Raw genomic sequence first — 69,524 nt, forward strand, 5'->3', positions numbered from 1 at the left:
GGAAAAGGAGTCACATGGTAAATATCAAAGGAATGTAAAGTGGAAAAATATGTAACATTTAGTAATGATGTAAATTTTTCACAAAGTGATCTGTTTGGAATTTTGCACTGCCTATCCTAAGCAAAATCTCAGCCTATTTTTCTTTGAAATTGGCATCCTTGATATACAAAGGACCAAGAAAAGTCAAAATCTTTTTGGAAAAGAACAAGATGGGAGGACTTGCCATATCTGATACCAAGGCTCATTATAAATCTACAGTAATTAAAAATAGAATACAGCCAGGGGTGGTGTGGTACAAGCTCTTAATTCCAGAACTTGGGAGAAAGGAATATTACCATTACAGTTTTGAGGTCAGTCTGGGCTACAGTGCAAGACTTTTTTTTTTGTCTCAAAACCAAACCAAGACAAGACAGCAAAAGAATAAGAAAAAAAGTATAGTTCAGAAACTGAGCCATGCATGTGATGTGTGTATATGTGTGTGATTTATGACAAATGCTAGAACTACTGGGTGGTGGAGACAAAAACAAGGCTGTTCAATAAGTAATGGTTACATAGATATTTCCTGTGTCAATATTCTTTGGATTGCACATGTATGTATAGCACATAAAATGGCCCATTTATTGCTTGCATGAATGTAAGTATAACTGTCAGCTCTCCCCTCCCCCACTCTCTTTCTTTCCTTTGAGGTAGGCTCCCTATGTAACCCAGCCTATGCTCCGACCAGGTTCTGGGATTACAAGTGTTTTTCAGTGCATCTGGTTTAGTAATTCTGTTTCTTTTTTCATCTATTGTGTGTGCCTGCCAGTGGTGCATCTGGTTTAGTAATTCTGTTTCTTTTTTCATCTATTGTGTGTGCCTGCCAGTGGTGCATCTGGTTTAGTAATTCTGTTTCTTTTTTCATCTATTGTGTGTGCCTGCCAGTGGTACCACTGCACATGTGTGGATGTCAGAGGATAATTTGTAGCCATTCATTCTGTTTATCTTCCAGATAGATCCTAGGGATGTAACTCAGTTTGTCAGGGTTGGTAGCAAGAGGCTTTACGCGATGAACCATTTTACTGACCCAGTATTTATGCTTGTTTATTTAAGGTGCATTTATTATTTGTTTGTTTGTGAGTGTGTGCAGGCATACATGTGTCACAGTGCAGATGTGGAGTTCAGACTCCATCGAGTCATTTCTGGCCTTCTACCATGTGGATCTCGGGGACAGAATTCAGATTGTGAGGTTTGGTAGCAGGGGCCCTTATCCCGAACCGCCTCCCCAGTAGTAGTAATTATATCTTAATCCTGGGGCGTAGATATTATCAAATTTCTCATTTTACAGATGAGGAAAGCAAGACACAGGGGAATATTCATTTTGTAAACTTGTAGGCTTTTATAACTTGGAAGATGAAAGCGTCCTTAAATGAAACTTTTCTCTGTCCTGTCCCTCAGATGCTAGCACAATTCCTTCCTCCCTTGGACAAGTCTACAGGACTTCAGGTGGAAGAACTACAGCTTCCAGCAGCCATTGCGTGCTCAGTTCTGAGTGTGTAAAACACACCACACCTCCAGGAGTCCCGCCTGCGCAGCGCTCACTCTCAGAACTACACTTCCCAAAGTTCCTTGCGCGGCACGTGATGCTCTGTCCTCCTTGGGCGCGGAGAGCAGTTGCTACAGCGTTGCTCCACTTTCTCTGATCCGATCCTGAACCCAGCCCCAGAGTTAGAACTGACTCCACCATGGAAGAGGCCGATCGAATCCTCATCCATTCCTTGCGGCAGGCGGGCACGTAAGTACGCAGCTCCCACTCTCCTCCAATTGCTCACATCCGGTTTTCCAAAACCTAGGACCCCCCCATTACCCGAGAACCTTAAAATCGAGACCTTGGCACCCAAGGGCCCCAACTTACAGGATCCTAAGCCCCTCTAGATCTTAACATCACAGCTCTCCCAAACCCTTTGACCTGGACATTTGGTAAACCCAAAGGACTCAGACACCTTACAAATCTGGAATCTTAGGAACTGAGACCTGAAATGTATGGTCTGGACACTAATATACTGGGACCCTGCTATGTAGAGTCTGTTAAGACACCTGCACTCTGAGAAACTTACAACACAGGACTAGCACTCAGAATCTCCAGAATCCCCGAGACTGGATACTTGAGGATCTTCAGACTTTAGCTTTTGAAGCACTCTGGGCTTTTCAAAACACCAGGGCCCCAAATTCTAGCAGTAGCAGCAGTTGGTAACACTGACACACACACCGGGCGGTGGTGGCGCACGCCTTTAATCCCAGCACTCGGGAGGCAGAGGCAGTTTGATCTCTGTGAGTTCAAGGCCAGCCTGGTCTACAGAGTGAGTTCCAGGACAGACAGGGATTTTACACATAGAAACTCTGTCTTGAAAAATCAAAACAACAACAAAACCATTGACACACAAGGACTCCTCTATTTATTTGAGGACCCTAAAAGTCCTGGATGCCAAAATTTAGGGTGCCTGAGTTTTGTTTCTATTCAGGGACCCTGGCATTTGAGACTTCTGAAAACTAAACCTCTTACTGTATAGTTTCTTCAAACCCTAGTAGATCTGGGAGGCCTTGCCATGCAAAGAACACAGTGTCTTGGGGCCCAGAAATGTGGAGACTATGCCACTTGAAGCAATTTCACCTTTGCAGTTCCCAGAGGTTTGAAACGTTGAATTGCAGGGGAATTTGAGAATTGCAGGGAATTTTTGAACTCAGGTCATTTGTGTTCACTGAGGTCTTAGGACCAGTAGAAGTCATAGTTACTAACACCCAGGGTCTGTTGAAGTCTAGGGTTCCCCCCGCCACACCCCGGGTTCTAGTGCTTCCTTCTCTAGAAGGCTATTTTTCCCATAACTCCTCCTCCTCAGGCCTACTGTTTTCGTTTTTAGGGCAGTCCCTCCAGAAGTGCAGACTCTGCGAGCTTTCACCACTGAGCTGGTCGTAGAGGCTGTGGTTCGATGCCTTCGAGTGATCAGTCCCACTGTGGGCTCTGGCCTCAGTCACTTGCTACCACCAGCCATGTCTGCTCGGTTCCGCCTGGCTATGAGCCTGGCTCAGGCCTGCATGGTGAGTGCCATCCTCCCAGGGTGCAGTCTTCCTTCCCTTTTCACAGAGTCACCAAGTTCTTTGACACTCTTGGCCTTCCCCTCTGTCCCTCTTTGTGGCTTAGCATTCATGAATGGTTAAAGCTGCTTCCTCTGTAGCCAAACTGTATGACTAGTTCTGACTCTACCTAGCTGTACTCATACTCGCTGTGCGGTCCCAACCCTTCCATGCCTGTTTCCTTATCTGTGAAACGGAGATGACAAAACTAAGGTTGTGTGGAGTAAATGAGCTGATCCAGTTTATACTTGGACTACCTGTAGCACCCATCTTTTAAACCTGGCTTCAAGATTTCACCCCAGTGTCACATAATAGCCATTTACCTACTCATTAGTACTGAAGAAACACCTCCGTTGAGTTAGATGCTAATAAACAAGGTTCTGATTAGTCCTGCCCAGACCACATGGACATCCTGTAGGACTGATTAGCTGCTGTTTCATTCCATAGAACTGAGGAAGGGATGGTTACCGAGAGAAAGGTGTCCTGTTTAAGGAAACATTGTTTGTTACATTGTATTACGCCTCTCGTAGTTGCAAAAGTGCTGCTCCACATTGTTTGTTACATTGTATTACGCCTCTCGTAGTTGCGAAAGTGCTGGTCCCATTAGGTCAAATCAAGTGCTTCTTCAAGGAAGCACCCTCCCCTCTGTTTCAGAGCTGTGTCCAGTGGCTGCGATCAAGACCTAAGAGTTCTTCCTTTTCTTGTAGCTCACTGTCTTTGTGACTTTGGGCCTGCCTTTTAACCGGTTTGGCCCTCAGTTTCTGTCTGTGCAGACTGAGTGTGAAAGCTAAACTGAGTTAGGTTGTAGTTCAGTTTTCAAGTGTGTACTTCACATGCATGAGGTCCTGGATTTGGTCTCCAGCATGCAAAAAGCAAAAGCTAAGTTACTATAGGAACAGCTCATAGCTTAATCTGGCTGCATGCATTCCAGCAGCCTGTGGCTATGGAGTGACTGTAGACACTTCCAGCATACTCAGTAAGTTGCTAAGTCTATGGTGGCAGATCAGTAGAATATCCACTGAAAACTTCCTTGTAGACCAAAGGGGACAGGGTCATCACAGCTGTTTGCCTTGGACCAGTGCTTATGCAGTTTGGGTCTGAGCGGTACCCCTGTTGGCCCTGCCTAGCTAGCTTATTACTCTCAAGTTCACCTAGCTGTCAGGAGTTCTCATATTCTTCTGTCTAGGGCTCTTGGTGGCCTCATGAAGTGATCAGTCTGCCCCTGTTCGGGGCCATGTTCTAGACGATGGCCTTCTAAGAGAGAAGCTATGTCTTCTGTTGGGCATGGAGTGTGCTCAGTGGGAAGCACCCAGGTGGTGGGATGAGGCTTTCTCTGATGTTGCCTTCTCAGCGCTGGCTGCCTATGGATATTGTGGCTCATGTTGATTTCAGTGTGGGGCGGAGAACCCGCTGGTCAAGGGGTACATGTGATTGTCTGCTCAACAGCCGTGGTTTGCTAGCAGCGATCAGAAAAGGTCTGTAATTCAGCATTGTGTGTTCTGGTGTCTTCCTCTCTATGTCCTTGCTTCTGGTATCCATTTCTGTTCCTAACCCACCTCTGTGCTTTGGCATCTGTCACTGTATACGGCTGCTCAGTCAGTGTTCTATTGCTGGGAAGAGACACCATGACCACAGCAACTGTTGTGGAGAAAAACATTGAATTGGGTCTCGCTAACAGTTTCAGAGGTTTAGTCCGTTATCGTCATGGCAGAGAGCATGGTGGCCCACAGGCAGATGTGGTAACTGAGAATTCTACATATGGATTCTAAGGCAGCAGGAAGGGTGGGACTCTGGCCTTGGTTGGCATGAACTTCTGGAACCTCAAAGCCCACCCCCGGTGACACATTTTTGCTAACAAGACCATACCTGCTGATCCTTTCAACTGGTATCATTCCCTGGAGACCAAGTATTCAAATCTATGAACCTATGGGGCTATTCTTATTCAAACTACCACAACAGCCCGCTTCTGGAATGAGTTTCCATATCAGTCACAACTCTTCGATCATAGATGTCAGATACAAAACTCTAAGGAATGTTGTTTTTATACTTGTGTGATCCTGATCCTCTAATACAGTTTCTGTAGTGACAGAGTACATGAATTACATATAATGGTGGTCTTTTAGTCAATACTCTGTGCTAGGCACTGTGGTAACATGCTGACAACACCACGTGGATGCTGGAAATAGAACCCAGGTCCTTCGGAAGAGCAGCCGTTGCTCCTAACCACCGAACCATCTCTCCAGCCCTTGTACATTTTTTTTCTTACATGAGAAAAGTGAAGTACAGACAAGTACTGGGCTGAGGTCACACAGCTGGTAAGAGGCAGAACTTGGGTTTGAGTCCAGGAAGTTTGCTTTCAGGGTCTGTAGTCTTTGAAGCTATCTGTAACTCTTGAGAGTCCTTTCTTTCTTTCTTTCTTTTTTTCTTTCTTTCTTTCTTTCTTTCTTTCTTTCTTTATTTGGTTTTTACGAGACAGGGTTTCTCTGTATTGTTTTGGAGGCTATCGGTCCAGCCTGGCCTCGAACTCAAAGAGATCCGCCTGCCTCTGCCTCCCGAGTGCTGGGATTAAAGGGGTGTGCCACCACCGCCCAGCGAGTCCTTTCTTTCTGAGCTGTGTGTTTGCTGATCTTTTTGCCTGTTGTTGTTGATGATGATGATAATTATTTTGTTGGTGCTAGGGATGGAACCCAGGGCCTCGGTCACGTAAGCAAGCACTGTGAGCCACATCCCCAGTTCTGTTTATTTTTAGGCACTACCTTTATAATGGATAGATAGGTTCACGACTTTCTTCTCAAAGGGTCTGGCTATTGTTTGGCTGTCCTGGAACTCGCTCTGTAGACCAGGCTGGCCTCAGACTCAAGAGATCCGCCTGCCTCTACCTCCTGAGTGCTGGGATTAAAGGCGTGCGCCACCACTGGCAGCAAGCCTGCTAAGCTTTAATCTCTTTTCTTGATCTTGTAATACTATCATGACTTTGTGGCTGTCACTGGGGCCTGGATGGCTTGGCGATGCAGGGTGAAAGTGAGGGGGTGATGGCAGGTAAAAGAGTCAGAGCAGGTATGGTAGTCCCAGGGCCCCCAGAGCAGGAGGCTCCTCCCTGCTTGGCAAATGGGGACCTGCCTTCTTACCCTCAGTATCATTATCTGCTTATACTTGCTAACCCCCAGGACCTGGGCTATCCCTTGGAGCTTGGCTATCAGAACTTCCTCTATCCCAGTGAGCCTGACCTCCGAGACCTGCTTCTCTTCTTGGCTGAGCGGCTACCCACCGATGCCTCTGAGGATGCAGACCAGCCTGCAGGTAGGGGGTCCCGCAGGACTGGGGAAATGGACTGTATTCCTAGTGTTAAGGGCTGACAGAGGTGGCAGGAAGAGTAGGGGGCAGGATGTGTCTCCGGGAGACTTGGGTGGATACAAGGCAAGTAGCATGAGGCTAGGAAATGGATTCCCCAATTTACCTCCTGTACCCCTGATCCTCATTCACTCCACTCTTATCATATGGGTGTTCTTAAATGTGCCAGGCACAGGCTAGCCTCAGGGTGTTTGGGTCCCTGGATTATTCTTCCCTCAGATCTCTTCAGAGTCACCTCACTACCAGGTAAGTCTAACACATGCAGCAGAGGATGGCTGTGAACACCGACCACCGCAGAACTATAAACCTGCTTAAAATGTTAGGAGATTTTTTTGGTGTGACTCAATTGCGCTGTTCTTGAGCATGAACTTTGAAGGCGATAACATCATGTCAGAGTGTCAAAAGGTTAAATATATCCTCAGTTCTCTGTGGCTTCTGCTCTGTTACCCCAGCAAGGCCTTTCTCTGGCTGCTCTTTGGAACATCCCAACCCCTTTTAGCAATCCTCTCTCCTGCTTAGAATAGATGGTCCTAATGGTCCTATTCATGAAGTTTCTTTTCTGTTATCTTGCTGATTCCATGAAGATGGGGACCTTATCACTTTTTCCCCTGAAGTGATATTTATAAACCCTGGTAACTGGTACCTACCTAGCTTAAGCTCAGTAGCTGTTGAATGATTGAGAATGCTGGTTGAATCCATCTACATCTGGAGGGGAGAGCTCAGGTGTTATGGCTAGCTTCCCAGGACTTTCAGATTTGTGGCTTGTCACCCCTTCCCTACCTGCCACCCCTTACCCCCGTAGGTGACTCGGCTATTTTCCTTCGGGCCATTGGGAGCCAAATCCGGGAGCAGCTGGCCCTGCCCTGGGTCCCACCTCTCCTTCGAACTCCCAAGCTGCAGCACCTCCAGGTGGGATCCCCACCTCTTAACCATCTGGACTTGTCCCCTCCTTGCCTTTGTCCTCATCCATTTGCTCAGGTTGTTGACTCCCCCCCCCCATCACTAGTGCCTCATTCTGGAGGCTGACTCTGCTCTCTCCACAGGGCTCAGCCCTCCAGCAGTCACTCCGCTGCACCAGGTTGGTTCTGCCAGAACTCAGTTCCAAAGGAGGTGAGGCTGGAGTTGTGTGGCTCTACGTGAGGAGGGGGAAGGACGTGTGAGCATGGCTGAATGGGGGCAGCTGACTGACACTGTTTCTGCCTTCAGAGCCACGGGAGTTCCAGGCAAGCGCCCTGCTGCTACCAGCCCCCACACAGGTGCCCCAGCTTGTGCGGAGGGCAGCCTCACTCCTCGAACAGCATGCCGTCCAGCTCTGCCAGCATGTGAGCAGGGATTGCCCGGGAGATGAAGACCGGGTGTGCTGGGCACACCGTGTCCCATCCCAGGTACCCCCAGGGTTCAGCTCTCCTCCCAAGGCTTTCGCTCCTGTGAGTCCTCTGCGCCTCATCGTCCCCACTCTGTCCTTCTCCTCATTGGCTCTCCTCTGTGTGTACTTGCCTGGTTCCCCGCCTGATAGAATGGATAAGAAGGATGGAACCTGCAGCACGTCCTTCCCCTTTGCCTGCTTTCCTGTTGGGAAAAAGGGATTGTGGCGTATTGATCCTGCATGGGTTTCACCTGGGACAGTGTGGGGGGACTGGGTGTGTCCCTGAGCCCTCTCTTTGTCTCTGCGTTTGTCAGTGATCCTCTTGCTGTCTGGCTCTAGGTGTCTGCACCGTATCCTCCTATTACTGTCTTTCTTGTTCTGTAGTTTTCCTGCCCCTCTTTCTTAACCTTTAGGTCTCCCATTTGTTTACTGCATCTTTCTGTCTGTCCACTTTTGCCTTTCCCTTCTTGCCCTCTCCGACCTCTTCATCCTGTCTCCGCCTCTGTCCACTTTTTTGTCTGTCCTCTCTTCCCCCATATCTGCTTCTCCACTTGTCTCCTCTTCCTATCTTCTCCCTGTCCATTTCTGGTTTTGTCTCTTTCGATCTATCCCTGCATCTCTGCTTGTCATTTGCTTGTTCTTTCTCTCCCTGCCCCCTCTCTGGTTTTTAGGGGCGATTTGAGACAGAGTCTCACTGTATAGCCCAAGTTGGCATCACAATTTACAATCCCTTTGTGTCTGCCTCCCAAGTGCTGGGACTACAAGCATGTACCACCACACCCAGATACTGTCTCTTCTTTAAATTCACAGGAAGTTTTGGCTGTTGTTTTTACAGACAGGGTTTCTCTGTGGCTTTGGAGGCTGTTCTCCACCTCGCTCTGTAGACCAGGCTGGCCTCGAACTCACAGATATCTGCCTGCCTCTGCCTCCTGAGTGCTGGGTTCAGAGGCCTGCACCACCACTACATTGGCCACAGGAATTTTGAAGTACAAATATAGAGAGATTATTCTAATGATTCCTGTCTTCTGGTCTTTCTTCTATTCACTTTTAGCTTTCCGTCCAGTATTTTCGAGTACATCTAAGAGTTTGGGAGGTAGTCCCACAGTAGAACACTTGTCTAGCATGCACAAGGCCCTGGGTTACATGTTCAGGGTCAAATCCTAGCCAACTCAGACTGTCACATATTTTCAAACCTTAAGTAGTCAAGATGACGTGTCATTACTCACAGGGACATTTTTATGTAACCGTTGTTCCATTTTCATACTGAAGGAAATGAATGATTTCTTCGTACCCTTCAACACTGAATCAGCCTCTGTTCTCTCCTTTACTTATTGTCTTCCTGTGCCCTGAACTCTCAACCCCTTTGCCTGGTACCCTTCGTTCTGTGTCATCGCTGCCCACCACCCTTTCTGTCTCCTGAGCCTCAGGCTCACTTTTCTCTCTTCTCCCATTCTTCTGCAGGGTGAGGAGAGAAATGTAGGTGTGGAGAAAGGGCCTCTGTCCTTGAGGAGCACCTAGGCCAATGGGGCAGGGTGGGAAGGTCCTAGGGACCTTCAGGCCCTTATGCCCTCCTCTTCCCGTGTGTGTTCTTCCCAGGAGGATTCCCGGGCTGCACAGCAGCGACTGCATAAGCAGCTGGCTGAGCATCTTCGTCAAAGCTGGAGCCCACTTGGAGCCTCGACGCAAGTCCGAGACCTAGGAGACATGCTCCAGGCCTGGGGTGCTAGGAAGAAGACTAGCACCCCCAAAGGCTCCCGCTTCACCCATTCGGAGAAGTTTACCTTCCAGCTGGTGGGTAGGCCAGTGTGAACAAGGAGTGTGCTGATCACTGACTTGAGGGTTGCTCTATGCTATTAACACCACAGTATTCCATACAGGTTCCCTGTGTCCACTGAGTAGGCCCTGTCCAACTGGGAGAGAGTGCCCAGAGGGCCCCCCTAGCTTCTTGGGACTTGAGTGGAGAAAGGGCAGATAGGTGGGACTTGTGTAAGGAGGTGTGCAGTGCTCCCAGCACAAATTGCATCTTTCCTTGGGCTTTCCTTTGGTAAACATGTTTCCTTCGGGAACATCTTTTTTTCCTTGGACACCCACCCAGAGGACCTCCTGCCTTTCTCATGGAATTTTGGCCAGTGTCGTTATAGGGTTGGGATGGTCAGGGTTAGCCTCAGGGAGGTTCCCTTGTGGCCAGCCACTCTAATCTGTACTTACAGATGGTACTTCACACTCTCCTGTAGTCACGGTCTGAAAACTATCAGTGGTTAAGCGGACATGGGTACAGTGCTTGGGGGTGCTTTGGGGTTTGAGGCTGGGCTGTGAAGGAACTTGTGTGACTGACAACCAGGTTGCTGCTTCTACCCATAGGAGCCCCAGGCCCAGGTCACCCAGATACCAGATGTGCCAGTCACCTCCCAGAAGCCTGAACAGGTAAGGAGACTGAGGGGAGGGAGGGAGGGAGAGAGAGAGAGAGAGAGAGAGAGAGAGAGAGAGAGAGAGAGAGAGAGAGAGAGAGAGAGAGAGAGAGAGAGTCAGTCAGGTCAGCTAGGCTCTTGCCTGTCTTCTGGACTTGGTAGCTCCACCTAGACTGGCCTGTGCTTCCCAGGACACACGGGCAGCTCAAGAGCAGGAGTTAGAGTCCCTTCGGGAGCAGCTGGCAAGTGTGAACCACAGCATTGAAGAGGTTGAAGCTGACATGAAGACCCTGGGAATCAACCTTATGCAGGTGAGGGGCTGGGAGAGGGACTTGGGTTGGATCAGGTCAAAACTAGGGCCTTGAGAAAGAAGCCGGAGAGATCTATAGATGCCAGGCTTGTTGATGGAGGATGCTAGGGACCTCTGATATTTTGAAGGTTCAGGAGAACTTGTGAGGCAAAGAAAGATGTTGGCCTGGTGGTTTGGTGGGCCTATAGGGGTTAGAGGCACATTTGGGCATTAGTCAGGCTTTGTAGGGGGACAGCAGCTATGGGCATCAGTGGAGCAAGATGGGTCTGTATGGGCTGGGCCTTGCAGGGTTTCTCAGGGCTTTTGGCTGTCAGTATGGAGCTGAAGGTCTTAGAAGCCGTGGAGTGATCTGGGAGGCCTTGAGCTGGGCCTAGGCCATAATGGGCTCACTAGGATTGTGAGCCGTGTATATGACTGGGAGCTTGGCTGTGAGTATACCGTGTATATGACTGGGAGCTTGGCTGTGAGTATACCAGGTGGAAACAGAGTGTCGACAGAGTGAACTCAGTGTGGCTGAGCAGGAGCAGGCCCTACGCTTGAAGAGCAGGGCGGTGGAATTGCTGCCTGATGGGGCTGCTAACCTCGCCAAGCTGCAGGTGGGCTGGGATCAGGGTTGGGCTGAGATGGGTGGGGTGGGTGGATCCAGCCTGTTTTAACATAGTCCCCTGACTCCTGCCAGCTTGTGGTGGAGAGTAGTGCCCAGCGGGTCATTCATCTAGCAAGTCAGTGGGAGAAACATCGGGTCCCGCTTCTGGCTGAGTACCGCCACCTCCGAAAACTCCAGGACTGTAGGGAGGTAGGTGGCAGCGTCCTGGGCTGTGAGTGGTGTACTGCCTCCACTGGGGACTGTCTCTGAGCTCTGCTCACTGCCTTCTGTCTATGGCTTCCTGGCAGCTGGAATCATCTCGACGGCTGGCAGAAATCCAGGAGCTGCACCAGAGTGTTCGAGCAGCTGCGGAAGAGGCTCGCAGGAAGGAGGAGGTCTATAAGCAGCTGGTAAGGGCAATTTTAGGACCCTGGGTTGTAATGGTGGGTGGGGTGTGGGGCTTGGGCTCTCATGCCTGCCATGCTCTTGTCTAGGTGTCAGAGCTGGAGACTCTGCCAAAAGATGTGTCCCGGCTGGCCTATACCCAGCGCATCCTGGAGATTGTGGGCAACATCAGGAAGCAGAAGGAAGAGATCACTAAGGTGTGCCACTGTGGCTCTGATGGATGGATCACATGGGCAGACAGACATAGGGTAGTTACACGGGGACTTTATGGTCTCTCATAGAGCTGTTTAGGCATACTCCAACATACAATAGACACATACAGTCTACCCCAGCCACCCCAACACAGTGACATAGGCCCTGATTGGATGTAAGTGCAGGCACGTGAGTACCATCACTGGCCAGCCACCATGCCCCAGACGTGATGGCTTCCTTGGTTTCTGGCAGATCTTGTCGGACACAAAGGAACTTCAAAAGGAAATCAACTCTCTCTCTGGGAAGCTGGACCGGACATTTGCAGTGACTGACGAACTGGTGTTCAAGGTATGGAGCAGACTGGCCTGGGGAGGGGAGGGTGGGACTGGGCTGTTGCCTGTTGCTTGGGTCTAGCTTTGTTCTGTGGAAGGTGGTAGTGTAGGGCGGCTCTGTAGGGGAAGGAGTAGTGGAAACAGCCGGAATGGCTTGCTGATGGGTTTGCGGTCCCTTCTGTCTTTTCAGGACGCCAAGAAGGATGATGCTGTTCGGAAAGCTTACAAATATCTAGCTGCCCTGCATGAGGTGAGGGAGCATGGGCCTGGTGGGCTGGCTGTAGAGGGCTAGCACAGGTGCAAGCCTTAAATTCTTGTCGTTTCCAGAATTGCAGCCAGCTCATCCAGACCATTGAGGACACAGGCACCATCATGAGGGAAATTCGAGACCTGGAGGAGCAGGTGAGATCTGGGAATAGGAAAGGGAATGGAGGCAGGCCAGGGGATAGCTCCTTGTTTTACATTGAGAGTCTGTGAAACCAGACATCTTCCAGCTAGAGGCTGTGCCCGGGACCTGGAACTAGTCTACTCTGAGCCCTGGCTTCTAGCTTGAGGTTTCTCACGCCTGCCTCCCAGAGCCCATGGCGAAAGCTATGGCTTTAGGTGGAGGGAAGGACATACACAGAGACCTGGTGGTGGGAAGGGGCAGGCCACTGTTACAGGGATGGGAGGAGTAGAGACTAGCACAGTAGAGGGGCGGTGAGCAGGGGCTGGAAAATTAGCCATGCATGCTGAAGATGTGTGTATCATGTTGTCTTAGATCGAGACAGAGATGGGCAAGAAGACTCTGAGCAACTTGGAGAAGATCTGTGAGGATTACCGAGCCCTTCGCCAGGAGAATGCTAGCCTCTTGAGCCGGGTCCGGGAGGCCTAGAGCCCTAATGGAAGTGTCCTAGCCACAGGCAGGATTTGGGGGTGCTGGAGACAATGCCAAAGTAGTTCTTCTAGCACTTCCTGTGTTTTGGCCCCTGCTTTCTCCTGCTGGGATTTGAACCCCAGATGCCTGCTTATCTGGTCCCATCTTTGATCCGGGGTTATCTAGCTTGACCACAGTTTATTGGATGGGTACTGGGGACCAAGGGGTCTTGGATCCCAAATAAAAGAGAAGCTCTTCTATGGTCCACGCTGAGGCATGGATTGGGGCTTGGGGTAGGGGACCGGGGTCAGTGGCAAATGAGACATGGGCTAAATTTTGGTGAGTCAGTGTGTATTCATAGAACTCAGGAGATAACAGGGGAGGGAGCTGTGTGTGTGTGTGTGTGTGTGTGTGTGTGTGTGTGTGTGTGTGTGTGTGAGTTCCGACAAGCTGTGTCTGACTTGCTATTTTGGGGCATGGCACGAGACTGTATGATCAGTTATGCCCATATGCTTTTCTGGGATGCAATCTTGAAGGTTCCAGGGCTGCTGTTATGCAAGGATCTGTACGTATACATATGTGTGATGGTGCCCATGGTTCCAGATGTTGTGGTGAGTGCTTTGGTATGAGTCAGTAGGATTGCAGTCATGTGAGACTGCAGGGCGATGCACTTTGGGGGCAGATGAATGTACCAAGGCAGGCTCTTTGTGTTGCAGGGTTTGGGTGGAGTCCAGGGGACAGGCTTATGACTGTGTGTCTGTGCCATTTTCCCACTTGAGGGTGGCCAAGGCAGGCTGTATGTATAGCTGGGTGTGAGGGCTGTTTGGCTGGAAAGCCCATCTTGGGGATAGGTTGGGGATAGGGGCTGGGCTGGGATTGGTGTCCCTCGGCTTCAAGTCAGAAGTTATGATCCAGGAGGGCAGCTAGTTAGGGAGCAGAGGCCCTATAGGCAAGACAGTGGAAACATCATTGCCTGGGCTCCGTAGATGTGGCCAGGACTTGCCTCCTTGCCTCTGTTTCATATTTTGGCCCCTGTCCATCTTTTGTTTTTCTTGGTTCTGCGGTCAAGGGCAAGGGTTGGAGCACTTGCTGGGGCGTTGGCTCCTCTTCTTGCGAAACTCAAACTCATCTACGGTCCACACCGCTCCCTTCTCACTCTCCACCCGCACAAAGCACTTGTGCAAACTCAGGTTGTGGCGGATGGCATTCTGTGGAAGGAGGACCAGGACCCCAGGCAGAGATGGGGTGGACAGTCATCCAGTGAGTTCAGCGGGCCTCAGCACTGACCTGCCCCTCTCCCACGTGTCCAGCCCAGGCTTAACCACCCTTGGAGCCATCCCAGCCCCCACAGAGGCACTTTACCTTCCAGGTGGCCGGGTGGTTTCTGAAGTAGGCGAACATGCGTGTGAACCAATGGTAGATTTCATTGAGTGTCCTCTGCTTCTCTGGAGCTTCCAGGATGGCCTGGAAGTTGGAGTCAGATGGAGTGAGCATGTTTCCTCAGAACTGTGCCCGAGGGGGGAGTCTACTTTAAGCTCTCTGCCTGGGATAGGTGTGTAGTTGTGTGGGTCAAGGGAGGGGAAGGAGAGACACTGGAGTGAGGCCTGGGAGGCAAGGATGAAGTTAGTAGTGGGGTGGACAATGGAAAGGGTGGTTTTTAGTGTCACAGTTTGGCTTGTACTTGCCTGTGGTAGTAGTTTAGGTTCAGGGAGAGATCTGGGGTGAAGCTATCAAGAAGGATCACATCTCTGGGCTCCTCGGGGGCTGAGGTTTGCTAATGCAGGGTTCCACTCTTGGTGCAGAGGGGTGTAGCGGTGTAGGAGGCAAGCACCCCCACCCCCAGCTGCCAGGCCTAGGCTGCCATGCTTACCCATCGGATGAGGGTGGCATAGGTGAAAGGGGGCCTCATGTTATGGAACTTGAAGTAGTCCATGTTGTGGAAGAATTCTGCAGAGGGTTGGGATAGATCAGGCCCTATGGCCTCCTCTCACTCTGTCCTGCCTTTGTCTCCACCGTGAGTCCAAGGCTTGAAATCCTACTGTTAGCACCAAGGGTGGGGGGGGGCGTCCTATGATCGCACAGAGGTACTGTTTATGGAGTACTGGCCATAAGCTGACTCTTCTTGCACGGCTCTTGCCAAAATAGCTCTCCCCAAATTGCAGACAGGTAACTTGCACATCAAAGGCATGTAAGCAGTTCAAGGGGGCGCAGCCAGTATGATAGCAGAGTTGTGGTTCCTGGTGCATCCACAACCCAGGCCTGGCGGGTGGGAGTGGCTGGGTGAGCTTGGATGACTCCACCTGATTCCCCTTGAGGAGGGGAAGAAGGGAGGTTCTTTGGAGTTATTTAGCAAGGTCCCTCCGTCATGGTGACCAAGTGAAGTAGCAGATACCAAGTGGGTGAGACATGGCTCCAGTCCCCAAAATACACGGGACTGGAGCTTCTAGGCCTAATAAACTCAGGTGCATTTTCCTCCCAGCTTTCAGTGGGCATGTGAGGGGAAAGGGAGCTCCTTTGTGCCCCCTGGCACCAGTCGGTATTAGGAGCTTGTGGTCGTCAGATGGGGTGCAGACTACACTGACCTGGAAAGGTGCTGTTTCCATGGCTTCCCCAGAGGTGCCTCCGCACGGCAAACAGGCTGTCCGAAGCCTCCCGGGGACTGGACCAGGCTGGGAGAACGCTGCCCTGGGTGCTGCTAGTTACAATGCAGCAAGAACTCTTGTCCACGGAGGCCTGGGAGGATTTGGGAGAGAGTGGTGATTGAGAGCCTTAAGCTTTTCATTTTACTACATCCTGTCTAAAACTTTTGTATTTTTATTATTAATTAAAAGTGGTTTTGTACAATTTTGCACATGTATGCAATACATACAGACCATTTTAACCCCGCTTCCTTCCCCTACTGCTTACCTGCTTCCTTCCCAAAAATCACTCTCATATTTATGTCTATTTTGTTTTAAAATTTATTATTAAGAAACGGGGGTCTTACTATGTAGTCCTGGCTGGCCTGGAGCTTCCAGAAGCTTACCTGTCTCTCCCTCATGAATGTATCACCATGCTTTGTCTATTCATTTTAGTTTTGTCTTATTTAACTTTTTTTCTGAGACAGGCTCACTATATATTTCTGGCTGGGCTTGTACCTTCCATCCTCAGAACTCTACTCTGGAGTTCTTGGATTATGAGTGTGTGCCACACATGTGGCTTCTATTTTTATTTTATAGTTTGGCTTTTTTGAGGCAGGATCTATCTGTGTAGACCACTATGCAGACCAGGCTGGCCTCGAACTCACAGAGATCTCCTGCCTCTGCCTCCCGTGTGCTGGGATTAAAGTTGTGCGCCACCACAGCCACTTTCCACTTTACTTTTATCTATCTGTCTGTCTGTCTGTCTATCTATCTATGTAGGGTCTCACTTTGTAGTACAGGCTAATCTGCAATTTACTATGTAGCACAGGATGGCTTCAGACTTGGAGCACGCTTGCTTTATCAACTTCCCAAGTGCTGAGATTACTGCCTAAGCCACCACTCAGTTCCCATTTTATTTTTATTTTAAAAAATTGTTTTTCTGAGGCAGGGTCTCATGTAGCCCATGCTGACCTCTGACTTATTATGTGTCATAAGAAGACAGTGAACTCCTGATCCTCTTGCTTCTACCTCTGGAGTGCTTGGATTGTAGGTATGAGTTATACCCACCTTCCATTCCATTTCTATTTTAGATGAACAAGAATATTTTATGTGTGGGGGCATTTTGCCTGCATGCATGTCTGTGCACCATGTGCGTGCCTGGTGCTTGTGAAGGTCTGAAAATTGCATCAGATCCACTAGAACTGGGATTAGAGACAGTTGTGAACTGCCATGTGGATACTGGGAATCAAACTCTGGTCCCTTGGAAGAGCAGCAAGTTCTCTTAATCCCTGATCCATCTTTCCAGTTCCCCAACCTCAGTTTATTTTAAAATTTGCATCTACATATTTGGTTATATTTATATGTCACCTGTATGTATGTATGATGTGTATACACATACATGTTTGCATGTGTATAAGTGCTGATGCATGTGTAGAGATCAGAGAAGAATCTTGGGTAATAGTCCTGACCTTTCACCTTGTTTGAGACAGGATCTCTTGTTGTATGCCTCTGCTTATGCTAGGTTACCTGGCCTGTGAGCCTTGAGTTTGGGATGATTCTGTTTTTTTAGGCAGGTGTCACTACGAAGACCACTCTGGCCTGAATTTATAGAGATCTGACCACCTCTATCTCCTAGGTGCTGGGTACTGGGATTAAAGGCCTGTGCTACCATGTACAGCATTTTGAGTGATTGTGTCTCTACCTAAGTGCACTGGGATTCCAGACTTGTACTATTCTGCATCTGGTGTGGGTGTTGGGATCCAAACTCAGAACCTTTTACTTGTATGGCAAACACTTTCCCTTTGAACACAACCCCACCTCTGGTTTTTTGTTTTTGTTTTTCAAGACAAGGTTTCTTTGTATAGCCCTGCCTGGCTGCCCTGGAACTCACTCTGTACACTCTGAGTTCAAGTTCTGGCCTTGAACTGAGAGATCCACCTGCCTCTGCCTCTTGAGTGCTGGGATTAAAGGTGTGCACCACTGCCACCTGGTTCTTTGTATTTTTTAAACTTTTTTTTGGTTTTTTGAGACAGGGTTTCTCTGTATTGTTTTGGAGGCTGTCCTGGGACTTGCTCTGTGTCCAGGCTGACCTCGAACTCACAGAGACCCGCCTGCCTCTGCCTCCCGAGTGCTGGGATTAAAGGCGTGCGCCACCACCGCCTGGCATCTTTAATTTTTAAACTTTTATTCTTTTCTCATACATTACATCCCAACCACAGGTTTCCCTTCCTCCACTCCTCCCAGTCCCTCCCTCCACATCCCCTCTCCCCCAGATCAACTCTTCCTCTGTTTCTGATACAATAAGACTGGGCACAAACCCTCATATCATGGCTAGATGTAGTAACCCAGTATTTTTTTTAGACAAGGTCTCTGTGTTGGTCAGGCTGGTTTTGAACTCAAGGATTCAAGTGATCCTCCTTCAAGTAGCTAGGATTACAGGTGTACACCACGTGTCCAGTGAGGTCAGTGCTTTTGAGGGCACCACCCCCTTGTCAGTTGCAGGCTCTGTTGGGGTGCTGTAAGCAGCATTGGGGCATCTTGATTACAATGCAGGAGTGAGCATGCTAGGAAGCCATAGATGCTGGGGCTGGGGGTGAGCAGGGCCTGAATGGGATCCCCTAGCATCCAACTGTGAATTTGGGAGAGTCAACTAGGTCTTCCTGACCTCAGTGCTCTTCATTTGTTCATTAGGATGACAGCGGTGGCTACCACTGTTGTAGTAGGAGACTTGAGTAAGTTCACATCAGCAAAGTACCTGGGGACTGGGTGTTTTGGGGTCACAAGGTCAGAGGGTTGTAAGCATATTAAGGAGGTGGGAGTGGCCAGGACCTGCATGTGAGAAGGACCAACCTTAAGGGTGTCTCTCTTGTCCCCAGCAGTTGAAGTCTTCTGCTTCGGGACTTGGGGTACTCACCATAGCTGGAGCCTTTGACAGTGCCATCTTCCCGGCCAGGTGGGCTTGCATAGCACCCAGCTTCTCCTTTTCCAGCTCCAGCTGTGAGGATACACATCAGAGTGAGGCCTCCACTTGGTCTTCAGCCACAACTGTGACTGCGCAAAGGCCTTCCCTTGGAGGGCCCTCCCTCACATCCTTCTTTCCCCTCAGCCACGCCCTGCAGGCATCACCTGCTGCTCCAGAGACTGCACCACTTCTCTCTGGAGGAGGCACTGCGCCTTGCCCTTCTCATCCAGGAGGTGATCTGCTTGGCAGTGCCTGAGCAAGGAGAAGATTCCATATAGCTGACCATGGTGTGTCAGGCCTCTCGGCTTGGTGTACCACTAGGGACAGCCTAGACCCTTTGGGAGATTTCTTCTCAGAGTCTCAGTTTCCCTCACTCAACAACACCCCTGTCTCTCTCTCTCACCTGCACTGCCTTAAACACACTCTTCAGCAACTGCTGGCTTCCAGGCCTGGGCTATTAGGGAGGTGGTAAGAGGGAGATGGTGGGTTCAGCCTATGCAAAGGCCTGGCTATGCAGGTCATACGTCATTGCCAAGAGTTAGGTATGATTAGCAAAATACAGAAAGGGAGGGGGCAGATATAAAGCCAAGGGGAAACAGCTAAGTCATCCAGAGGGGCGGAAATTCAAGGCTCAATAATGTACATTGCATGATGGGAAGAAGGACAAAGCAGTTAGGAGTGTGGCTTCTGGAGCCTGGCTGCCTGAGTTCATATGCAACATCCGTCACACAGGACCTGTGTGAGCTCGATTGACACCTAATTCTGTTAGGCCTTCGTTCCTTTGTGCATCACACGGAGATAACTATCAGCATATACTTTTATTATTATGTCTCATCATACCAATGAGACAATCTGGGCCTAGAGAATCCAGGAACTTGCCCAAGATCACAGAACCAGGGAGGGATGAAGTGTCAACCTTTACTACTTTCTTATCATCAGTAGATTCTGAGTTGAGATATGCAGTCCCGATCTCTGTTCAGACACCAGAACCCCATGAGTAGGGTCAGGCTACTCACTTGAGAAACTCTTCTGGCTCCTCGAAGACCTTCTCACAACCAGGCCACTTGCAGACTCCGTTGGCCAGCAGTGGGTAGGATCCTTGCGGTGCAGCCAAAAGGTTGCTGGGGGTGGGAGAATCCAGGGTGTCAGCTGAGGGATGGGCGGAGAGAAGGGGCTCTGCCCAACACTGCCGACTTACTTTTCTTTCCTGGGTGTACCCGAGCGTGGGAAGGTGCAGAGTAGAGCCGGCTCCCTGGACACCCACTCCAGACTGGCTACATTGATCCCTGTGAGTAGAGTCAGGGTACTTCTGGGGCTGCAGGCTAGGCTCTGCAGCTTGTCCCAGAAGGCCTGTACCTTCCCTGAACCTTGAAGACTCTGACTCATAGGACTCTGCTGTTCCTACAGAGCAGGGCTTCTGACAGAGCAGCCTAAAGACAGCCATTGGTAAGTAATGACATTTTGAGTAATGGCAGCGATTTGTGATTTTTGACATTCTATGTCTTCAAGGTTCTAAGCTTGACAGTTTTTGGAGGTTGGAGTTTTCATGACTCTTAAGACCCCTCCAGGCCTCAGAAAAGTTTGCGTTGTGTATATTCAAAAATCTGAGGACTTGGCGGTTCTGTGAAGCCATGGGCAGAAAGCTGAAGTGTTTACCAGGTGGCAGGCCAGGCCGGGCCTTGAGGGAGAAGACCCCAGTGGCAGCAGAAGGTGGTGGGAGGCTGATCATAGCTGGGTTGTCCAGTGGGCGCACTTGTAGCACAGGGGTCTGGGCATGGGCATCCACAGTGGAGAGCTGAGGAACATATATGGACCATGGCTCAGGCTGGTTCGGGCTCTGCCTCACAGTTCTCCTGTTTGTTCCCTCTTCCCAGCCTGTTTCGATTCCATACCTGATGCATGAAGTGTGGTCTGTCCTGGAGAAGTGCCTGCAAGTGGGGCGAGGGGCCTAGTCGGGCCCCGGAGGGTGCTACCATGACTAGGGGTACTGTAGGCAGCTGGAAGGAGAAGAGAGATGCCATGAGATGCCAGCCTCAGCTTCACAGTCCTGTGTCTCGTTCCCCAGCTTTCCACTAAAGCTCCACATGGTAGGGACCGGTAATGCATCCAGTTCACACACTGGAATCCGAGGCTCGTAGAGACATGATTCACCAATATCAAACAGTTAAAAGCGGTAGAGCTGGCCCCAACGCTGTCACCTTACCTTCCTGGGCTCCAGCCATCTCCTCTTGACACAGTGAGATGAGGACACATGGCTATGCCCATGGGATCATAATAAGATCTCCTTTTGGGACAAGGATTGGGAGGGTGGGGGAAGCCTCGAATCTCTGAAGCCTGGAGAGCGGGGATTTTCTTGGCCCTGCAACATCTGCATAAGTCATAGACTTGCCTGGGACCCATAAACCACTTCCTGTGCCCCAGCCAGCCCCCCTCCTGCTACATGCCACAGTAAAGGTCGGCACTTATAGGCCCAGGTACCCCACCCTGCTTGCCCCATTCTGGGCCCCGGGCCTCACCTGCAGCTGTGATGGTGGCAGGGGGTTCAAGGAAGAAGTGTGGGCCCCACCTCGCAGGTCCCGGCCTTGGAAGGTTCCCCCAGGACCCCTGATCCCTAGGAGTTCTGAGCCCTTGGGTGTAGTCTTCCAGCTTGGTAAGACTCCTGGGGATGTACCAAGGGCCAATGAAGAGGCCACAGGCTTGGCTGGCCTGGGGTTGGGCATTGGGTTCTTGTCAGAGGCAGGCTGCAGGAACAACAGTGGAATGGAGTCATATGCATTCCAGGAGTGGTGTAAGACATTCATCCATTTGAATCATACAGATAGCCTCTCGTCAGAGCAGGTATTGGCTAGGGCATATCCCAAAGGGCCCCACAAACATACCCAAGCCCTCATCTCTTACACACATACACTGATGTGTGTGTGTGTGTGTGTACGTATGTATGTATGTATATAACACAGATACATGTTTATCTTCCACATGTACATGTCTAGCACCTGACTTGCCTGCATATGCCACACAGTCCTGTTGTGATTGTGGGACAATGGGGAGTTGGTTTGTGGGGCCTCAGCCTTCTGGTACCCCGTGCATTCTTCACGGGCCACAGTCTTTGCTGATTCTGCTGAGACTTATCGTGGACTCTCATTATTTTATTCCAGTGACTTGGGCATGAGCTCAAAAGATTCAGCTGGATGCCATGAGAGGGAAGGTTCCAGGGAACTTAGTACTAGTGAGAAGTCTACTGCAATAGTTTAGGCAAGCAATGCTGCTGCTACCAACCTGGATAATGGCAGAGGAGCTGGTAAGGAATGGCTAGATATCAGGTATCCTTTGAAGACAGAGTCAGGAAAAGTTGCTGGAAGCTTAGATGTACGAGATGGGAGAAAGGGTCAAGATGACTTCTGGGGTTTGGCATAAGCAGCTATGACAAAGCAGGTGTTACCAGAGATGGAGGATGAAAGAGCAGACTTTGCACTGATGGTAGTCAGATGTGGCGATATGCAAAGGTAAGCATTAGATGCGAGGACAGATATGTAGGTAGGTAATGGAATTCAGGACAGCAGAGCTCAGGGCCACAGCTCAGGGCTTTTGTCCTGCATGGAGTTAACATGGCAGGTGCCAGAAAAAGGAGGGATAGGATTTCTTGATCCAGGGACCTTGGGGGCTCCCCAAATTAGCCTCATCCCTACTTGTCCCAATCTCTGCCCCTCCAGCTTGGAATTCCTGCAGCCTCTTGTTTTTCCCTAGCCACACCTGTCTTCTGTGTTCCTCCTCAAAGTCCTGCATGGTGACCCAAGCCCCTCTGCAGAGCCCCAGTACCTTACAGCTCCTGAGGAGCATGGCTTTTGGTTTTTAGGGTCTTATAGTTCTAGTCAGAGAGGCCACCAGATCTTGAAGTGACTTAATTAAAGGGGTCTAATGAAGGGATTTTTAGTTAAAGGATACCCCAGGTTCATAATTCTACAGTCTTTTCATAACCTGGAACTTCCTTTTCTTTTTAGATAGGATCTCATGTAGCGTGGGCTAGCCTGGAACTCACTATATAGCCAGGTGGTCCTTGAACTGTTTGCTTTCTAAGTGCTGGAAGTCACCATTCCAGGCTGATGTCTCCATATCTTTCTCTAGGAAGTATGTATCCATGTCTATAGTTCATAACTCCCTGCTTTGTATATATGTGCATGTGTATATGCCATTATCTAGTCTACTATACTACATGTGTTGGGCAAAAAACAGCCAGGGGAGCACAAAAGTGTTCTGGAAGCCAACTGCTTCATTGGTGTCACGTCATGGGGATCGTCAGAACTGACTGGTAGGAGTTTAAAACTACAGTGTCTCGTGGGTTAAAACATTAGCATGAGAATCAGGAGTCTGGGTCTGTGGAGGCTGAGAACATGGGCTTCATCGAACAGCGATGAGATGAGGAGGCGAAAGACTGAATGAAGACAGGCAGCCACGAGAGCAAAGAAAACAGTCAGAGACTAGAAGGCCAGCAGTAGATTACAGAAGGAGCCAACCCTGTTGACATCTTGATCTTGGTCTTCTAGTCTCCAGTACTGTGACACAATAAACTGTGCTGTGAAATTCACCCAGTTTGTGACACTTCATTACAGCAGTCCCAGTAAATGTGTATTCTTTGGTGAGCAGAATTTTCCACCATAGTGGGTTAGCCCTCATGGGTGGACCATGGTCACTTTTAAAGCAGGCTAGATGTTTGGCCAGAATTTAGAAGAACTCTCCTTCCTAAATATGTCTGGAACTGGTATGACACCTGGAATCTTCAGTACCTTCTCAGAAAGGGGACCTAAATTGGATATGGTCTGTCTAGTGGTAGTAGGGACCTAGAGAGCTGGGCTGGCCAGCCAGCTTCCTGCACTGTCTGTTGGGGCGTCCCTTTTTGACTGTTTCTCAGAAGCTGTATGGAGGTTGTTTCTGGGACATAGAACATGTTTTCCTATCGGGGTCTACATCTGGGCCCTGTTGTCACAACCCCAACTTGGCCAGATTTTTCTGCCATTGACGTCATGGCGGCCGGATGCACTGGGCTTCATCGGCAACAAAGAGGAAGAGAAGGGGGCAGACAACCCACCCCACAGGTTTCGTTCCGAGAACTGGCTGGTCCATCCTGTAGCCGGATAGGCCCAGGTAGCGTGATGTAGGTGCTAGCGGATGTGGTAGGTGACGTCCATCTGGCCACCATGTAAACCCCAAGTTCTGTAGATCCTGTCTTTCTTGGGCGTCAGAGGGGTCCAAGGTTGGATGTTTGGTCAGTGTTAGGCAGGCCTCATGGATATTGAGACCCATTGGGTCTACAAATTGTGTAGTTACCAAAACCTAGAACCATAGGATCTCATTTCTTACAGCCAATGGATTTCAGGATCTCAAGAACACAGACTTTGTAGGGGTGCATGGATTCACCTTCTCACTGTGTGGATCCACCTAAAGGCCAGGAAGCCTAAAACACTCTAAGGCCTCTTTCTGGGCCTGGAATGTCAGCAAGTTCTCCTCAGCTTCCCCCCATCTCTGTAAAGGCAGAGGATTGGAAGGACCCCCTTCTGCCCTGCTCTGCAGGCCAGGCTTTGCCCTCCTTTCTAACTTGAGACAGTAACAGGAACCATCTCCCAAAGTTAGTACATATAAAATGCTGAGTAAAATGTCTGACTGATAGACACCTACAATATGGCGTCAGCCCCCCTATCATTCCCCGGATCATAACATTCTGCCAGAGATGGGACTCATGGAAAGAGTACACTACTAGGCTCTTTGGAAAGACCTCAGAATAGTAGTCCCTGGGAACCCAGCACCAACTCTGAGGACACATTCTTACTTAGATGCCTCCATTGTTACTATTCTCTGGTCAGCTAGGGCTTCCAACTCATGAGACTCAGGGCCTCACACAGGCCAGAATTTGTGAGGTTTGACCCCATGCCATGATTATTGGCCATCCTGCTCAAATCTGGATCCAACTTGTGACAAGGCAGAAGAGGGACTGACACCTCAGGTCTGATGGCTGCCTCCTAGGTACCAAGGGACAAGCTGAGGTCACCATGGGGGATGGTCAGAGTCAAGGTCTCACTGAGAAGTTGAGATCTGATCTTGAGTTTAACTGACACAACATATGTGTGAGGCCTGCTAAGAGTATGGGGTGGAGAAAGGCTAGCGTCTTTCTGTCCTGTGTTTGAGGTAAATCATACAAAGGCCAGGGTCTTTCTGTCCTGTGTTGAGGGTAAGTCATCCATCCGTGTGTGTGTGTGTGTGTGTGTGTGTGTGTGTGTGTGTGTGCGTGTGTGTGTGTGTGTGTGTGTGTGTGTATAAAGACACGTGGAAGAGAGGTGAAGACAGAGATATAGAGTGAGAGACATGAGACGGAACAGAAATAGATCACAGAGAGAGACAATGAGAGCTTTTTAGGGAAATGGTGACAGAGAAAGGAGAACAAGAGTGAAAGAGACAGAGACAGAGAGATAGAGAGAGGATTGACCCAAATAATCACTGGCATCTGGCTGGAGGACTAATGCCGCTAAGTACTAGAGACATCCATGGCTGGTATTGAATTGTTTAACAAAGCAACATCAGAAAAATAGTATTTGCCTTGTACAAGAACAGATTCTAAGGACCAAAGCAGAATAGAAAGCTTTGGCATAGACTTATGCACAGAGAGAATGGGATTTGTGATGGATGCAGCATTTCAACATGAGGAATAGTGCAAGCTAGATTAACAAATGCTCCTGAGACAATTATGAGAAAATCAAGTGACTGGGTACAACGATCAGTCCACTTTCCCACCAGTACCTCTCTGCCCACTTGAAATGTCACTATCATCATGTGCTGTGGAATAATTTCCAGACCCAGTGAAGACATAAATTTTACTATCTATCATTGTGTGTTTAGCCCTGTGCTAAGCACCAATCATCAGAAAGAGTCTCTGAGGTAGGTACTATTATAATCATCACAGAACATACTAGGAAACGGAGGAACAGAGAGGTGACGTGCTGGTTAAAATTCCCACAGATGACTTGAGGTGAGGGTAGGTTGTTCCAGACAGTCTGGCTCCAGTACCCACACTTTTGACCTCTAGTAAGTGGAAAAAATGAAGCCATAAAGGAGACTGGAAGGCAATATGGGCTGAACTGTTATCTCATTTTCAAGTGACAAAATACTTTTGAAGCACAAAACCATAGACAGAAGCCACATGAGAAAAGAGTAATCTGAATACATAAAACACACGTGAATTACAAAGCACAATAAATAGAAAAAAAGCAAATGATAGTCAGATATGGTGACGTGTGCCTTTAATCCCAGTACTCGTGAGGCAGAGGCAGATGGGTGGGTTTCTGTGAGTGTGAGGTCAGCCTAGTCTACATAGTCAGTTCTAGGCCAGCCAGGGCTATACAGTGAGACCCTGTCTCAAAATAAAAATAACAAAATGCACACAAAGGGAGCTGGAGAGGTGGTTCAGTGGTTAAGAGCACTAGTTGGTCTTCCAAAGGAGGTTCCTTCAACTCCCAGCATTCATGTAGCAACTCACAACCATGTGTAACTGGAATCCCATGGGATCCCACACCCTCTTATGGCCTCTATGGGCATCACACACATATACGGTGCACATGCAGGCAAAACATGCATACCCATAAAATAAGTAAATAAATAAGATTAAATACACATATCTACAAATGATGAATTTGGAAAAAATGTTTTCTATATACATATAGGCAATAGAAAGTTATCCTTTCCAAATTAAGATCTGTAGAAAAAAATCTTGAGCACTCTATTAGGAGTAAGAACATGATCACCCAATTCTTTTTGCAAAGCACAAGAGGTCAAGAGTCATTAAAAGCCACCGAAGAATGCAAAATCTAACAATGTTATAATTTTCTCTTATGATGGGAAATGATTATTAAAAATGGTAACAGCCACCTAAGACTGGCTTGAATAAAAACAACATAAAACAAGACAATATTTGGAAAAGCAATTTGCAGAGAGAATAACAAGGACAACAAAAACCCCTTAAAAATGCACACCCCTTCTTCTCCAGGATTCAAGGAGTCAGTTGTGATTTGAAGAAACCTGAATATCCAACTATCAGTACTTAATTCAGGCAATTCAGAGTGTGCGGACATAAAAGATCACGTGTTCATTTTTTTGGTATGCTACAAAAATGGTATTGATTGAATAAAGCAGGAACAAACCCAAAATACAGCATGATTCTAATTTGTTTAAAAAATACTACCTAACAGTGAGAACTTACCGTACACCAGGCGCAGTGCCATAGGACTAAGCCTGCAGTGACTAGCTCACCCTAGTCCTGAACTGCCTGTTCTCCATGGACATGGATTCTGGTTACAGTCACACAGTCCTTTGCTAAACCATGCTTGACCATGCTGGGAAGTGCCTTTCCAGAGGGTGTCCTCTTATGTGACACAAGCAAAAGGTCAATGAAATGCTAAGACGGGCTGCCTGCTCACAATCCTCCTCCTCCTAGGACAAACAGAACTGATGCCCATTTTGGAAAACAGAGCTCTCAAGCCATTACTAGTAAGTGCCAGTGGTGTACAAATCTTTGTGCTGGATACTGGGTGGAAAAGCAGGGGAAGGAAGTTGAGCCAAGAGAGTCAGAGAAGTGGGAGAAAGAAACGGAACACTGGTGGTCAGGATGGAAGAGACAAAGAGGAATATAGTCAGCGCCTTGGAAAGACGTGGGCAGAGAGTGGGCATTCAAGGGAGAAAGACAGAGACCGACAAAGAAACAGAATGAGACAGGAAAAGAAGTGGGGAACATCACCAGGAAAGAAACAAGAGATGCAGTTCAACTTTCCAGTTCCAGCTGGACAACATGTTGAGTTGCCCAACGCTCCGGCATTCATAGAAATCAGCAGTTGATGGACATGTTTTAAAAATCCTGTCCATCTGTGCATCAATCAGCTTTCTTCTTTTTGCCCCTGTTTGAGGAATGACTGCCCCACCTATCTGGCATTTAGGATAAGTAGTATTAGTTTCAAAAGTCCTTACCTGGAGTTCACAGTGGCTAGGTGTTTCCAGCTGGACCAGAGGGCTCCTGACCCCCCACTGCTATCTCCCTGCCACTTTCTCCAGCAGAGCTGTGTCTGGCGGGGGAGAGCAGGGACACTCACCTTGGTGAAGTGGACTGACAGAGAAGGATCAGCTTGGCTTGTGGGAAACTGCCACATTATCAAAAACAACTTTGCTTTTATACCGAGAAGAAAACCACGGTGTGGAAGCCGCAGACCTCTCTCTTCTAATAATCCAGTTTTTTTTTGATGAGTGTGTGTGCTGATAATCACATGGTGGGGGTTCTCATAGTTTCTCTCTCTCTCTCTCTCTCTCTCTCTCTCTCTCTCTCTCTCTCTCTCTCTCTCTCTCTCTCTCTCGCTTTGTTTATTCTTTTCTTATGAGACTTAAACGGAAATTTTGAAATTTTGGGTTTTTTCTTTGCCCTTTACAAGTCATCTGAAAATATGATTTCTTCCCCTCACCACAGAGGTAAAAGGTATCAATGAGATAACAGGGCTCATGAGAAACCACAATTTCTTAAACAAAAGTGTGTAGAGTCAGAAAAAAAAGGGAAAATCACTCAAATCACAAAGGCATCCCGAGGTAGGTAGAGACACCATTCTGTGCCTGGGAGGATGTATGAGGGTCACTGCGTTGAATAGAAGAAGGGATCTGAAGCCCAACATTTGGATAGAGAACACCAAAGGAAGCAATGGAATAGCGCGTGTTTCCACAGGCCTTGTCCTGTTTCAGGCCTCGGTTTCTCCTTAGGTAGAATGAATATGATCACCCTCATTCATATTGCCAAGGGTTGGGAGATCTGGACACCTCTGTAGCCTTTCTTCCCATAGAAGGCAAGAGGCATGTAATGCAGTTCATGGAGAAAGAAGGTGGGGTGTACTCCTACCACAAATTCACAGAATCAACGAGTCTCAGAATCACTGGCTCCTAGAATCTGCTGAGAGTCTCTGTGTGAGGAGGGAAGGGTCTCCACATGATGCTTATGCTTGAGTGCTGTGACCCAGCAGCCACGCACCTGCAGATAGCCCCAACAGTCCCATAGTAGTGCATCCAACGGCACAAGGAAGGGCTAGGGGAAGGAGGGCTCGGCATGCTGCTCAGTGGCAGAGGGCTTGCTTACCATGCACAAGGCTCCTGGTTCCATCCTCAGCACCACCAAAACAAGATTAAGAAAAAAACTCAGCCATATACAAGGCAGCCCAGGATTCCCATCCTATCAGGAACAATATAACCATAGCCTGATGATTCTGGACTCCTGCCTCAGTCTTTGTGACATTCTATTTTGAAAAACCCCAGTTTCACCCAGCATTGTAGCACACACCAGTAATCCCAGCACCCAGGAGGCTGAGGCAGAAGGATCAAGAGTTTAAGGCAAGCCGGGCGTTGGTGGCGCACACCTTTAATCCCAGCACTTGGGAGGCAGAGGCAGGTGGATCTCTGTGAGTTCGAGGCCAGCCTAGTCTACAGAGCGAGTTCCAGGACAGCTTCCAAAACAATAGAGAAACCCTGCCTCGAAAAACCAAAAAGAAAAAAAAAAAAGAGTCTAAGGTTGCCTGAGGCTGTATAGCCAGATTCTGTCTCAAAAGCCTAAACAACAAAAGGAAAGAAAAGACACAGTTTGCAAAGGTTTAGGTTTCTAAGTAACTGCCATAATCTTAGTAGCAGCATTTATCTAGAATTTTCCACATTGCAGCCACAGAACTGAACATTTCTCTCAAACAATTGTGTTCAACCCTCACCCTCTGAGGTCCAGTTCATCATTACTGTATTGCTATTATACCGATGGGGAAAATAGAGGTGCAACTTGCCGAAGATCACACAGATGAAAAATAGGTGTCCGTAGCACTGACTTCTCAAGTGCCCAGTTTTCCTGAAGCCAACAGTGTCAGGTTTGAATTTCTAGGATTCGATGACAGGGAAGGAAGTTCTGGGATTTGGAGACTTTTCTGGAGCTTGATGCTTGTGAGCTTTTAAGGTTTTTATAAAAGATTTGGCAGCTGCATTTCCTTGTTGGCACAGACCTGCTCCCTCCAACCACTGCTTCACATAGACCAGCCTCGATAGATCTCTCCTCATAAAGCATGGTCAAGGCTTCCAGCATTTGGTGCTCTGGCACCCTGAAGAGCTTAGAGTTCCAGGTATCCAAATGCATGCCCGCCGAAACCTCTTTGCAAGACTGGCTTCAGTCCTGAGGAAGAGAAAGTTAGAAATACATTTATTCACATGATGCTAATCTATTGGTCAATACTCACCCTTTACGATTTCCCTCCTTTGCCCCCTTTTCTTTCTCCCCTGTTTTCTAATCCCCCCAACACACAAACAAAAAGAGAGAGACTTTCCTCAACTTAACTCACCTTTCTAGAAAAGACAAGAGTGGAACTGATGGCCTGGCTTTGTAAAGACAAGAGGGGAAAACAAGTGAATACAAAAAAAAAAAAAAAAAGACCTAAAAATACCAGCCAACAACAACAATAAAAAAAAAACCCTCAACCCTCCCTACCATTAGCTCAAAGCAAAACTTTCACTGGTTGGGGCGTCTAAGTTGGTGGGACATATCTAAGACCAAACATGGCCCGAGTGTGTGGTGGCTGGAAGCCGAGGGAGGTACCGAGGTGAGAGGGAGGTACAGAGGAGGGATGAGACCCTCTTTCTTTGGAGGTCTGCAGGGATCCTAGGAGCTTAACAGATGTGCCTGTGTGGGGGAGGGGGCGGGGGAGGGGTGAGGAATATACCTACCAGGGAGTCCTGGGCAGCTGACTGTAGGTATGCCTCAAAGTTAATGATCCCTGCTCCCAAAAAGTCCCTGTATCTTCTATGTGACTCAGACAGTTCTAGTTTCCTGCCCCAGCACCTGTTTCTGTCTCTTTCTGGAATAGGTGCTGGTTTTCTCAGAGTCCATGGCATGACCTGCTTCCTCCTTTAAATCCCTGTGACCATCTCCCCATTGCTGCCACTCTGTGAAAAAGACTGGCCAGAGAGGTGGCATGAAAAGTGAATGAGGGTTAGTGACACAAAGATTCCCAGGAGGCCACTTGAGTGGTGCCTTGGGTGTGGGAGGGCTGAAAGCCAGGGTCTTTGCAGAATATGGGCTGGAGGTCAGGCTGGCAGGGGCAGCATATCGTCTCCACCTTAACTCTATCTGCTCATGGAGGATTCTGGGGCAGAGAATCTGAAGGGCTGGGGCTTGAAGATGAATGGGGGTTTAAGTAGAATTTAATAGGTCAGGGAAAGTCCCCGGGGAAAGGGATCTTTGACAAAGACCTGGCGTAGGTGAGGAAGAGAGCCGTGGAGAGATCTGCAAAACTGGAGGGAAGGGCCAGTGAGAATGCCCTGAGGTGAGTGTACTGGATTTGGACAGCGTCAACAAGGAGTCTGGTGTGGTTGGAGTGAGGTGAGCGAGAGCAAGAGGAACAGGAGGTAAGGGCAGAGAGAACTAGTTATGTGATGCCTTTTACAACACGGTGAAGGTTTGGCTTTTCCTCTAAGTGGGGAAGAAGACATGGGGGAGCAAAGGAGGTTCATCGCTGTCAGGACTTACGAGGATCCCTTAGATTGTTGAATGTGAAATGGGGTGCTGGGACATAGGACAGGGGCCAAGCAGGAGGAATCTACCACAGTAGCCCAGGTGACTGGCACTTGTGCTGGTCCTGTTGGTAGAGTGGTAGTGAAAAGATGGATTTGGGATTTAAAAAAATGGTGCTAGAGATGGGGTCCATGCCCTTGCTAGGAAGTGATTTACCATTGAGCCGCAAAACACCCAGCCATTCTTTTAAAGACAAGGGCCACACTTGTAGCCTAGGCTGGTCTTGAATTCACTTATCCTCTTGCCTCAGCCTCCTGAGTGCTGGAATTACAGGTGTGCATCACCATATCCTGCTTGGGAAATGCTTTAGATAGATAACCTACAGGATTTGCTAAAGAACGAGACTCCAAAGCAAGATCAGGGCACAGTAGATACCTAAAATGGCCAGATAGGATGGAGTCCTGAGATTACTTACCACCTTGAACTTTCAGATGAGAAAAAAAAGAGAGAAAAGTTCTACCTTGTTTAAACCTGCATCATTTCATTATTATTCTGCTACTTGTAGATGAACATATTCCTTTCATGATCCTGGACACAGACTGGAGGAGAAGAGAGACTGTAGGGGCCAAGGATGGCCTTCCTGTTAGAGGTATTGTGAGGGCTAGATAAAAAGCATCCCCTGAACCTGGCATATGGCAGATGTGTGAATGAACATGCTGGTAGACTCTATTCCATTCGCATAGGAGGTGAGGGCTCAAAGGGAGAATGAAAGGAATTCTCGAGATGAAAGGAACGGATGGGGCAGCACTCTGGGAAGGGAGATGGTCTCAACAGAGATGAGGAAAGAAAGCGGGGAGAGGAAGCCACTGTGGGGTGCAAAGTGTCAAAACTAGCAAGAAGGGTAGGACTAGACAGTCTGTCAACATGCTCAATCAACTGGTTGCACACTGTCGTGGTCAAATGTGTACTGAGTGCAAGTTAGAAAAAAAACTAATCCTTTAAAAATTTCAATTTCCTATTTTGTGATTGATTTTTCCAATGGTGCCAAGTCCCTAAGAACACTGATACCCAATTGGGAATTTTAAGGGACAATCAAGGGTGTACTTGGCTAGTTTCATTATTCACAAAAAGGCTGTGAGGTGTGTGTGTGTAGGGGAGCAGGACACACGCAGTAACTGATGGCAGAGGTGTTTTGCTTTGGTCTAGGCTTTTAGGGGCTCTGGAAATTCATGGGGTCATGGAAGGTTAGGGAGAAGGTAAATCCATTTCCCAGAGGCCTAATCTTTTTATTGGCTGCCTGAATTCCGATTCTGTGTTCAACCAGTCAATAGTTCAGGCTCAGTCTATGCACCCCCGTCCACTCTAACCCACTTATTGGCTACCTTGGGCTTTCCTTCACATCACCTACACCACTATATTGGCTCTGCTTTCCTATCTTGCCTCTAAAGTCTCCGTCAGCTACATTCTCCAGTTTAGGCATCGGTTAATCCCATACTGGCACTGCCCTTTGAGATCTCACTCTGGCTCCCCATCTCTTTCTCGCCCCCACCTTCACTCCTCATATGCCCAAGGGCTCTTCCCCCTTACAGTCCCGCCTCCGTATATGCTCACACAATGTCTTCCAGCCTCCCAACAGTCTCTGTATTGGCTAGATCCACCCTGTTACCGCCCCCTTGAAGCCATAGTGCCCTCTTACAAGGCTCCCCATTGGCTCGTTGCAACCATTATCGTCATTCTGCCTCTACATCATTCGCGAGCAGTTCTCCATTGGCTGTTCTTTTTATCTTTCTTACGTCTCACCGCCTACGCAACCTGCGGATCTCCCACTTTTTGGACCTCTGGGTTCGCTCCCCGCTTCCCCCTTCGCCCATAGCCATTTCATCTTTCCGCCGCCCACCATGCCGCTCGCGCTTAGACTTTCTCACTAACTGCCATACTTCTGCTAGCTACATCTTCGCTCCCGCATTAACCCCACTCCGGCCTTTCCATTGATTCGGTGATCATCCCGCCTCCCACCCCGCCCACGCTCGGGCGTCCTCATTGGCCGCTAGCTTCTCCTGCTCGTCAGTCACTACCTACGTCACCCCCGCGTGGCCGTCCATTGGCTGTTGGCTGTACCTGTCTTCATCTCGCCGCCTACGCTCCACTGGAGCCCCACCCCCCCGCTCTGGCCTTCCCATTGGCTGCCCGCCTTTTCAGGCCCTGCCCCCGCCGGTCCCACCGCCGGTGCCGTCGGTGCCGCCGCCGCCGCCGCCGATATGGCGCGCACGGCCCCTGTGGAGCCACCGCTGCGGCACCCCGCACCCCCATCGCCGGCTGCGGGAGAGCCCCGCGCCTCGGTTGAGGCGGCGGTGGCCCCGCGGAGGGTGCTGTTCGCTGACGAGGCCCTGGGGCTGCCTCTGGCGCAGCTACGCCGCTACCGGCCGTGGGGCGGGCCCGGGGCGGGCAAGATGGCGGCGGCGACCGGGCAAGATGGCGGTGGCGGCGGGGCTGATGAGGACGATGATGGCGAGGAGGGGGATGAAGGGGAGGAGGAAGAGGAGGCTTTCCCTGATCCCTCGCCGCTGTGCCCCGTTCCCGCTGGCGGGGGGTTTTACTTGGTGCCCACATTTTCGTTGCCGCCCGCGCTGGGCCGTCTGGAGCGGTTGGGGCGCGTGATGGTGGAGCTGGAGGCGCTACTGCCGCCTCCTGGAGCGGTCCCCGGGGCTTCCGGGGTGTGGGTGCCTGGGGGGCGCCCGCCGGTGGTGCGCGGGTTGGTGCGCGTGCTGAACCGCTCCTTCGAGAAGGCGGTGCACGTGCGGGCCTCACACGACGGCTGGGCTTCCTTCTGCGACCACCCAGCGCGCTATGTCCCACGCAGCCCGCCTGGGGCAGGAGTGGGAGGAACAGGAGCAGGAGATCCCCTCCTGGATCCGGGTCTAGGTCTGGGCCCTGGCCAGATGTCTGCCTCCTCGCCCGACGACGGTGGCCGCACTGACCGTTTTGCCTTCCAGCTGCCCTTTGCTGAGGGCGCGGGTGATGGGGCGCGCCTCGACTTCGTGGTGCGCTATGAGACCCCCGAGGGCACTTTCTGGGCCAACAACCATGGCCGCAACTACACTGTCCTGCTGCGGATCGCACCCGCTCCCACACCCACTGATGCTGAAGGGCTGATCCAGCAGCAGCAGCTGCAGCAGCTGCAGCCACAGCCTGAGTGCCAGGGTCCTGTGGAGGCTGAGGCCAGGCAGCTGAAGAGCTGCATGAAGCCGGTGAGGCGCAGGTAATGTCTGCCAGCGCCACCTCCGCCAACACAGGGCTGAATGTAGAATGGAGGACAAGCACCCCATCCCAGGAGCCCAGCCCTCCAGGCCTGGTCTCAGGCCAGGGAGGAGGGTGCATTTGTTCAAAGAGTAGTGGAGGCCCATCGTGCTAGGGCACTGTTTTAAATACTGGGTATCATCCATTATTGAGTTCCACTGTAAAGCCCTGACCAAGACAGACACCTTCCCTGCCCTCAACCATCACGCAAGGCTCCTGTGGGAAACAGTATGAAAAAAGCAAACAAGCAGATAAGATAAATAGGGCTAAGGTTAGTGCTGAGAGGAAAAAAAATACAGTTAAGACTCTGGAGAGGGAGTGGCTGCTGTGGACGTGGTGTTGAGGGTGAGCTCTTCTGCTGAGTCCCAGACGGTGATAAAGAAGAGTTATGGAAGAGAGAATTGATAGAAAATGCAACAGGTAGGACTTTCCTAAGGAGGTGGCTCGGAGCGCTGAGTGGCATGGAGCAGGGACCTACAAGGAAGGGAGATGGAGGTAGTGGGAACAGCCAGCTCCAAAGTCCTGAGGTGGTTCTGAGTCTGGTACGAATGGCAGCGGCTTCGCTGGAGTGGAGAGAGCATGTGGTGTGCTGGTGTGGACGGAGGGTCTCCCAGTGTGGGCTGCGGAATCTGATTTCTATCTGACATAGCAGGAAGTCAGTTACAGACTTGGAGAAACTCGTGGAGGAAGTGGTGGTACTTGGCTTTTTGGTTTCAACCATTGCTGGCCTTGAAGTTTGTGTAAGCTTTTTTTTAACTGTTCTTCTCGTAGTCTGAGGCCTGCAGAGGTGAGGGGCCGAGGCCATATTCTCATTTGGAAGCATTGGCTTTGGCAGAGGCAGAAGCAGATGAGAGGTGGAACTGAAGCTCTTGTCTTTTTTTTTTTTTTTTTTTTTTTTTTTTTTTTGCGCACCTCCCGTAAACTTCAGGGGCTGGGAGAAAGAATCATCCAGGAGATGGAGATAATGCTTTTCCAGGTCTTCTTTCCCAGGGCTGCAAGTTTTTCACAGATAACAGCTAGCCTGATTCTTTCTGTGGTCATGTAGGTGAGGTGTCTCCTGGAGCCAGTTAGATTCTGCATGAAATGGATACACTTTCCTTCTGTGAGGACTGGACTTGGAAATGGGAATGGAGGTTGCTCTTCTGGCCATTGAAAGCTGCATGATGGAACAGGGTGTTGTGGGATCGGCTGGTTGTGGTAAGGGCTTACTTAGGTTGTGAATGGATCTCAAAGGTTTAGCTCTTAGCTGATGGACCTTGAAGTGTTAAGAACGTGGGACCTGCCATGAGATTTCCTGGGTTCAAAACCCAGGCCTCCTCTTTCTAGTGTTGTGACCTTAGTCAATTCTTAACTGCATTGTGCTGTAACTAAATATACCCTCATCTGTAAAATGTGCAATTATGGCACATACTGCACAGGATGAACAAAAGCACTCAGGGCTTAGCTTAGTTCAAAGTAGTGCCATAGTGATGCTAATTAGCATTAATATTTAGATACTCACATACAATCTGTGGATCCCCTTCCTGAACTCAGCTTTGTTGTGTGGTTCTGTCTCCGTTTCCCGTTTGCCAGAGAGGAATGGCATTAACATTGTGTGGTTGAATTGGATGCAGCAACTGTGGGCGAGGTAACTGAGGCACAGCTGTAGCTGTGAAAGGTACGGTGGTCAGCATTTACCGGTCTCTGGTAAGAGTCGTAGGTGCAGTCTCCTCTCATGGCCAGCTGAATGCGCTGTTTGTTGTAGGCGCTGCATCAATTCCTAGTTAATAGGGAAATGGGGCACTCAGAGAGACGATCCAGCTTGCTTAAAGTCACTCAGCTAGTGAATGGCGAGAGCACGGAGGAAATGTTAGGGACATTAGTTTAAAAACAAATTCTGGATTTCACTGTTGGTATTCTTAGCTCTTCATCTTTTCCCTCCTACATGTTATGTGTGCTTGATGTTTTATTGAGGTATACCACCATGGAGTGTACTGATCTTGAGTGCATGGCTCAGAAGATTTCCACATATGTTTGCACTTCCATAGCTACCACCCAGATTTAGAGACTGAGCAGCTCCAGTGCCCCCAGAATCGCCTTCATTTCACTCACTTCCCATCGCAGGTGGCAGTTGTGGGAGCCCTGTCTGTAAGATATGACAGTTTGGGTACTGAAGTTTGGTCATTTTCAAGAGTGGGAAAGGAAGGGAACAGACAAATCAAAACCTTGCCCGGCCAAGGTGGGTGGAGAGGGTGTTTTTCTTTTAAAAGACATGGGTGGTTTTAAGGAGAAATTGAAGTAGTTCATTTAGACAATTGTTTTGGTAGCTGGCCCCATGTTTGTGGCTCCCAGCGTGACTTGAGATATTATTTTAAGTGGGCAGATGGCTTTTTGATAGCTTCTTTATCTTTTGATCTCAGCTCTTGCAAAGGGGAGGCTGGTGTGCAAGATCAGTGATAAGGTTTTCTTTGTAGGTCGGTGGCTTTCTTGGCAAGTACATTTCAACTTGTTATTGTTGGAAGGCCTGTGTGCTGCTGCTGATTTGGAGCGCTGTTGAAGAACAGCTACCCCCTGTGATCTAGCCCTCTGGGGAAATGCTGGTGGACCTCAGGGGATACCCTTTTCTTATCTGTGGGAGGCCTGCTGTAGAAATGTTGGCTGCAAGCCCACTGTGCAGCTGGGCCTTGTCAGGTGGGGTCAGGGGAGATGTTTGGCAGCCATGAGGATATACTCCAGAGGCTCAAATGCCTGCTTTCCTTGGGTTGCAGGACCAGATTTTCCGTACCCATTAGGTTTAGAGATGATCCATCAACAAGCATTTTTTTTGGTAGGGTCTGTTATGTGTCGAGCACAAGCCTAGGAAGAAGAAAAGAAGATACAGACAGGTTCTAATATACCCAAGGGCTTGTGCTAGAGCCAGGTGGCAAGGCATATGTGAAGCCTTACCAAGTGACACATGGCTGAGCCCCTTTTCTTTGCTAGGCACCTTGCTGAGTATTATTGTATAGTCTCATTTATCCTAGACTGATTTCTGTGAGCTAGACTGCTTTTAATCCCTCTTTGCTGCATGAGTAAATCGCATTTGAGTCCTCAGTGCTAGGACTGGTAAGGGAAGGAGGCCTTCTGGTCCGTGTTGGCTTTATACTCTGAGGAGGTGTCCTAGCCCTCTTCAAAATAAAGATCAACGCAAGTCTGACTGGCCCCAAAACTCCTCACTGGTCTGCAGTCATCTAGTCTTGCTTTCTGCTGCCTTCTGTCCCTCCCGTTACTCCCCTTGCTTTGGGCTTTGACTCACACTGTCTGCTTTACCAGGAGTGTGTCCTGTACCTCTCAAATTCTCCTCATGCAGACCCCTCACTTCTAAGGGGTTCCTAGTTTTACTCCTAGCACTGGTCAGCACAGGCACGTCGTTAGAGACTGCCCAGAGCCTTACCCTAAGTTCAGGGTCGTCCTCCATCCTGCCTGGGGATCCTGCTCGTTCTTTGATCCGCCCTTGCTCTTTCATAGGACCCTTTCAAGCATTCTCTACCTCCAGACTTTGCCTTTTGCTTCCTCAAACATGATAGAAACCGCCACAATGGAACTCCCTGTCACTTAGAGCCCCCAACTCTGAACATTGACACTCACATTGTCCCCATTTTAGGCTCGCCCCTGTTCTTTGCTCCAGAGCTTCAGTTCTTGCCATTTGCTCTAAAATCTGAACTCATGAGGCTCGCTTCTGTGCTGTTAGGTGTTTTTCCTGTCCCTCTCACCTGATCCTCTGTGTTGAGCTTTCCTCAGGCCAGAGCCTCTGTCTTACTTACCCACCCTCCTCGCCCTCTGCTTCTGGTCAGTACCTGATCGTCACCCTTGTCCCCTTCAGCAGAAGAGTCACCAGCACTTACTGCCCCCACTCACTTCACATGTTTGTTAGTGCCAGGGTATGGCCAGGCTGAGCAGGCTTTTCATTCATTCTTGAAATGCTGACTACCCCTACTTAGGTCACCTCTGGCCCTGGACTTGGGGCCACTCTCTGCCAGTTTTGCTCGAAATCTCTGGCCCTTTTCTTTCTCCTTGTTCTTTCAGCCTCAGTTACCAACCTCGGTGTCACTGCTTGGTTGAATCTTTAGGCTTCTCAGGCTTAACTGTCTCCCATACAGTGCTCCCGAACAGCCCCTCGCTTGTTTTCTAAGCATCCTTAAACCCTTGCTGACTCTGGTATGTTCCAGGGCCTAGTGTTCTAGCATGCTCCTTCCTTTTCTAAAGGCTCTGCCTTCAGTCTGTAGTGAGACCTTTAGCAGGGGATTATTGGGTGACCGCACTGCTAGACTGTAAGCTCCGTGAGGGGTAGGGACATGCTCTGCATTGGGGACCACTGTATTCTCACAGGCCTGCCGTGGTGCATGGCACTTAGTAGGTGCTCAATAAATATTTGTTGAAATAATGAGTTTGAGTATTTTTTCAAATGTCTCCACATCAAATTCTAAATTTCCTAGTTGGGTCTGCTCACCAGTGCGTCTCCTGTCACTATCCTGAAGCACAGCAAGGCCTCTGGGGTTTTTAGGTATACCTGTAAGTGAATGGATAGCTGAGTTGGCAGCCTGAGGGAAAGGAGAACAATTAGAATGGAAACAGGGTGGGTTAGGGGTCATCTGAGTTGTCTGGAGAGAGGAGTTCATGTGAAAGTGAGTCCCTTTGTTTCACAGAAAGCTGGTAGGGCGCTGTGGCTGCGGCTGCACACCTAAGCGGTAGAGCAGCCCCTGAGCCTATGCAGTCCTGCTAGTGCTCCAGTTTGGAACTGCAGGCCTGGACTAGCCGATAGGGCCTCCCTGCTGGCCATGGCTGGGCAAGTGGCTTTCCGTTTCAGAGCCTCAGTTTCTTTCAGTGGGAATCCAGAAGGAATTAGTTTAAAGCACTTTATTGGTGCTTTTCATGGTTCCCCACGCTAGTCAACAACTCACTGAAGGATTACTGTCATCTCTTTATAGAGGAGAAGACTGGGCACAAGAGGTTAGGTAATGTGTCCCAGATCACACAGCTGGTATTCTAGTAGAGCTGTGATTATTCTGGCCATTTAGTGAGATGCAAAATCAGTTTGTTAGCTTCCAACAAACGTTGAAAAATGGTGTAGGAAATAGCAGTCCATTATGACATGCAGTACAGGTAAGTATTGTTTTGAAGAGCAACCGTGTCAGTTCTCAGCGTGTCTGTGTGTATTTACTCGTGTGGATATGCTGGGTTATGAGGTAGAATGGTTTTCTCACCCTGGGCTGTGACCATAGAAGTGTCAGTGAGCTGCAAGAAGCCTGATGCATGGTAAGTTGCTCCTCAGTGCCCAAATCCTAGAGTTGAGGCTGACACTTTTTGGAGATGGCAAGGCAGTGTCCTACATAACTTGCTGGTTTTCATAGCCTCCTTACCCCATCCCCTCATCGACACTCACCCACCCCTGCCCCAAAGCACATGGCTTAGGGTAAGCAGAATTCCAAGTATCTTGGAGCAGCTTTCTGAAGCCAACTACCCCCTCCCCCCATAGCATCGTCAGGTTGTCTCCATGGGGGCTGGGCTCTGCTGTGTTTCCCTTTGGGGTTCAGTACATGACCCACTTTGGGCAAGTAAAGTTCTTTGAAACTTGGAGTGCTGGGAGTGCTCACATAGGACCCAGATGATGATAGTGGCAGTGATATGACAGTCTGCTTTACATTCTCTTTGGGGCTTGTTAGCCTTCATTTCCTCATTCATCCTTTCTCCCTGGCAACTCATCCTTGTGTTTTGTCTCGGCTGGCCTGGCCTGGGGCCATTGCCATCACTTTCTGAGGTCTCATCCCCTGGACTCCAGGTAACTGTCTGAAGTCAAGCAGCCATTGAGTTTCTCAATGGCAGGAAGACTTTTCATACCCAGTATAGTAGAGTAAGTAGTCCATTCTAGGTAAGATGGATTTGACTCGTGTTCACAGGCACCCAAACAAGGCATTCCAAGACAACCCCAGCAGTGTGTGTCCTGGCCCACTGTATTCGCTGCCATTGAGAGGATGCCACATGGCATTTGTGGGACTGGTGCCAAAAGAGCAGGTTTTATTCTTGAAAGTTGACAGGGACACTGCAGGTACAATTTTGTTCTTACTCCCTCCTCATTTTTCTAAGAACTGTTACTTGCACTCACTCCCTTGCTTTCCTCATTCTAATTGCAGTCACAGCCACCTCCCAAGTTTTACTGTGAAAGACAGTTCAGTTCAAAAGTTTAATACACACATACACACACACAGACACACACACACCCTGCCTACCGTTTGAGACAGTGTCTTTAAAGGGGACCAGTTTTGGATATTATCAGTATGGAGTGTAGTTAATGGTTGTAGGCACAGTTCCTCCAATCTTAGTTTCTACATTTGGAAGAAGGAGAGGTTGCTGTTTTGAAGGATACGTGTAAGATTTTCAAATGGCTTTGAAGAAGGCCCACAGTAGAGGAGGTGAGGTGTAATTTCTCCTGCCTCCTGCTTTTCTTCCCAGCTCCTTGAGGTTGGGAAAACAACTTGTTTGCTTCTGCTGACTTGGCAGATAATGGTTTGGGCTGATATTTAGATGGCTTCATCAGTGGGAGAGGTATGGCGACTGAAGAACTTGTTTTGCAATTTGTTTTTCTTCATCTGCCTAGAAATATCTTTTCTGCTATTGGTTACTGCTCGAGTTCTCTTCTCATTTACTTCTATGATGTAACAGAAGCCTGGTTGTCATGCATGTCAGAATTTAGCCAGATTACAGGGATTGCTTGTATGGGCCCGGCTCTAGGAAGACAAGCTGGCTTTCCGTCCAGTTGGGAGTGTCCGTGGAGGGCTTTCCTTTGGAAGATCCCAACACAATGATTCAAGAACAAAAACAAAGGAAGCTATCTCTGCCAGGTAGAGTCATACAGCTGTAGATCCAAAGGCCTGCACTTTACACGTGCTGGAGACTGGCTCAGGACTATCGTGGTTTTTCCTGAGTCTTCTCATCTGTGTTGTGGGGAAGTTTCTGGCTGGGCTCCCAAAGTCACCTGCCCCAGGCTCTCTACTATTCAGTCTGACATACCTCTAGTGGCACAAATGAGTCCTAGACTATGGAGGAAGACTGGGTACCCCTTACAAAGTTTCTAGACCAGAGGCCCTTTATTAGTTAACGCTCCTTCCTCCGTAGTGCTGATGACGTTCCTATAGCAGCTCTCTGGTAGTAATCTAGCCATATGTGCCATGAAACTGGAGAAATGGTGAATCCGCGGGTGATGGGCAGGTGGAAAAACTGTCTTCCTGAAATCGAGGGAGGGAGGGAGTGTCTGTCATTGGTTCTTCCCTCTAGTTGGAGATAGGCCTGGAGATTGGGTTGGGTATAATCACAGGGTCTCTTATCCAAACAGCATCAGCTTGTTGGTTAAAAATCTGGGTTTTGATCCTGCCTGTGTAACCTTGAGTCATCTCCTTAGCCTCCGCTTTATCATCCACAGGATGGGGATAGCAGAACTGCTCCACTTCAGAGGACTCATAAGTACCTCTCTCTCAGTACATGTGATGCATGTAGACCATTGACCATTGTGCATAGGCCTGCTACTGGCATTGTTTCTGTGAAGATAATTTTGATTAGACATTTGATTGGGTATTTTCTCAGTTGCAACTTTTTTCATAAGTGTCAACAGTGCCCTGTTACCTCTTAGGAAGAAAAGGTTGTGATTGTTTTAGTTCCCCTCAGGTCTCTGAATCCTGTTATCACTGCTCTGGTAATCATTGCTTCCTCCGTTTGTCTAATTTGTGAACATTTGATACTTACATGTAAGAAGAAGAACACTGATTGCTCCATGATTGAGTTCCATTCCTGATGGGATCTGGCTGAAATACTTGGCCTATGCTACTCAGGGCTTGCTGGCAGAGGAGCAATTAGACCAATAGATTTCTCCCATTGATTTAGCCACTGTTCTGTGCCAGGCCAGATATCATCTGGTTTTCTATCCTTTCTCTTGACTTCTTATGCTCCCTATGTTGCATACAAGGATGTGATGGGTCCTGGCAGCTGGTATGGGGACCAAGGAGGGGAGGAGTAGAGGACACAGGCCTTTCTGACTCCCTTTCCATTCATCTCCATTTCTCTTCCTTCTTCACCTCTGCTGCTTCCTGTGTCACCTACTCTCTTTTTGCCTGCCTTTCCCTTAAAATGGCTTCTGTGATAGCCAGTAACTGACCCTAAATAAATGATCTCAAACTGCCCATTGGTATTTGGTTCGTAACCATAAAATAAAGGAAACAAGCTAGCTACTTAGTAGGAAGGGAATGGCTATAAAGATAATGTCAAGGCCATTTGATAGGAGCACAAAGCTGCTGTTTTTCAATGTTTGCAAAAGTCTATAATGTTGTTTCTTACTGTTTAATGGACAAAGCCAGCTGTGAAAGCATGTTTGCAGAATCTAAATGGTTTCAAGGGATATCTGGAATGAAATTTTCCAAACAGTAACAGAGGTTGCCTCTGGCTCATATGTGATTGTTTTTTTTCTCTTGCATCCTCATGCTTTTCTGTATTTTGCAAGATTTCTACAATGAGCATATAGGACTTTTATGATCAAGGGATTTAAAAGCAGTGGAAGAGAAGATAGCAAGTGTTAGGTTAAGATGGGTCACCACAGAGGCACAGAAGGTGCCCAGGGGTGGCAGAACTGTCCTCTCAGGGTGTCATATTTATATGCTGTCTCGTCTACCCCACAGGCCTCTTGAGGAAGAGCTGAGGATGAAGAGCATGGATGATAATGCCCTTGCGGGTAAGCATCTGGCAGGCTTTGAGAGTTCTAGCCTCCTTCAATACCTTAATTATTTTTTCATGATGCTTGGGATGGAACCCAGGGCCTGTGTGTGCTAGGCAAATGCTGTGCCACTGAGCTATGTCATCTAACCTTTCTAGTGGCCTTTTACCGTTTCTTTCTTTCTTGTTTCTTTCTATAAAAAAGAAAAGGTTACAGTCCTTTGACTGCCACAAAAAGCTTCCAATGCAGACTTCCAGTTAGTTCCATAGATGAGCAGGGTTAGGTTGCTTGTCGACCTGTCTTGCTTCAACATTGCCCTTCTCTTCTCTGGCAGAACATCCTGATGTTCATGAGTCACTGGGTCCTCTGGTGGCCCCCACCCCTCTCCGTCCATGGCCCCAGATGACACTTCGGGTAAGCAGGTCCTTGTAACTTTGGTGTGAGTAGCCTGATAGGTAGTTCCCAGTGTGACCTCCACTGGACCTAGTGGTGGAACTGACACACTCTTGTCCATCCTAGAAAGTGGGGGTGGAGGTGGGAGTGAAGGCGCAAAGCACTCGCTTGGCCTTACTTGTTAATTAGCAAACATCTAGGGAATATTTGTTGTGTGCTACAGAAACTGGAAACCTAACACAAATGACATTTCTATGGGAATTACACATGGGAAGAGACATAATGAAATAACAGATCAAATATATGGTATTTTAGAAGAAGATGAGTGCTTAGGGAAATGGAGGGAGGGAGGGAAAGAGAGGAGAGGAGGAGAGAGAGAGAGAGGGAGGGAGGGAAAGAGGAGAGGAGAGAGAGAGAGAGAGGGAGGGAGGGAAAGAGAGGAGAGGAGAGAGGGAGGGAGGGAGAGAGAGGGAGGGAAAGAGGAGAGGAGAGAGAGAGAGAGAGGGAGGGAGGGAAAGAGGAGAGGAGAGAGAGGGAGGGAAAGAGAGGAGAGGAGAGAGAGAGAGGGAGGGAGGGAAAGAGGAGAGGAGAGAGAGAGAGAGAGGGAGGGAGGGAGAGAGGAGAGGAGAGAGAGAGAGAGGGAGGGAGGGAGAGAGAGAGAGGGAGGGAGGGAAAGAGAGGAGAGGAGAGAGAGGGAGGGAGGGAGAGAGAGAGGGAGGGAGGGAAAGAGGAGAGGAGAGAGAGAGAGAGGGAGGGAGGGAAAGAGAGGAGAGGAGAGAGAGAGGGAGGGAGGGAAAGAGGAGAGAGAGAGAGAGAGGGAGGGAGGGAGGGAGAGAGAGAGAGAAAGAGGGAGGGAGGGAAAGAGGAGAGGAGAGAGAGAGAGGGAGGGAGGGGAGGATGGAGGGGAGGATGGAGGAGGGAGGAATGGAGGGAGGGGCCTGAGAAATGAGGCTTGAGGGTCATTTGGAGGTGAGAGAATGAACCCCATGACAAACTGGGAGGAGAGCATCCAGGCAAGTGCGAAGTTACTAAGGGGTCTTTGACTACTGTATGTTAGGAATAAGAAGAGAGCCAGGCAGTGGTGGTGCACAGTTTTAATCCCCACACTTGGGAGGCAGAAGCAGGTGGCTCTGAGTTCGAGGCCAGCCTGGTCTCTAAGAGCAACTCTCAGGCCAGTAAGGACTACACAGAGAAGCCCTGTCTTGAAAAACAAAAACCAAACCAAAACAACAACAACAAAGAAGCCTGTTGTGGTGGGCGCAGAGTGAAGGGGGGTGTGTGGAGAGGTGAGGCGTGAAGAAGTGAGGGATGAGGTCAGGGGAAGGAGCAGGGCACAGACTGGGTGGGGCCATGGGGACCAAGGTGAGGACTTAGGTGTTTTTACTCTTAGTGATGAGGAAACAAGGGAGGGGTGGGATCTGCTGTGGAACGCTGTTGGAGGAGGGGGAGAAGCAGGGTCACCAGGCAACAGGAAGCTGGTGAACCAGGATGCTGTTGGCAGGGGAGGAGGAGACATTTAAAATGTGTGTGTTTTAACTTGTGTTTACAAAAACTTAAAAGTAAAAGTATATATAACAGTAAGGAGACGAGTATAATGAGGCCGCATCACCCAGCTTCCACACATATTGGCACGTGTCTGTTCCTTCCCATTTCCTATGGAATTATTTTGGGAAAAAATCCAGATAACATTAAATTCATGAATGGTGTAGTTTGTTTCTCAGAAAAATAACCATTGAATAAAACAAAACAAAACAAGAACCCCCAAATGATCCTGCCATGATCACATCTCTAAAAATTAACAGTATTCATTAATGATTGGGTTAGTGATAAAATTTCCTTATAAATATTCCCAGGACCTTCCTTCCTTCCTTCCTTCCTTCCTTCCTTCCTTCCTTCCTTCCTTCCTTCCTTCCTTCCTTCCTTCCTTCCTTCCTTCCTTCCTTCCTTCCTTCCTTCCTTCCTTCCTTCCTTCCTTCCTTCCTTCCTTCCTTCCTTCCTTCCTTCCTTCCTATCTTTCCTATTTTTGTTTTTTTGAGAAAGTTACTCTGTGTGGCCTGGCTGTCCTGGAACTCACTCTATAGTCCAGGCTGACCTCAGGATCCACCTGCCTCCTAAACTGCCCAGCTGATACATTGTATCTCATCTTGATATGTCTCTTCACTTTTTGTTATCCCGAAGTTTCTATATTGCAGTTTGTTTATTAAACCCTGTTGGTCATGTAGAATTCACACAGTCTGGGTTTGGCTGATTACATTCAGGGGAAAACACATTTTTTAATTCTATTTAACGATTTTAAATTAGAGTTATTTATTTATCACCCCCCCCCGTGTGTGTGTGTGTGTGTGTGTGTGTGTGTGTGTGTGTGTGTTTTCTCCTTCTATCGTGGGGCCTGAGAATCAGACTCAGGCTGTCAGACTTAGTGGCAAGTGCCCTTACCTCCTGAGCTTTCTCACTTACCATGACCTTCTTACTCTATTTTCATTAACCCATTACTCCTATTTAGTTTAGTGTTTTATTAAATTACATTTACCAAACCATTAATTTTGCTAAATATATTTGTTAAATGTTGTCTAGCATTATGAAATTGACCTAAACAGAACTCATTCTATTAAGTTCTATTAAATTCTACCATTCTACTTTTATTGGCTGGGCTTTTTCTTTAAAGAAAATTATTACACATTTATTCACTCATGGATTCAAAGTGTATTTGTTGCCTCTGAATCCATTGCATTTGTTTATTTTGATGTACCTTACATTGAAGTACCTCTGGCCATGAGTAGTTTTGTTTTTTTTTATTTCTTCTTGTCTCTTTTTACCTGTTAGCACTTCCTATTACTCTGTGAGCCTCATCTCACATCTTGCTATGATAATATATCATGGTCTTGTACTTTGCCTACTGCAAACCTGGAGAACGTGGTTTCATTAAGAAGCCTTGGTTCCTTTCTTTTTTTTCTTATTTAACTTTATTTTATGTGCATTGGTGTGAAGGTGTTAGATCCCCTGGAACTGGAGCTACAGACAATTGTAAGCTGCCATGTGGGCTCTGGGAATTGAACCCGGGTCCTCTGGAAGAACAGCCAGTGCTCTTAACTGCTGAGCCATCTCTTGGTTCCTTTCAGTGGAGAATCATGTCTAAAGATGCAGATGGGGGTTCAGTAGGACTGTTGCTACTAGACTGAGAATTAGGAAGTAAATATTAACTTTTTAGTGTGTGTGTGTGTGTGTGTGTGTGTGTGTCAGAATACAAGTTGCAGGAATTGGCTCTTTCCTTTCCAACACATGGGTCCTGGGGATCAAACTCAGGTCATCATGCTTGGCAGAGAGTTCTGTTAGCCTCTGAGCCATCCTACCAGCCCATAAATCAATATTTTTAAAAGAGAAAACCCATCATGAATTCATTTGTTACTGACAGTCATTCACTGAGTGCAGATGCCCAGTGAATCTCTTAGCATTATCACCTGCAAAAAGAGGTCTCTTTGTACTCGCCCGAACCTTGCCCTATGCATATACTTGATCAAGTCTTTGGCAGTTAGAGAATTACAGGGGGTTCTTTGACATATTTTTGCCTGGAAAACTCTAGGGCCTGGGTGTGGGCTGTTACCAACTCTTATTGTCTCTTATTGTTCCCTCTTCTCCTTTATTCCATTCCCATTCTCACCCCACATACAATGGAAACAGGTTTCTGAAGCTACAGTGACCAACAACCCTCGCGAAGAAGGTGACATCTCCAGAAGCAATCCTCCTGTGGCTTTTACAGAAGTCCTCCAGACACCAGCCATCAGGATTCCTCCATCTACCCGTGGCCTGCGTGGCCCCCCGAGGGACCAGGCCTCAGGGCCCGATGCAAGTGATCGAGCCACTGGGCCCTTCCTGGAACCCAGTCAGCACCAGGTGGAGGCCGCGTGGGAAAGTGGAGTGGGTCGGAAGGCCCCCACGGCAGGGGCTGTGACGGATGAGCCCGCTCGGGGTCTGGAGATTGTGAGTGGGTTGGAGGAATTGCTTGGTGAAGACACCATTGACCAGGAGTTGGAGCAGCTCTACCTGTCTCACCTGAGCCGCTTGCGGGCTGTGGCATCAGGGGCTGGCGGGGAGGGCTCTACAGATGGGGGGATGTCCCCCAGCCATCCCCTGGGCGCACTCACGGACCGTGACCTGATCTTGAAGTGGCCTGGCCCTGAGAGGGCCCTGAACAGTGCCCTGGCCGAGGAGATCACGCTGCACTATGCGCGCCTGGGATGTGGCGTGGAGCTCATCAAGGACACTGAAGACCCTGATGAAGAGGGGGAGGGCGAAGAGGAGCTCTCCATCACTCCCTCTAGCCCTGAGGGAGACAGCCCAAAGGAATCACCTCCAGAAATTGTCTCTGGGGCACGCTCTGTGGTAGCTATGGGAGATGTGTGGCTCCCATGGGCTGAGGGCTCTGGATGTGACAGCCCTGTGGTTCTGGGAACACAGGGACAGTTTACTGAGAATCCAGAGAAAGGGATGGACAAGGACATCAACTCTTTGCACATGAATAGGCCCATAGTTGGGGTGGCCAGGTCCCCAGAGGAGGCTGGGACACAAACCCCAATGGAGGTTCCTACTGAGTGGGCAGGCAGCTTGATACCTATTTCTGATAAAGAGCCGGCTGCACCAGTTCTGCCAGAGCAGAGTCCTCCAGGGACTGAAGTCTCTCTGTCTAGTGTAGCCAACCCTCATGCGACCTCCCAGGACGAAGAGGGCAGAAGCCTAAATCTTGAGTCCCCAGAGAGCTCTCCCATGCCAGCAGCCCCGGCAGAATGTGTATGTGGATTGTCTCCTCAGCTTCGGGGACCCTTGACCCAGACTCTCGGTGTCCTGGCTGGGCTAGTTGTGGTTCCTGTGGCTTTGAACAGTGGTATGTCCCTTCTGGTGCTTGTGCTGTGCCTCTCTCTGGCCTGGTTCTCGTAGGTGCTGCCTGCGTAGGGGCAGCAGATTTTCTCCTCTTTGGGGTCTGAAGATATACAGTCCCTTTATCACCCCGAAGAGTTGAGATGAGATCTGTGGCCTGCTAGTGAGGAACTTTCTCTGAGCTCTCTAGTCAGCACCAGGCTTCCTGCAGTAGTACTTGTAGAGTGAAAAAAAAAATGGTGGATGGTGTGAGAAATTTTAGAATGGAACCAGGCATGCCCCCCCACCCACCCCCCCAAGCCTGTATTTATTTTTGTATAATTCTCTGGATGAGGGAGAGTGGTCATGAGCTGGTCTTGGGGCACAATTACCCAGAGATATATTTATTAACAGCCAATCTGTGCAACCTGCTGGAGCTTTATTTTAATTTAATTTATATAGAGTACCTATTATTATATGCCACAATAGAGCTCTATGAGAAATGATGTGTCTTGCTGTGCTGGTCTCCTGTTTGGGCCTGAGTGTATAGAGTATATTCTGGGGAATGACTATGGTCCTTGGGAGCGGAGATGGCCATGGCCATGCCTACTGCTGCCTCCTCAATGTGTTCTTGAGGATCTGTATCTCTTTGCCTTGTGGTCCTAACCTAATATATGTGGTCCTTTGGTCGTGCACATTGTGTCTGTGGGAGCTTGTGTCTGTGTCTATGGGTGGTTGTGCTGGGGGCCAAGGGGAAGAATATTGGCCACATGAAGTTTTGGTGGTAGTCACGTGGCTGCAGTCAGCTGTAAATATGATTAGCCACAAGGTTTTGGGGTTACTGAAAAAGAAAACCAGCTTTTGACACCAGCAGGGAGACCCCTCAAACCCCAAAATGGGGAAGGCCCCAGAAAGGAATTAATGTACTGTGAAAAATTTGTATCAGATTTGTTGTCCACAGACATTGCATTTCTACTCCGAACAGGAAACTCAGAAGCTTTAAAAGAAAAGGTTAGATACATTTATTGCATGCAAATAAAAACTCTTGGCGTAGCAAAATCAAACACAATTTATTTACTTCCCTTTGCAGCAAAACTTTTAAAACAGCAATGGTTTTGGTGGTTTATTCATTTCTTTAGCAGAGTCTCAGAATGGCTGAGAGCTCACTGTCCTGCTGATGCAGCCTCCTAGCATGGGGTTATAGATGAGTGTCAGCATATGTGCCTTGTGGTACCACAAAACTTCTTAAAAGAATTATTGTAGCAGCTTTCTCCATTCTTTTCTATTCTGTCAATAACCCTATGCCTTTTTGAAATAGCCCCAATCTGTATTTTTCCCAGCAATTTACAAAAAATGGTGCTGCTGTTATAGCAACAGTTAAGCCCCAGATCTTTCTCCATTCTTTTCTATTCTGTCAATACCCCGTGCCTATCTGAAACAGCCCCAATCTGTTTTTTCCCAGCAATTTTAAAATTGCTGCTGCTGTTACAGCAACAGTTAGGCCTCAGATCTCATCTTACATGGCCTCCCGGCAGCATTTGACAGTTGATCATCTCTGTTCCCAGCCTTTTCTTCACTTGGTTTATAGGATGCCACATTCTTCTCCCTTCTCACTGGCTAGTCTAAAACTGCCCATCAAGCTGATTTGCCCAGGAAATGACCATTGAATTAACCATGAAGGAACAAACGTGTATATAAAGAAACAGAGAGACCCATGGCTACTGTCTGGCTTAGCTTCGCAGGTGTTGACTGAGCACCTCTGCTCTGTGGACACCAAGTTAGGACCTCACAGTTCTGTGGGGGTGAGAGTACAGAGAAGAAGTCTCTGTACGGCGTGCACTGGCAGTGTTACGGGATGGGAAAGCCCGGTACAGGTGCTCAGCCTAGTCGGGAACTCTGGAAATCTTGGAGGATCTACTACGTGGTCTGAGTTCCCCAAAGTGAGGAAGAGTCCGGCAGACAGTGAAGGGGAGGAGAGGACTTGCCAGATGGAATAGCATGGAAGGAAAAAAAACACAGCCAATGAGAAATTCAACACATCTGTTTTTCAAGCATTATAATTTTTATACAGCTTCTCTGTGGCCCCACTTGGTCTTGAATGACCATCCTCCTGCTTTAGCCTTCCAGGTGTTGAGCTTACAGCATTAATTACTATGCCCGGCCTCAAGAAGGCATTTTGACTTCTCAAGTAACAATGTCCATGGCTTAGGGTTTCTATTGCTGTGATGGAAACACCATGATCACAAACAATTTTGGGGAGGAAAGGGTTTATTTCAGCTTACACTTCCACAGTATATTACATCACTGAGGGCAATCAGGACAGGAACTCAAACAGGGCAGATCCCGGAGTCGGCAACTGATGCAGAGGCCATGGAGGGATGCTGCTCACTGGCTTGCTTCCTCTGGCTTGCTCACCCTGCTTTCTTATAGAACCCAGGACCACGGGCCCAGAGATGACACCACCCACAATGGAATGGGCCCTCCCACGTTAGTCACTAATTAAGAAAATGACTTACAGCTGGATCTCATGGAGGCATTTTCTCAATTGATGTTCCCTCCTTTCAGATGACTCTAGTTTGTGTGTCACATTGGCATAAGACCAGCCAGCACAGTCCAGTTATCTATGGATTTCTACTGATGTGAGTTTTTCTGACATGGTCTCTTGCTTTGTAGTCCCAGGCTGGTCTTGATCTATCCATCCTTCTGCCTCAGCCTCCCAGGTACTAGGATTACATGGCTGGCTTTGATTTGATAATCCTATGATTGTTTGAAAGGGTCCCTTATGCCAACTTGTTTTTTTTTAAACAAGTCACTATCAATGTAGAACTTTATTTTTTAAAATAGGGTTTCTTCGTGTAGCTTTGGAGCCTATCCTGGAACTCGCACTGTAGACCAGGCTGGTCTTGAACTCACAGAGATCTGCCTGCCTCTGCCTCCCAAGTGCTGGGACTAAAGGCGTGCGCCACCACCACCCAACTCAATGTATAATTTATGAAATGTGTCCTAAAAAGGAGCAGAAAAATTTAAGTAGTTTCTTTTATTTATTTATTTATTTATTAATTATGTATACAGTGTTCGCCTACATGTATACCCGCAGGCCAGAAAGGACACCAGGTATCATTACAGATGGTTGTGAGCCACTATGTGGTTCCTGGGAATTGAACTCAGGACCTCTGGAAGAGCAGGCAGTGCTCTTATCCTCTGAGCCATCTCTCCAGTCCCCAAATTTAGGTAGTTTTATAATCATTGAAGAAACAGAAGTTTTCCTACACAGAAACTCTGGGCCCAGATGGCATTATTTTTTAAAACCCAAGGAACAAATAACTCCACTTTCCCAAATGTAATTCCATGGAGTAGGAAAGGCATGCATGCTCAATTTATTTAATGGGGTTGATAGAATCTTGATATTTTAAGAATCTGATGAACTGAAAATGAGCATCAAGAAAACCATCCCATGAACATAGACAAAAATATTGTAAATCAAATGATTGTTAAGTCCAATATATATATATATGTATATATTTGTTTGTTTGTTTGTTTGTTTTTTTCGAGACAGGGTTTCTCTGTATCGTTTTGGAGGCTGTCCTGGGACTCGCTCATGTAGACCAGGCTGGCCTCGAACTCACAGAGATCCACCTGTCTCACCCTCCCAAGTGCTGGGATTAAAGGCGTGCACCACCAACGCCCGGCCCAATAAATTTTTTAAAATGTCTAAAATGACCAAATTGTGCTAGGCGGGGTGATGTATACCTCAACTTCCTGCTTTCCGAAGGTTGAAGCAGGAGGATTGCAACTGAGGTCAGCCTCTGCTACAGAATGTGTTCAAGACCAGTCTTGGCTATATAGCAAAACACTGACTCAAAAAACTTGGGGGAAAAAGAAAGAACAAGTTAGATTTATTTCTAATATGTCCTGTGTTTTAATATTTGAAATAGCACAAACACCCTCTAGCATATTAAAGGAGAAAAACTACAGGAACTAGAGAGATGGCTCAGCAGTTAAGAGTACTTGGTGCTCTTCCAGAGGACCTGAGTTCAATTCCCAGCACGCATCTGGTGGCTCACAACTATCTGTAAATACTAGTTCTGGCCTTTGTCGGGCACACATGCAGGCAAAACATCTATACAAAATAAAAACTAAAAGTTGCAGTTGTGTCAATATTTAGAGAGAGTTTGATAAAATTCAACATTCACTTCTGATTTTTCAAATCTTGGCAAACCAACCAAATGAGTATGCTTGGCAGCAAGGTTATATAGAAAGATTTTCATGAGCTGTATACTTAGACTGAAATGTACATAGAATTGGACACTGGAACTGCAGTAAGGCTGCTGCTATCATTTATAGTCAACATTGTACTCAAGGCCCAGCGTAGTATGACAGGAAAACAAACAAACGAACAAACAAAAAACCAAAACATTTAGGGGTCAGTGAGATGGTTCAGCTGTTAAAGGTACTTGCTACCAAGCCTGATGACCTGAGTTCAATCCCTGGGGTCTACATGATATAACAAGAGATTTGCACACACATGCTGTGACACATGTTCCCCCAAAATAAACGCAATAAAATTTTATGAAGAAAACATTTAAACATTGGAAACAAGGGACAAAATTATCATTATTTGTAGGTTATATCATCATATATGCAGAAAAGCCAAAATAATCTGTGTAAGTAAGTTTAGGATGATTAATTTAGACAAATCTCTGGATACAAAAAATCTATATTTAAAAGTCTTTTTGAAAAAAAAAGTCTTTTTGGCCTGGGCTCATACTATAGTTCAGTGGTAGAATACTTAACAGGTGTGAGACCCTTGTCCCATCACAAGCACCACAAACTATGTTTTTATATTCAGACAACAATGAAAATTTGAATAAACCTTTTATAAATAACTTAGAAGCTAACAGCTAAGGGCAATATCTTTTTGGAAAAAATTAGAAAACTTGACTGAAGAATTTTAAAGACTAAAATACTTCCACACATGCCTTGGAAGAGTTGAGGTCATAAAGCTGTCAGGACCGTCTAAACCAGTGGTTCTCAACTTTCCTAATGCTGCGCCTGTTTATTAAGTTCCTCATGTTGTGGTGACCCCCAACCATAAAATTATTTCGTTGCTACTTCATCACTGTCATTTTGATACTGTTCTGAATCGTAATGTAAATGTCTGACATGTAAGATATCTGCTTTGTTACCCCGTGAAAGGGTTGTTGGACCCACAGCTTGAGAACCACTGCTCTAAACTGTTTTGTAGGTTCAATGTAAACTCAATCACAATTTGTGGGTGTCTTCAGATTGTGACAAATTAATTCTTAAATGTGTATGCAATTAGGTACAGTAATCAAGGTGGTGCAATATTGTTTCAAGCTTAAGTACATAGGTGGTCTCAGATATCACTCATATGTAGGCAGAATCAGTGATTAAGAAAGGACTCTAGACCAGTAAGGGAACAGTGAAATTTTTAATGAATGGGACAATTGGGTGTATAGTTTGGAAGAAATGAATTTTGATCCCTATATCATAAATAGCAACTGTCAGTGAAATAAAAACATGAATATGAAAAGGAAAAGCAAATCACTTTATAATTCGACTCAAGGTTGTTCTTAGAGGTGTTGGGGGCCAAGGTTTGCATTCTGTGCAAAGACAAGCATCCTAACCCAGCTGTACCCAGCCCTCAACTGTGAAAAACATTTATATACTCAGGAGAGAAAAGTTTTCCCTTAACAAGACACACAAAGCACTAACCATAAATGAAAACTATAAAACACTATATGGCATTAGGAAGGCCTCCTGACCAAGGGATACAAGTACTGTTTTGGGAAATGTCAGCGGAAGCATATCTGACTGAGGAAGGGCTTAATCCTAGAGTGCATTGAAGACTACAAAGAGAAAAATCCAGGGCCCAGACAGGTGCATCAATGAATTGTGACATTTACAAAATGGAATATTGTGCACCAAGAAAGAAAGATCTACAACTGCATGATCTGGGCGAATCATGACTTATATCGAGCAAAAGAAGCCAAATAAAAGAGTTTATATAATGTGAACTATTTAGCCACAGTTAGTAAACAAGTAAAACTAATGCATTGTCACATGACAGATAATGTAAAGAAAGGCCAGGGGATGATTCCAAAACCATTCACTCCCTCTGTGGGAGGAAGGGGTGTAGCTAGGAAGGAGCCTGTAAGACTTTTGAGACATCCATCATTCAATACTGTTCACTTTGGAGTGGCTCGTGGATATACAGCTTGTTTTGTCTAATTATTGACTTTCAAAATGGACATTTAGAGGCTGAAGAGATGGCTCAGTACTTAAGGGTACTTGCTGATCTTTCAGAGGGCCTGAGTTCAGTTCCTAGCATCTACATCAACACAGTTCACAAACCGTTTCTAACTCCAGCTCTAGGGGAGATGATGCCTCTGGCCTCTGTGGACACTTGCACTGGTGTACATGACACACACACACACACACACACACACACACACACACACACCCTACACATAATTTAAACACCATAAATCTTAAAGTATGCATTTGTATTTTATAGTCTCAGGCAACAAAAGGAATCAAGTCAAACGTCTGTGAGCAGAGGAAATACGGTGTGGGACTCCTTCACCAGGCTCCCAGGAATGCCCTGCTTTTGGTCTTAGGTATGAAGTATAGGTGACCTGCATCCTTCCAAAGCTACCCTGGGTTCAGTCTCTTGCCTTCTTTCTCGGCTGCCCCAGGAGCTTCTTCTTCCCTGTTTGGGTAGATGATGCTGTGAGTAATTGTTTAGCCTGTATCCTGAAATGGTAGTTGAGCAGGGCCTCCCATCTCCCAGGCCATAGGCAGCAATGCCCATCTTGTCTTGAGATGGTGAAGTTCATCTCCCCTTGGGCCTCATCATTAGCCAGGACATTAAAAAGCCTGATAGTATGACTATAAGTAGATTATTTGTTCTCGTAGAGCCTTAGTTCTTCATTCATAAGAGGGATTTGATACCTACTGGGCTGGGTGATTGAACCCTTTAGGGTAAACTAGTAATATATCCTTAGCCAGACCTACATTCATTCAGTGTAGTGTTTGATGTAGCGGGCAAGGGCAGGGGCTGGAATGATAGGGTCCCGGACTGAATCTTTCTAGCCATCACACAATGGATCAGTTACTTAGCTCTTTCTGCCTCCCTTCGCTCATCTGTTGTCAGGGTAGTAACTTTCCTTCTCAAAGGGTTTTGTGAAGTTGAAAGGAGACCACCCACCTGTCAGCCACTGACTTTCTATATCCATGCTAAAACACCATGACCAAAGCACCTTATAGAAGGAAGGGTTTGTGTTGGGATTACATTTCTAGAGGGCTAAGAGTCCATCATGGTGGGGCAGCCTGGCAGCAAACGGCAGCAGCAGGAATGCTAGCTAGAGCAGCTGCTGAGAGCTCACATCTCGAACCTCAAACAGGAAGCAAAGAGAACAAGCTTGAAATGGCACGAGTCTTTTGAAACCTCAAAGCCCACCTCCAGTGATGTACTTCCTCCAGGAAGGCCGCATCTTTTAATCCTCCCCAAACAGCCACCAATTGGGGACCAAAACCACCACAGCCAGTGACAATGGCATCTTTCACGGAGCAAGCTTGAGTTCAAGCTTGCCATCGTCATAAGAATTGGCAACTGATGTCCTCACAGCAATTGCTCTCAATCAGTGCATGGATTATTACAATGTGAGTGATGTGCAGGGTGGGGACCTCCAGGTACCTTTCTGGCCTGGTCTCTCATGAGACACTAGGTTCCTCATACCCTGTCTAGGGGACTAGCACCTTCTCATTATCTCTGTCACTGAGGCTGATTAGGGCACAGGCCCACCACACTGTAGGCTGGGTGTTTCTGACATAGATGGCCCTGCGGGAGGGAGAGAAGCAGGGAAGGATATGAGATTGATTCATGTCCCTGACTGAATTAGTTTTCTGTTGCTGTTGCAGATTCACAACAAACATAGAGAGGCCCAAACCAACAAATAGTCACCATTAGATTTCTCAGACAGTTTAAAGAGACAGGAGGCAAAAAAGACACTAGAAACTGACCTCGACAGACTGGGTTGTTTATTTCAAACAGCAAGGAGCAGACACAGCAGGAAAAGGGTGTCTGCTGAAGGGGGAGCAGGTACTTGGGGTTTCTATAGGAGATTTGGAGAATGGGAAATTAACCACTAGAGCTACATGCAAGCCTTTGGTTTATCCCTCATGGAGTTGTTTGTCCAGACAAGACAATTTTATCTTTAGAAACTGCCTTGCCCTGGCTACCAGGATGTGAGTGATAGTGGGTGATTGCCTGACAATAGCAGTATTGGGGGAGGGGCTGGAGTTTGAACATAGGTCAGGGTCTGGCAGAGTCTGGTCAAGGCTTACACAGTCAGAGGTCTCACAGGTTTGTAGGCTGGTCCCTCATGAGGATCTAGGGCAGTGATTCTCAACCTGTGGGTCGCGACCCCTTCACTTTTGCCTATCAGATCTCCTGCACATCAGATATTTATATTATAATTCACAAAGCAGCAAAATTGCAGTTATGAAGTAGCAACGAAAATAATTTCATGGTTGGGGGTCACCACAACATGAGGAATTATATTAAACTGTTGCAACATTGGGAAGGTTAAGAACTTCTACTTTAGGGGGAACATTCAATTGGTCTAATTTTTTTTGGTTTATTGAGACAGGGTTTCTCTGTGTAGCTTTGGAGCCTGTCCTGGAACTAGCTCTGTAGACCAGGCTGGCCTCAAACTCACAGAGATCTGCCTGCCTCTGCCTCCCGAGTGCTGGGATAAAGGAGTGCGCCTCCAACGCCTGGCAACATTCATCTACTTGCCTTCCCGAGTTGTAGATGCATCCTGTAGTCCTTGGCTCACGTTCTCATTCTCAGTAACCGGAGCCAGTCATGGCCAGTCATGCAGAGAGCAGAACCTGTGGTGGACAACACGGCACAGTCATTGGCAGGCAGTGACTGTGGTGGTAACAACACTGTGAGCATTTCCCCACCTTTCCTCTGCCCCAGGCGAGCCTGAGCACTCGTCATGAGCCTTGTTTTCCTCACACCAAGCACAGGTCTGTGCGTCTACACGGCCACCAGTTCCCAGATGAAGAAGCCAAGGCTCTGGGACCCTTGTGTTCTCATGAGCCCCGAGCACAGTTCACTGTGGCTTTCTGGTCATCCCTTCCCTTCTCTTGCCCAGTGTCTGCGTCTCATAATGGTCCCCGCTCTCTCTGTCCTCAGTTTTCACCCCGGCTGGCCCCTGCCTTCATTCTACAAGGCCTCTGCTTCCCGTTCGGGGTGGCTGTGGTCCAGGGCGAGGCATTTCCTTCTGTTTCTTTTCCTCAGGGAAGCCTGTGGCCCCGTGTTGCTTGTGGTCCCACAGTGGGCTTGTAGTGCCCTTGGACATGGTTTAGCCCTGAACAGTCCACATTACAGTGATGTCCACTTTTGCTGGAAGGGTGCAATGTATCTCCCAGACAGAGAAGGCTTCAGTGGATACAGGGGGTCAGTCTTTCTCTTTTTACTTTTTTATTTGAAAAGAATATTTTGTTGTTTTTTTGTTTTTTTGTGACAGGGTTTCTCTGTGCAACAGTCCTAGCTGTAGATCAGGCTGGCCTCAAACTCACAGAGTGAAAAATTATTTTAAAGTTCAACAACTTATTGTTTTATTGTGTGTGTATGTGTGCATGGATGTATGCAGGTGCACATTCCTGTACATGATTTTCTGGAGGCCAGGGGACAGTGTTGGCTGTTGTCCTCTATTGCTCTCGATCTTTTTTTTTTTTTTTGGTTTTTACGAGGCTGTCGGTCCAGCCTGACCTCGAACTCACAGATGATCCGCCTGCCTCTGCCTCCCGAGTGCTGGGATTAAAGGCGTGCACCACCACCGCCCGGCTTGCTCTCGATCTTATTCTTTTGAGGCATGCTCTCTCGCTGGCCCTCAAGCTTGCATTTTTAGGCTTTGCTGATAGCCAGGAAGTCCCTGTGCTTCTCCCTCCTCAGTGCTGGGTGTACACGAGATCAGACCACATGTGGATGCTGCCATTCTAGCTTAGGTCTCACGGTTGCACAGCGAGTGATGATATCCACAGAAACATCTCTTCAGACCCTGACAGTTAACTTTTAACAAACCATTTATTTACTTTGTGTCATGAGGAATTTTGTACCACACGCATGTCTCGTGCCCACAGAGGTCAGCAGAGGGCACGGGTTTCCTTGGAACTGGAGTCACAGATGTCTGTGAGTCACCGTCTGGGTGCTGGGGACGGAACCCAGGCTTCTGCAAGAGCAACAAGTGCTTTTAAACGCTGAGACAGCAATTTCAAATGTAAATCCTGATTCTCAAGTTCATGCTAGCCACCTGTGTAAGTGGGGGTATCATACACTTTGGAGGAAGCGGCCAAGTCAAGAGACCACCAAAGGCGAGGCTGTAGGAAGAATCACAGAAGGCTAGAAAGTGGGAGTCACCCTTCTTGTTGCCCTAACCTGTTAGCCCTTGAGAATGTCAGTCTAGCCTGAGGCTCCAGCAACAAAGCAGGTTACTTTCAGAGCAAATAGCTTGACTAGAGCCAAAAATAAACTGGGACTGGAGCTCCATGACTGAGTTTAGACCCTGAAAATCTATACGAAGTAATTGACATTTGAAAAGATTAAAAACCTCAGTTCAATAAGTGGGGGCAGGCTAGATAGATGGTGGAATCAGTAAGAATGGCCCTATTACCATAAAACTGGCTTCCTGTAATGGAGCTAATGAGCACCCCCAGACTCTTGTCTAGGAAAAGGTCAGAGCTCATCTGTCTTCTTTGGCCTTTCCAACTGCCTTGCAAGAAAAGGGCCAGAAAAAATCTTCCAAACCTGGGGGGCCTAAAAACTCTGCTCCTGTGTTGCTTTCTCACCTAAAGCAGACAGACGGGAGTAAGACCTAGCTACCAACAAAGCTCCTGGACCTGCAAGTTTGGTTCAAGGACCACCAGCAGAGACAGTGTTGCAGATGTGGACAGGATAGCTAGGTATCCCTGCTGCCTTTGTCCCCCACTTCCCTGATCCCATCATACCTTGTTCATGTCTCCACACTGCAGGAACCCCTCTTCCACTGCTCAAGATTGAAGAACCATTGTACATGTCCATCGCAGAGAGTTGAGCCCTTGCAAGCACAAACAACTTATCTGAGTAATGATTACACACAGCGCTATTGAGCCTTCTCTATAAGGAGTTCCTAGTTTAAGCATGGTTCAAGCTTAAGATAAATAGCCAGATGAGGGTGCGTGTATGAAAATTCATTAAGAGAAACATATTTTGACACTAGAGCTGTGACTCTCAACTGTGTGCAAGTTTGTCCCTACAAGACATTTGGCAATCTCTGGAGAGATTTTTGGGTGTCAGAACTAGGGTGGGTCAGGGATGCTATCAAATATTTTATGATGCACAAAACAGCCCTCTGTTACAAAAGATTTATTCAATCCGGATTGCCAAAAGCATTTCCAAACAAGGATGGGGTGAGGACAGAGGTAGCAGCGGGATGACAGTAATTAAATGAACTCAAATTAAAATTTTAATTAATTAAAAAAGGAACATTGCTGGAAAGCTAGTAATGCCACAAGAGCTCAGGATTAGATGGCTAACTGGAGAAAGACCCTGGTGCCCGTAGAGAGATATGGAGGGACTTTCAGCTTAAGGTCTGAACTCTATAGTGACCTAGGCAACGGCCACCCTCCCGGCCCCTTGACCTCTGCAGCGGTTCAGGCATAGAAGAAATGTCATGAGTGTCTTAGCAGAGCTGCCTTCAACTTTGGCCATCTTATGCATGTGCACTATTTGAGGAGTGAAGACTAAAAACAGATTGCGTGGTGGTACACAGTTCCAGAACGTGGCAACATCATGCCACGGGGTGGGGAGAGGCTCATGGAACCCTATTCCTTTATGAGGATGTAGATGCAGTTCACGGTTGGTAGGAAGGGAGAGACATTTTCTTTAGTGGTGTAGCCACTTAGTTTTTCTATTTTTATTTAGAACCAACCATTTTACACATCAATTCCCTGTTCCCTCTCCCTCCCATACCCCCTACTAACGCCCCCAACCCACCACCCACCACCCACCCGATCCTCAAGGACAGTGAGGCCTCAAGGACAGTGAGGGATCATCAAAGTCTGTCACATCATTTGAGGGAGGGTCTAGGCCCTCTCCCATGTATCTAGTCTGAGAGTATCCCTCTAGGGGGATTGGGCTCCCAAAGTTCATTCATACACTAGGAATAAATACTGATCCACTACCAGAGGCCCCATAGACTGCCCAGGCCTCCTAGCTGACACCCATGTTCAGGGAGTTTGGTTCAGTCCAATGCTGGTTCTCCAACTTTACGATTGGGGTCCGTGTGCTCTCACTAGGTTAGGTCAGCTGTTTCTGTAGGTTTCTTCAGCATGGTCTTGACTCCTTTTCTCATCATTCCTCCCTCTCTACAACTGGATTCCAGTAGTATAGCTCAGTGCTTAGCTGTGGGTGTCTGCTTCTGATTTCATCAGCTACTGGATAAAGGCTCTAGGATGGCATATAAGGTAGTCACCATTCTCATTATAGGGGAAGGGCATCAAAGGCAGCCTCTCCACTATTGCTTAGATACTTAGTTGGGGTCATCTTTGTGGATCTCTGAACATTTCCCTAGTGCCAGATTTCTCCTTAAACCTATAATGGCTCCCTCTATGAAGGTATCTCTTTCTTGCTCTCCTCTATCCCTCCCCTGTCTCAGTCTTCCTGGTCCCCCTTGTTCTCATCCCCCTTCCTCTTCTCCCCCTTCCTTTTCCCTATCTCTCTCCCCCCCCCCTGCTCCCAATTCTCTCAGGAGTTCTTGTCCCTTTCCTCTTCTTCGGGAACCATGTATTTTTCTCTTGGGGTCCTCCTTGTTTCCTAGCTGCTCGGGTGGTGTGGACTGTAGGCTGATAGTCCTTTGTTCTATGTCTAATATCCATATGAGTGAGTGCATACCATGCTTGTCTTTCCATGACTGGGTTACCTCACTCAGGATGGGTTTTTCCAGTTCTATCCATTTGCCTGTGAATTTCAAGATTCCATTGTTTTTTTTTCCTGCTGAGTAGTGCTCCATTGTGTAAATGTACCACATTTTCTCTATCCACTCTTCAGTTGAGGGGCATCTAGGTTGCTTCCAGGTTCTGACTATTAGAAACAACGCTGCTATGAACATAGTTGAACATATGTCCTTGTTGTATGAATGTGCATCCTTTGAGTATATAACCAAGAGGGGAATTGCTGGATCTTGAGATAGACTGATTCCCATTTTTCTGAGAAACTGCCATACTGATTTCCAAAGTGGCTGAACCAGTTGGCACTCCCACCAGCAGTGGAGGAGTGTTCCCCTTTCTCCACATCCTCTCCAGCATAAACTGTCATTGGTGTTTTTGATTTTAACCATTCTGATAGGTATGAGATGGTATCTCAGAGTTGTTTTAAGTTGTATTTCCCTGATGGCTAAGGATGTTGAGCACTTTCTTAAGTGTCTCTTGGCCATTTTAGCCTCCACTATTGAGAATTCTCTATTTAGTTCTGTACCCCACCTTTTAATTGGATCCTTTGGTGTTTTGGAGACTTGCTTCTTGAGTTTTCTTGTAAATTTTGGAGATTAGCCCTTTGTCAGATGTGGGGTTAGTGAATATCTTTTCCCCTTTTGTGGGCTGCCTTTTTGTATGGTTGGCTGTGTCCTTTGCCTTACAGAAGCTTCTCAGTTTCAGGAGGTCCTATTTATTAACTGTCGATCTCAGTGTCTGTGCTAATGGTGTTATGTTCATGAAGCAGTCTCCTGTACCAATTCGTTCAAGGGTGCCTCCCCCTTTCTCTTCTAAGAGGTTCAATGTGGTATAGCCACTTACTAAGGTGCCCATGCTCCTCTAAACAAACCCTTGCCTCTGCTTCTGTAAGCAGCCCCAATTAAACTCATTGGATAACAAAAGCAAGTTATGAGAGTAGAAGTGGGACTAGTTAGGAAGAGTAAGGAGACCAGTGGGTATGGGACAAGAGAGGGTAAGGGAGATGATATCTATCTATCTATCTATCTATCTATCTATCTATCTATCTATCTATCTATCTATCTATATCTATATTGTGTGTGATACATCATCATGTACATGTATGAAAATGTGATGATGAAACTCATTATCACAGACAATTAATATATGCTCACAAAACATTAAAGAAAATTTGAAAATGTGACAAGTTAACATATGACTGCAACACCAGTAAGAGAATGGGGTCAGAAGGATTAGAAGTTCAAGGCCATCCTTGGTTACTTAGTGAATTCAAGGATAACTTGGGATACTTGAGACTGTCTTAAAAACAAACAGATGAACGAACAAATGAACTGTAGATGGTACCCAGACCCTTACTCAGGAACAGGGAACTCATTGTGGGTTCTCAGAGAACTTTAGCTCAGGCCTAGGTTGTCCAAGAGCTTCTGCTGAACTCCTCTGGCCAGCCAGTAACCACTTGGTTAGTCTTGCTTCAGGAGGGGCAGAGGCCAGAAGGAGAAGAGGGAGAGTAGCCCCCATGCCTTTGGAGGCAGTTAGATAGTGAAAAGAGGGGCCCTTGGGCCAACGGCTGTAGGAGGAATGTGTGTGGGGTTGTGTTTCTTCTGGCATGAACATGGACTTGGTGCTCCTATGGGAGCTCTGATTGCTACACAGCCTGTCTTTGATTCCCTTGGATCTCACATCGTCTTGAGCTGCACCTGCCATGGTAATTCTACCCACAGTCCCAACCCCAGAGCAATGTGAGTCAGGTGGACAAAACTCTTTGGCTCCCAATCAGGGGTAGGACAATTTGTCTTTTCTTTCTTCGCCTGGGGATTTTCTAGCACACAGCAATGCAGTTTATACCAAAATGTGTGTGGAAGTCACAAGACAATTTGTGGAGGACATATTACACCCTGTGGGAGTCAGGTCTCTCCTTGTGGGTCCTGGGCTTGAATTCTGGTGACCAGGTTTTGGCAGTAAGTGTTTTTACCTGATGAGCCATCTCACTGACTCCCCTCCCCTTCTTTAACAATACTCTGGGTTCACTCAACTAGGTGGATCTAGAAAACAGGGATGTTCTTGAGATCCTTACATTAGTATGGAAAGTCAATGGCTCAGACTTCTAACAGGGCCAGTGAGAGGTAAGCACAAGGTCGTCCGCCTCAGATTTTGAGGCCTGCTCTGTCTGATATCAAGACATCTAGCTGGGAGAGGGCTCTGACCTGATGTCTGCCATTCTAGATTTCCAGGCTTGCTTCTCCTTGGAGTTGGGGAGCCCAAGGCAGGTCAGTCTCAGTCTTAAATACTCACTCCTGGTTGGGGTTGCAGACCTCTGGGTTCCTGAGCAGAGACCAGGATGGTTTTTTGGAGCCTGCTGTATGTGGATAGGTGTGGGCAGCCTTGGCCTGGCTCCACTTATTTCTGAAGGGATCAGGTTCCAGTTGGTGTGTGTGTGTGTGTGTGTGTGTGTGTGTGTGTGTGTGTGTTTTACATATGCCTTTCTCTTCCTCCTTATCCTTGTGTTCTTCCCCCTACCAGGAGCTCATTTCTGCTACTAAAAGGAGAGTTCATATTTTGAGTCCTTTTTTTCATTTAAAACTTATTATTGTTGTTACTATTATTAACTTTTTGATCTTGGTGTGGTAGCCCATGCCTGTAATTCCACCCATGACTTGGGACTTGGGAACAGGAGGATCAGGAATTCAAGGTCACCCACAGCTACATAGCAAGTTGGAAGCAAGCCTGGTTACATGAGATTCAGTTTTATCTCTCATCCTCAACAGGGAGTAAAAGACTACGAATTATTTTTTCCATAATGGCTTTGTGAGCAGTTCAGAGAGTGCATACCTGGATCCTAAATGCTCTGAGAACCAGTAAAGCCTGATGTCAAAGCCTACTGTTGGATGGACACACAGGCCAAGAGGGCTCCTCAGAAGCGGAGGCATCACGAGAGTTTTGCATGATGCGGGTGTGATGGCACATGCTTGTAATCTCAGCTTTCTGGAGGCCGAGGCAGGAGAACTACCACAACCTTGGGGCCAGTTTAGCCTAGGAAATAAAATCTCACTTAAACTCTCCCACTTCCCAAAACAAAAACAACAGGCTTGAGGGATTCCTGGCTACTGGTAAGCAGGATGTCACCCACCAGCTGCCTCCAGACCCGAAATACAATTGCAGGCCCAGGACCTGCCATCTTTAGGATGCTGTCTCCTCAGCTGCACTTTGGGTTTAACGACACTCTATGCCTGAAGGGTGGAAGCCATGGAAGAACAGATTTGAAGCAAGATCAGAACGAGCAGGTCGGGAGTCAGTGGGGGAAGGACTGACTTAGATCAACAAAGGCATAGTTAGAGGTACCCTGGCTGCCCAGGGTAGCTAGGTAGAATAAGCGTTTAAGCTATGATAGGAACCAAGGGTCTGACATGTGAGGTCATCTCTAGAGCTTTCTGGGGAAGCCAGCTGCTAGGATCACATGCTTTTCCTTTTGGTTCTCATATCTAATCACAGGAACTCGGGGGCTTATGTCAGTGAGTTTATTTTGATTCACATGCCATCGTTAGAGCCATGAGTCATTATAAGAGCCACTAGGCTGACATTTGTGTAATGTATCCAAGTCATGGCTCGAGGTCTCAAGTGATTTTCATGACCTGACTTAATTTATCACCACATGTTTATCTTTCTACATGATGGCTAGGCAGTGTCTGATTTACTTTTCTACCGTCCTAATTTAGTGAAGGTGAACATTATTTGTGTGTGTGTGTGATCTTGGGAACTGATCCCAGGGCCTGAAGCATGCTAGGCAAAGCAGTTTAACACCGAGTTACAATCCTAGCCCCTAGCATTCTTGCCCATACTCTGAAACCTAGGAGAAATACAGGAATCTTTATGCACTAAAATGTTTGTAATAGAAAAATCTGATAACAGCCTGGTCATACATCAATAGGATTGTGCTATCTCAACACTTGGGTCTACAACAGACTCAGAAAAAAATCTAGATGCAAAAGAGGCAATTCTGTAAGATTCTTTACAAATAGCTAGGAGAAAAACGAGTGAGTCAGAAGCAAACAAAATTAATCTCTAGGCACACAAACACCTGCAGCAAAAACAGTCTTAGAGAAGACAAGGATTCTTGTGTGCTTGATTGGAGAAAACTGAAAAACTAATACATATTGGGGATGACTGGAGCAGGAGGGTGGAAGTTTGGGATGGCTATAATCAAGATACATTCCTTACCTGTATGAAACTGTTACACAATAAACAAGAGCCAGGCGGTGGTGGCACACGCCTTCAATCCCAGCACTCAGGAGGCAGAGGCAGGCAGATCTCTGTGAGTTCAAGGCCAGCCTGGTCTACAGAGCAAGTTCCAGGACAGCCTCCAAAACAATACAGAGAAACCCTGTCTCAAAAAACAAAAAAAAATAAAAAATAAACAAGAATTGTTTTAGACAAAAGGAGAAAGTGAATGAATAAATGTGTTAAAATCCTATTGAATTCACTTTGAATTTTATGAAGTTTAACATGTGCATGGATTCATGTAACTGACAGTACAATGATTCAGAAATGATCCCTCAGCCTAAAATCTCCATTGTGTTTCCTCTTTGTCACCATACCTTCTTGGGCCAAAGCCTCTGCAGCCCTTTACCCCTCTGCTTTTGTCTTTCCAAAAAATACATACTAATGAAATAATAGTCCATTGCCTTTTGAGACTGTTTCACTTGGCTCAATATAACTGAGTTTCTTTTACATTGAGTTTCATCCAAGTTGTCGAGCATATCAATATTTAATTTTTTTACACCGCATGCATGTAGTACAGTGTGTTTATCCAGTTGCCCACTGAAGAGCATTTGGGTTGTTTCCAGCTCGGAGTAGTTATTAATAGAGCTGCCACAGGCATTTGTGCATGAGGTTTGTGTTCTAGATGTTCAGTTGTGCTGATGCTACTTGTAATTATTTTTCTGTAGGCAGAATATTCTGTCCTGTCAACTAACTCCCAAATAACCACACAGAGAGACTTATTATTAATTATAAATGCTCGACTGATAGCTTAGGCTTATTACTAACTAGCTCTTACAAGTAAAATCAATTCGTATTTCTTATCTACCTTCTACGATGTGGAGGTTCCTTTTTTCAACACGGCACGTTCATTTTGTTTTTCCCTATGTTTCCTGACAATTCCTCCCTTTTTCTTCCCAGAGTTTTCTCTGTCTGGCTCTCCTGTCTATACCTCCTACTACCTAACTACTGGCCATTTATTTAGCTGTTTATTAAACCAATGAGACCAACACATCTTCACAATGTACAAAAAGATTGTTCCAAAAACACTTTCCTTTTCTGCCAAATTGCCCAGAGAAATGCAACTAAATGATTTCTCCCAGAAATATGCCTATCCTCATGTTAACACCACATTGTCTTGTTTACTGTATGTTGTGATTTAGATCCTAAAAATATTTTTTCAAATTTTGTTAATTTCCATGTGTGTACATGTGCATGTGTGTCAATGAATGCAAACTGTATGGCAGTGTCCTAGGAGGCCAGATGACAGTGCTGGATCTCTTAGAAGTGTAGTTCCAGATGTTTGTGAGCCACCTTATGTAGTTGCTGGGACCCAAACTCAGGTCCTCTGCAAGAGCACCAATTGCTCTTAACTATTAACTCATCTCTCCAGCCTATAGTTTGGATTTTAAATATCCCCCAAGCTCTTGAAAATTTGCTTCAGAGCTAGTGTATGTGTATGCATGTGTGTACACGTACAAGAGCTCCAGGACAGAGGCGTACATAAGGTGTCTTCTTCATCGCTTTTTTTGGGGTTTTTGAGACGAATTTCTCTGTATTGTTTTGGAGGCTGTCCTGGAACTAGCTCTGTAGACCAGGCTGGCCTCGGACTCACAGAGATCCACCTACCCCTGCCTCCCGAGTGCTGGGATTAAAGGCATGTGCCACCAATGCCGGCTTTCTTAATCACTTTTGACCTTATTCTTTTTATTGTATTTTTATTAACTTGTTAATTTAAATTAAAAACAATTTTATTTCACAAAACAATCCCAGTTGCCTCTCCCTGCTGTCTTCCCACTCCCAGCACCATCTCCTCATCCCATCCCCCATCCACTCCCCAGGGAGGGTGAGACCTTCCATGAGGGATCATCAAAGTCTGTCACATCATTTGGGGCAGGACCCAGGCCCTACCCCATGTATCTAGTCTGAGAGAGCAACTCTTCATAGGGAATGGGCTCCCAAATCCCATTCATGCACTAGAGATAAATACTGGTTCTTCTGCCAGAGACCCCATAGACGGCCCATGCCTCCCAACTGACACCCACGTTTAGGGGGCCTGGTTCAGTCTTATACTGGTTCCCCAGCTGTCAGACTGGGGTCCATGAGCTCCCACTTGCTCAGGTCAGCTGTTTCTGTGGGTTTCTCCAACATGGACTTGACCCCTTTGCTCACCATTCCTCCCTCCCTACAACTGGATTCTAGGAGTTCAGCTCAGTGTTTAGCTGTGGGTGTCTGCCTCTGCTTCCATCAGCCACTGGATGAAGACTCTAGGTTGGTATATAAGGTAGTCATCAATCTCATTATAGGGGAAGGGCGTTTAAGGCAGCCTCTCCACTATTGCTTAGATTCTTAGTCAGGGTCATCCTTGTGGATCTCTGGACATCTCCCTAGTGCCAGGTTTCTCATTAAGCCCACAACGGCTCCTTCTACCAAGGTATCTCTTTCCTTGCTCTCCTTCTGTTTGACCTTATTCTTTAAGACAGAATTTCTCACTAAATCATAAGCCAGCTGTTTTCACTGGGCTGGCTGGCCAGTGAACTTCTGGGATCTGTCTCTGTTTCTGCAATACTAAGTATACAGGCTCAGACAGGAATGACTAACTTTTTACATAGGTTCTGGGTATTTGAACTCAGGTCCTCACGCTTTCACAGCAAGTGCTCTTACCCACTAAACCATCTCCCAAGCTCCATACACTTGTTTTATTTTTTGATGGGGAATTCAGGTGTATGTGTGGGGGGATGTATAGAAGTCAGAGGTCAACATCAGGTGTTTTACTCCTGCAGCTGAATACCTTGTTTTTTGAGACAGGCTCTCCCTCACTGGCACCCGAGGATCAGCAATTAGACTATGCTGGCTGCCTAGTGGGCCGCAGGATCTTCCTGTTGGCACCTCCTCAGCAGTGGGATTATAAGCACACACCAACATGTGTGGCTTTTTGTGTGGGTTCCAGGGATCACTCTCAACCTCAAACTGGTGGGGCAAACTGTTTGCCAACTGAGCTATCTCCCCAGCTCTCGATTTTTAAAACATTTACTAAATTTACTGAAATGAAGGGAATTTAAATGACGCAGAAATGAAAAGTATTAAAAGCAGGATATGGTGGTATTTGAGAGGTTGAGGCAGGGGAATTATGGGCTAAAGACTAGTCTGGACTACATAGATAGTTTGAGGTTACCTTGAACTAAGACGATTTCTTTCAAGAAAAATCACCTCCACAGAAATCTGTATATAACAAAATGATTATAAATTATCCAACTCTATGGACATTTTCAGTTAAATACATATTTGCTCTTTTCTATTTTTTTTTGGTTTTATGAGACAGGGTTTCTCTGTATTGTTTTGGAGGCTGTCAGTCCAGCCTGGCCTCAAATTCACAGAGATCCGCCAGCCTCTGCCTCCCGAGTGCTGGGATTAAAGCTCCTTTCTATTTTATACATACCTCATGTTTCAATAGTAGTGTTCAACCTCCCCTAGTTGTTTTTTATTTTGAAACAGGGCTTTTTTATGCTCAGGCTGGCTTCTAACTTAATGGATTCATATGAACCTCACTCCTTAGTGTCCTAAATAGTTGGAATTACAAGTGCCCACTACCACACTAAGAAATATCCTAGTTTAATTTCATTTTATCATGCTCAAAGTGTAACTAGGCACAAGACTTAGAAGGCCCTGAGACCTTAGCACAACTGACTCCATGATGGAAGTACCATTCAGGTCATAAAGCTCAGCACTTGCCAAAGCAAACACCTCATCCATCAAAGTCCATAGTTCTGGGAAAGTCTCTAAATGGGCTAACCTTGCTTTTTGGCTTCTGTAGTTCCGTTTTTGGCTAACTGTTCTTATTAACTGAAGTATGTAGACTCAGAACATGGTCTGTTTGTGCTTAAAAACTCCCCCTGATGAAGGCTTGGGGCTACATTGGGATTCTGAACACCAGTGTAGTCGC

At 47.4% G+C, this 69,524-nt stretch overlaps 3 protein-coding genes and 1 long non-coding RNA gene across 6 annotated transcripts; 2 read left to right on the forward strand and 2 right to left on the reverse strand.

Annotated features, from left to right (window-relative positions):
* Positions 1 to 1,598: 1,598 nt before the first annotated feature.
* On the forward strand, positions 1,599 to 13,179 carry Ccdc22 (coiled-coil domain containing 22). The gene is made up of 17 exons (XM_005085089.4): positions 1,599 to 1,771; positions 2,895 to 3,072; positions 6,276 to 6,408; positions 7,262 to 7,368; positions 7,503 to 7,569; positions 7,666 to 7,844; positions 9,422 to 9,616; positions 10,187 to 10,249; positions 10,425 to 10,544; positions 11,020 to 11,139; positions 11,223 to 11,339; positions 11,438 to 11,539; positions 11,624 to 11,731; positions 11,979 to 12,074; positions 12,249 to 12,308; positions 12,386 to 12,460; positions 12,819 to 13,179. Exons 1-17 carry the CDS (start codon positions 1,722 to 1,724, stop codon positions 12,930 to 12,932), a joined length of 1,884 nt encoding a protein of 627 aa, XP_005085146.1. The 5' UTR covers positions 1,599 to 1,721; the 3' UTR covers positions 12,933 to 13,179.
* Positions 11,779 to 27,752, reverse strand: Foxp3 (forkhead box P3). 3 transcript variants are annotated; one of them, XM_021235961.2, is made up of 12 exons: positions 27,623 to 27,752; positions 21,014 to 21,238; positions 20,390 to 20,494; positions 20,154 to 20,292; positions 19,696 to 19,783; positions 19,514 to 19,618; positions 18,662 to 18,749; positions 18,450 to 18,530; positions 15,497 to 15,647; positions 14,785 to 14,861; positions 14,277 to 14,378; positions 11,779 to 14,122 (listed from the first exon to the last, which is right to left on the reverse strand). In XM_021235961.2, exons 1-12 carry the CDS (start codon positions 27,677 to 27,679, stop codon positions 13,979 to 13,981), a joined length of 1,362 nt encoding a protein of 453 aa, XP_021091620.1. In that variant the 5' UTR covers positions 27,680 to 27,752; the 3' UTR covers positions 11,779 to 13,978. The 3 variants fall into 3 exon arrangements, with proteins under 3 accessions (XP_021091620.1, XP_021091621.1, XP_005085145.2); XM_021235962.2 differs by having other exon boundaries at positions 27,501 to 27,733; XM_005085088.4 differs by lacking the exon at positions 27,623 to 27,752 and having other exon boundaries at positions 21,014 to 21,420.
* Positions 27,753 to 29,151: 1,399 nt separating this feature from the next.
* LOC121135252 lies at positions 29,152 to 29,944 on the reverse strand. The gene is made up of 2 exons (XR_005872447.1): positions 29,879 to 29,944; positions 29,152 to 29,712 (listed from the first exon to the last, which is right to left on the reverse strand). It is a non-coding gene; the product is annotated as an uncharacterized LOC121135252 (long non-coding RNA).
* A 2,840-nt stretch (positions 29,945 to 32,784) lies between these two features.
* Ppp1r3f (protein phosphatase 1 regulatory subunit 3F) lies at positions 32,785 to 48,999 on the forward strand. The gene is made up of 4 exons (XM_005085087.4): positions 32,785 to 34,306; positions 43,026 to 43,078; positions 43,395 to 43,474; positions 47,132 to 48,999. The coding sequence occupies exons 1-4, from the start codon at positions 33,306 to 33,308 to the stop codon at positions 48,383 to 48,385; spliced, it is 2,388 nt and encodes a 795-aa protein (XP_005085144.1). The 5' UTR covers positions 32,785 to 33,305; the 3' UTR covers positions 48,386 to 48,999.
* Positions 49,000 to 69,524: the final 20,525 nt, after the last annotated feature.

The sequence above is a fragment of the Mesocricetus auratus genome, unplaced genomic scaffold (assembly GCF_017639785.1).
Source record: "Mesocricetus auratus isolate SY011 unplaced genomic scaffold, BCM_Maur_2.0 Super-Scaffold_100033, whole genome shotgun sequence".
Taxonomy (NCBI): domain Eukaryota; kingdom Metazoa; phylum Chordata; class Mammalia; order Rodentia; family Cricetidae; genus Mesocricetus; species Mesocricetus auratus.

Excerpts from the sequence above, each read along its gene's own strand:
- Ccdc22 (XM_005085089.4), top strand. The coding sequence starts at position 1,722 with ATGGAAGAGGCCGATCGAATCCTCATCCATTCCTTGCGGCAGGCGGGC. Across the intron at positions 7,845-9,421 it reads CACACCGTGTCCCATCCCAG|GAGGATTCCCGGGCTGCACA; the intron begins GTACCCCCAGGG and ends TGTTCTTCCCAG. Across the intron at positions 12,461-12,818 it reads TTCGAGACCTGGAGGAGCAG|ATCGAGACAGAGATGGGCAA; the intron begins GTGAGATCTGGG and ends ATGTTGTCTTAG.
- Ppp1r3f (XM_005085087.4), top strand. The coding sequence starts at position 33,306 with ATGGCGCGCACGGCCCCTGTGGAGCCACCGCTGCGGCACCCCGCACCC. Across the intron at positions 43,079-43,394 it reads GGATGATAATGCCCTTGCGG|AACATCCTGATGTTCATGAG; the intron begins GTAAGCATCTGG and ends CTTCTCTGGCAG. Across the intron at positions 43,475-47,131 it reads GGCCCCAGATGACACTTCGG|GTTTCTGAAGCTACAGTGAC; the intron begins GTAAGCAGGTCC and ends CAATGGAAACAG.
- Foxp3 (XM_005085088.4), bottom strand. The coding sequence starts at position 21,298 with ATGAATGTCTTACACCACTCCTGGAATGCATATGACTCCATTCCACTG. Across the intron at positions 18,531-18,661 it reads TGCAGTCTCTGGAGCAGCAG|CTGGAGCTGGAAAAGGAGAA; the intron begins GTGATGCCTGCA and ends GTATCCTCACAG. Across the intron at positions 15,648-18,449 it reads TGTCAAAGGCTCCAGCTATG|GCCTCCGTGGACAAGAGTTC; the intron begins GTGAGTACCCCA and ends AAATCCTCCCAG.